Consider the following 71,680-nt stretch of genomic DNA (forward strand, 5'->3'; position numbering starts at 1 on the left):
GGCCCTCCTGCCTTCCTCCTGCACCTTCTCCCCAGCAGGGTCCTTGCCCTGTCCCCGGCTCCCCTCCTCCCCTTCCATTCCTCCTGCCCTGCACCCACCTGGGCAGCCTCCCGGGTGCAGGGCCTCTCTGTCAGGGGAGGGAGGGACAGAGCCTTCAGGGCCTCCTGCTCTAGGGCCCTCCCCGACCCTGGCTGACCTGGGTCCTTTCCTCCGGGATTTTCAGGGTCACCTGACTACCCCCCCTGCCCCCAGTCTCCCTAGTGTCAGGCCCTCCCCTGGCCACCTCTTCAGGGGAGAGTCCTTCCTCCTGCTCCAGCTCCTCAGCCAGGCCCGAGAGATCCAACTCTGGTTCTGGGGAAAGCAACTCTGCCAGGAATCGGGGGTGAATGACCGCCTCCACCTGGAATGGAAGGGAGAGGCTGTGAGCAGCCTTGGCAGGTATGCCCTGGGAGGCAGGAAAGCCTGGGGGAAACATGACTAGCAGAGGCAAATCCAGAGTTCCCCTCACAAAGGGGAGCTTTCAAACTCCCACAGGTATTGTCTACTCTCACATAAACACACACACACACTCACAAGCAGGTGCACATGCAGACACATGGGCTCCAAAGCACAAACACATAGGCACCGACACAGACACAGAAAGGACTACAAAGAGAGAGAGACACACACATGTACAACTTACACATCCACATATACACATCCTATGCACCAAAGTACACTCAGACACACAGGAAGACACACAGATGTCAGGGACAAGGACCAGAGCCTAAATCCCATTATCCTGGGCCAAAGCCAGAACTAGGGTGCTAAGAGCATCTCTCCCTGGAATCCTGGAGTCTCAGACTCCAGGCCCAGCCCACCTTGGTGTTAAAGTCCTCCTGGGAACACAGCTTGTCCACGTAGCTGAGGAGATCTGGGTCTGGGAAGCAGCCGTCCTCGTCCTGTGGCAGCTCATATCCATCCTCTCGACATTCCATAACTGACTCCCCTGTGGCTGAGGGGCCAGGACCCACCAGTGCCTGCGGGATGTCCCCATGCTCCCTGCGAGCCTCAGGGGGAATCTCCTTGGGGGCCTTGTTCAACATCAGCTGCCAGGCTCTGCGTGGCCTTGGGTGGGTGTGCTGGACCCTGGGGCCGTGTTTCCTTGGAGCACAGGCTGAGGCAGAGCAGGAAGAAGGGAAAGTGAGGGGACCCAGCGCCCAGAAGCTGACCCCTGAGCAGGCACAGGGGAGGGCATTGTTGTGGGGCAATGGATATGCATGTGGGAAGGGGGAGGAGCAGCCAGAGCCTCAGGTTTTGTGGGAGGCCAGATTCAAGTCAGGGACAGGTAAAAGTCAGGTGTGAGAACGTGTGGAACATCTAATGATCAAGGGTCTCCCCACCAGCACACTTGTTAGGCAGATTTCACAGGGGCCCCTTAGACAGGGAGGAGGGTGATGAGGTTCTACATGGACCAGGTTCACACCGCAGAGGGTAAAAGGGGGACTGAAACACACTCGGGGGATATCTGTGTTGAAAGACCAATGCCCCCTTGAGTGGAAAGGACCCATCTGGGAACAGGGACCAGGCCTAGGCCTCTCTTACCTGTACCTTGACCTCCAGGGGGAAGGTGATTCACAGACTGAGTGCCCCTTTTGCGGGATGTGGGTTCCTGAGGAGCCAGCTTTGTTGGAGCAGGAGGAGGCATGCCCTGTGCCCACGATGTGCAGGACACGTTCCCCATCCTGATCTCATCCTCTGCCTCAAACTGCATGAACCTGGGGGTGTTGAGGGACAGGCCCCAGTGAGAAAACCACCTGGGCTCTGGAGCCCACCCAGGGCAGCAGGACCGAGGGGGTGAGGAGAGGGTGTCCTTAGGTCTGTCAGGGCCCTGTGAGGTGCTGTCGCAGCAGGGAACTGCAGTGGCAGATATCCAAGATCTGGGCCTCCTCCTGCCTGACCAGCCCTGGAGCTGGAGGGCATGGCCCAGCAGAGACCCAGGTCAATCTCTGGGACCAGGCTTAGGGACACATGGTGGGCAGTGGGGGCCCCTGCTCATGTGCCCCCGGACCTTGTCTGACCCAAACAATGGAGATGGCCAGTGGCCTGGTCAGGCACGTATCTCCACAGAGCCCTTGCCTGAACACAGAACCTGGGGCTGGGAGTGAGAGTGCGGGAAAGCACGCATGAGACAGGGCCCAGCACAGGCTGGAGTGGGGATCCTACCATTAGAGGTGAGGCATCTCTTGCCACTGAGAGCTAGCTGCTCCTTTGGTTTTGTTTGGAAACTAGGAGGTTCACATGCAGAAATGACAGGGAGGGCCAGAGACCCATGGGCTTCCCCAGGGATGGCCGGTTGCCCATTCCAGCCATCGTTGATGAAGAGAGGCCTACCACATGCTAGGTCAGTGATGGCTAGGCACCCAGCATGAAGGGGTGCCAGGCTTCCGAGTGGGGTCCTCACCCCTGCACAGCCCCCATGCCTTCAGTGGACCCTCTCCTGGGCTGCCGTGCTCCCCAAGGCCATCCTGAGGCCTCCCCACATCAGCATCACGGTAGGGCAGAGCTCCTGGGACAGACAGGCTGGAAGAGCCAAGCTCTCCAGGTGGCAGAGGGGATTCTGGAGGCCAATAGGATTTGGGGATTCAGGGAACAGGAGGTGTCAGGTGCCAGCCTCCTCTTGCATCCTCTCTGATTGCTAGCACCAGAGCCAGATCCTGCCCTGGGGCCTGCCCATCACCCACCACCCACCCCACCATGTCGCCCATGGCCCAGGACCCTGACTCACTTTGCTGCCATTTCATAAAAGGCCATCCTCTCAACGGTGCTCATGTGCTGCCATTCCTGCATGGCCTGCCGCATTCCCTCCTCCAGCGTCATGGTGGGCTTCAGGCGAGCCAGGGTGCGAAGCACTGGGCTGTAAGCCCTCAGGGTCAGTCTCTTGGTACAGCCCAGCCCCCAACTGCCCAACCCCACCCAGCTCCAAGGCCTCCATGGGCCCCACCCCTGCCAAACCCAGGCTCAAGAGGGGGAGACGAGGGTGTCTGGAGAGCAAAGGCAAGCCTTCCTGGTGCCTGGTGCCACCACCTCCCACTCACCAGAGGATGCTTGTCCACTCCCTGGCTATAGCTGGGACACTCTGGCTGGGGGCGGGTTGCCATCTCATATAAAACGCAGCCCCATCAATGCGGGAGGGCAGGCGCCAGTCTACCAGCTAACAGGTCTGAGAAGCCCAAGGATTCTTCTGCCCAGGTCTCTGCACTAGATGGCCTAGTCCCCCTTTTCGGAGGGACCTCGGGTCTAGGAGGGATGTTCCTGCCAGGTTCACAGCTCTAGGAGGATAGACCCTTGCCCGTCTATCTATGGACAGCTCGACCACCTCCCCGTTCACACTGGACTTCTTCAGAACAACAAGGACCGGGCATGCAGAAAGCTCCGTCCTGGGCCTGAATGTCCTAAGCCTTATCTGAAGTGATACCCACTGGCTGCCAGAGGCCCAGGTCCATGTTGAAAGGAGGTAGCACCAGAGAAGCAGGTCCCATTCAAACTGTGGCTCCTCACATCCGAGCAGGACCCTCTCGGACTGCTCTCCTGCACTCAATGTTATCATGGCAGTGCAGAAAGTGAGACAACTGGTCTTGCATGGTGGTGGTAGCTGAGCTAAGGCACGGACGGGATGTCATGGACTGGACGTGGGACACATCTGAGTGCAGACGTGCCTCCTCATAGCATGGACATTGCTGTCAACCCTCCTTCTCTCGAGGTGAAAGGATGCCTGGAAACCTAAGCAGGGAGGCCATGCCAAGGTCCTGTATATGCGAAGGCTCCAGCTGAGCTAATGAGGGTCTGAGAGGTCACTTACATGAGAAAGCAGGAGAGAGCTTCCGCATCGGGGCTCTGGGGCAGTTGGCTGAGGGCCAGGGACTTGAAGCGCTGCCAGCGTCGGAAGTTCTGATAGACGCTCTTATGGTGAGAGGCGTCCTCCTGAGGGCCCGTGTGCTGGGAGGCATGCAGGCTGCCTGCCCCAGAGGTGCCATGTGGCCACGGCCCAGAGGTCCCTGGGGGCAGGATGAAGGCCATCTGGGCAGCTGGTGGTGCCGCTTGAGGAGGAAGGCCTGGGGCCAAGCCTCCCTTGCCAACCTGAGCTGCTGCAATAGCTGGGGCAGCCACCCCGCTGTCCCCCACAGGGCTTGCTATGCAAAGGGGTGCAGGACACAAAGCACTCCCCATGAGGGCCCTGGAAGCATTCCCATTGAGGGGGGCCTGAGGGCGCCCAAAGGCCTGAGACTGGTGGGGCAATGCTGACCTCCCTCCTGACCAGACTGGGACAGGGATGTTGCCAAGCCCTGGGGCAATGGGGCCATGGTCAGCAGGAGTCACCCGAGGTGTCATGGGGTGAGGTGGCTGCAATAGGGTGCTGCCAGGCAGGAGTAATGGGGCCATGGTCGGTGGCTGGTGCTGCTCCCAAGCTGGCTGGGGTTGGGAGCCAGGAGTGGGGGGAGGATAGGAGCGTGAGGCCCCAGGGGGCATGACCACATCCGTGCCCAGCAGTGGAAATGCTGTGGAGAGAAAGGAAAGGGGTGAATGGAAGAGGAGAATGGGTGACATGGACGGAAGCTCTCTGGGGACTCAGAGGGCACACCTCAGTGGGAGAAGGCATTTGGCCCGAGGAAGCTGTGTGTTGTGCAGATGTCGTGGAGGGATTTTCATGTTCTGACCTCAGTGGGAGAGGGTATTTGGCCCGAGGATCCTGTGTGTTGTGCAGATGTTGTGGCGGGATGTTCATGGTCTTGACCCCCACACCCAGTTCTCTGCCCCTGTCTACCAAGAAATGCTCAGCTAAACAGCAGGGATTGGAGAGCCTCCCTGAGGAGCTCCCTGACACCTCGTCCTCACAGGCTGTCCCCACGTCCTGGACCTGAGAGGCCATTTACTCTGAGCATGCCCCTCAGCAAGGTCACTGGCAGGTAAGGGCCTTCTCCAAGGTGCTTCCAGGCACCGTGAGGCCTTTGATGGACCTCCAATGTATAAAGTCGAAGGGCCTCACATCCTCCTCAACCCTTCCTCTCGGGATGCTCAGCACACATCTGTTCTGTCATTCTGTCCTCACCTCACACAACACCTCTCAAAGGCTGCGAAGATCGCTCTGCACACAGAACCCTTAGACAAACACAGAACAGCCCCACCAAGCATGCACCTGCCTCTCCGAACCACCCAGAGTGGACACTTCATGGGGGCTAAGGTGTGCCACCCCATCCCGATGGCCCTGAATCCCTCCCACCATGCAGTTCTGCTCCTCAGAGAGAAGTCTGAGAAGTCGGTGTGCGTCCCCTGCATTTTTGCCACTTCCCTTCCAGGGTTGGCTTCCAAAGATGAGCACGGGCCCAGGGTGGCTCATGTGACAAGGGTCATGGGAGTGGAGGCTGCCTGTGGTCCTTCCCCTTCCAGCACCCAACAATGGAAAGTGAGGACAACCTGAGAACAGGCAGGAGTCAGGTGCCATTGTGAGAAAACCGCCCATTCAGGAGAAGGAGGTACATACCACGAGGCACCGAATTGACCTCCACAGGTGTTCTAGGAGGTATCAGAGTAGCAGACTAGATCATCTTCCTGCTTCTGTGCTACACTGCTTCACCCCCCCCTTTACAAAGGAAGCAGCCTTCCTAGGCATTCCACCTGCACCAGCCTCTCTCCACATGAAGTAGTAGTGACTTGAAATAGAAACACACTCTTCATCACAAAGTCAGGCCTCAGCTTCTGCCGTGAGCCACCTGACACGCTGCGACATGTCTGTAGAGATGTATTTCCACAAAAGGGAAACCAATACAGAACACCTCAGGCCCACGAGTCCTAGCTTGGGTGAAGTCACCTGGTTGCCCATCCCTTGTGGAATCCAAGGCCACAGTTGCCTGACCTGAGAAGTGAGTTCTGGGCGGGATGGAGGGAAACGTTCTGGGCCGTGGCAGCGAGAGTCACATCCCGCCCAGCTCAGAGCAGACCCTTTCCTGAGCATGAGGCCACAGACAACACCCACCAGCACTGAATCGTTTTCTGACTATACCCTCCCATTCCACGCCCCCATTAGCCAGAGGATGCGCCAGTTCCAATCCCTTAGAGAGGTCTGGTGAGGCGAGCTTCAGATGCCTGAGGACCACAAGGCGGGGCTAGGCTTTCCCCATGACCCACCCAGGGCCAGCCACAGGACACTGGCTACACACACGTTCCAAGTGGCTTGTCTCCCTTCTAGAAACCGCCAACCTGCCTGCTGCCATCCTGCCTCCCCAACCAAAGCAAGGCCCCTTGAACCACCTCCAAGCAGCTGTCCTCCCCAGGGAAGCCTCAGGTTTCTACAGGCTCCCCAGCTGAAATGTCCCTGGGGTGCAGTGCTCTCGCCTTCCTCTCCTTCGGTCCAACTCCATGTCCACAGTGAAGGGTCCCAACGGAAACCCAGGGATTTGAGGGAGGCCCTTTCTCTTGGAAAACAGCCCCTGTCTAGAGGCTTACCGCCTTCTGAAGCCATTCCCACAGGCATGGGCCTGGACCACCACGGGCTGGTGGCCTCAACGTGGACAGTCAAGAGCAGGACCCAGCGAGGGACCTGCCCCAACAGATGCTCAGGACGCAAGTAAAGGAGCCCAAGTTTGAATCTCAACAGTAGAATGTGGGCCTCCAGTCATTCTGCAGTGGGGGAGGGTCCGAGGGCAGGTGAGCCTGGGTGGGGGTGGGGTGCCATTCCATGCTGGCCTCTGCAGGGAGGCAAGAACCAGACGTTTCTTCCACCTTATGCAGGGACCAGACAATTGTCGAGTGCCTCGTCAGGCAATGTATGTGTTGGTTTTCAGAGTCACAGCACCAAGGTTTGTCTTGATGTTCCCTTTCCCTCTGTTATTCATCAACTTGTTTGTTGTCCTTCAACCCCCTCAGCTTCCGTCCTGGCTCTTGGCTCCCTTCCCCAGAGGCCAGACTTTTGGAACAAAATTCACCTTTTATCATCTGATAACCATTTAGGTTTTCATGGCCACCTGGAACCCAATGTTTATGGTTTGGCTTCTCTCAGCAGACCCACCATTTGTGATTGGTGTGTGTCCGTCTTTCCTAAGGAAACCGTCCTTGTGTGCCAACCAGCATCCAGCAGGACCCACCTTCCTCATGTTCCCTTGTGCTGGAAAGGCCCAGCCTTTCCAAAAAGCCACTGCACAGCCCACGTGTCCAAGACCAGAGATCAGTCTGTCGTGTCTCCCGTATGATGACATTGCTGGTAAGTCTTGGAGATTTTCCCTGTTAAATGTTTGAATGTAACATTTTCAACAAATCCTCCCTTCTCAGGGATCACAGTCCACGTGTGCCAAATAGCATATGGAGTGCTGAGTCCTCCTCTCCCCTCTTTCCCCTGTCCACTCAGTCCTCGTTCCCACCAGGGATCAGAGATACCTGTTTCATTCACATCTTTTCAGAGATCTTTTGGGCAAGCAACTTTGAATGCCATCCGTTTGCCTTTGCAGGTAGTATTCCTTTGTCTCTGGTTGAAATGTACCATGTGCACAGGGAACTCCATCTTGGACTTGTGATGGAAAAGGTTGGGGGATAATGTGAGAAAGTGATTACATATGTATCCTATATAGATATATATGTATCATATATCATATATACATACATCTGTCTGTACGACAGGGTCCTTTGGCGACGCAGCAGAAGTAGACAAAACATTGTAAATCAACTGCAGTGGAAAACCTAACCTCTTGTAAGATCAAAGAGTTCCTCCTGAGAAAGAGTAAAAAAGGAAACGAGAAAATTAAATTGCGTCCCCATAGACCTGAGTATCTTTCCTTTTGTTGCCTTCCTACTGATATCGTGGCTCCTCTGTTACTGGATGCATTTTTAACATGGGAGTTCCTCCATTCTCTTGAAATTCGATGTACTGAAAGGGCAGAGTGCTCAAAGCCAGGCAAAAACAATAGTAAATGTGCAGCTCCATTTGAGTTTTTCATTTCCCATACACAGTGCCTGCATTTAGCCTGACCTGTGTCCCGTGCACCATTTTGGACATATCTTTACTGCAAGTACTTTCCTTGTGTATCTGAAATTTACCTTTTCCTTGGAATCAGCATGCATCTGGCAAGACTCGCCCATAAGGGTACCATATTATGCTACAGGGAGTGGGCAGTTCTTGAGGGGAGGAGAACTCAGATTGGAGACCAAAAGGGGCCTTTTGGTCCAACCCAAAAGAAAATGGCAAAGGGACCCCAAATCTGCAGGCTCTTTGGATGAAATGGCAATGGAAGAGCCAAGAGATACTATTGCGTTTTTGAGCTTTATGTGGTTAAGGACAGAAGTAAGGGAGGAGAAGACAAAATCTTCTCTTTCCTTATGTGAAAGAACCAAAAGTGTGTGTGTGGGGGTCTCTTGGGTTTAACTGCTTTCTCCTTTGGGGGGACACACGTGCTGCCTATGGATGTTCCTAGGCTATGAGTCACATCAGACCTGCACAAGCAGGCCTCTGCCATAGCCAGAGCAATGTGGGATCCAAGCTGCATCTGGGACCTACAGCACAGCTCAGGGCAACCCCGGATCCTTATTCTACTGAAGGAGGCTGGCATGGAGTGTGCATCCTCACAGATCCTAGGGGGGTTGATGTCTGCTGAGCCATGATGGGAATTGCTGGCTTTTGTAGGTGTGACAACATCGACTGCCCGTGATGTGGGTGTGCCCTTTGACACAGTGCCAGCTTTTTATCCACCAATGTCCAATCTCCACGTGTCCAAACCCACTCGCATCAACGTCCTCCCCAGCAAGCCCTGCTTGAAAGCTGGTGCATTTCCTGTCTGCATCCCATACCCTTGCTCTTGAGAATCGAGGCTCGTCCTTGCCTATGGTGCTGTCTGCATGGGAATCAAAGTAGCATCCCTGACACAGCCAAACGGAAACACACCTGAAGAAACGTTCAGATTGGGAGTTAAGGTCAGCTTATCACGATGCAAGTGATAGGAATGCGTATGTCCGTCTTGTGTGGTGAGAGGCGAGGTCTCGGGAACATCATCAAGGGAGGTGAGGGGTGAAACCTCCTAGGACTGCAAGCAAATCTCTTGGGAGGCAAGAGTCCCTGTGTGCAGTAGCAGAACTACAATTCCTCCTGCTGTTAGGGTGTTGGGCAAGGAAGGAGAGGTTGAAAGGATTGTTGCAGATTGAGAAAAAGGACTTGTGTGGGTGCTTCCGAAGCTTCTTGCCCCTTGCAAAGGAACATGGACTCCAAAGAGGGTGAGAAGCTGAGGCGAGAGTATCTCCTGCTATGCCATGGTGAGCTTTGTAGGAAGAAACTCTGGATGGGGCACTGCAAAACTGAGCACCATGGGAATAGGGCTCTCTATTGGAGCTTTTACACTGAAGAAACATTTCAAGGGTTTTCAAACAAGACCTTCATATGAGAAGATTGCTGAGGCACCCATTGTACCCAGGCATTCAGGAAGGCCAGGCATCCTTGTTGCTTCCTCCCCTTCTTCAGCCACTCCTGCAATTTGTTACAAGATTCTCACGCATAGCTCAGATGTAGTATTTGTGGGGGTTTCTTGTTTGGTTGGTTTTGAATTGTTCTTCCCCCAAGACAATGGTTTTGCTACAGTACAGCATGGTGACCCAGGTACACACACATGTACACATTCTAGTCGCTCCCATGAGCATGCTCCATCACAAGTTCCCAGTGCTACACAGCAGGATCTCATTGCTAATCCACACCAAAGCTAATCCTTTGCATCCCTTCACCCCAAGCTCCCAATCCACCCCACCCCCTCCCCAGATGTCGTATTGGCATGAGTCTTCTCAGGGACACTGATACAAAAGTTGCATTGTGGAAACGAGGTGCTCCCAAATCTTCCATATTTTTTGACTGACTTTGGACTTCTGAGGGCCGCATCCATGGCATCGGGAGATTGCCAGGCTAGGGGTCCAATCAGAGCTGTGGCCCCTGGCCTATGCCAGTGCCACAGCAATGCCAGATCCCAGCCGTGATGGCAACCTACACCGCAGCTCACATCAACACCCGATCCTTAACCCACCGGGCGAGTCCATGGGTGGAACCCGCAACTTCATGGTTCCTAGTCAGATTCGGTTCTGATGCACCATGACACGAACTCCTTCTGTTGTTCATTATTTTATACTACCTCAGAACCCTACATGCCGACATCGGAGAGGCAGAGGTTGTCAAATCAGCTGCACTGTAATTAGGGAAACCAGTCATGGAAGTGGGTGTCTCAACGTCCTTTGGACCATGAACTCTGATTGTTCCTGCAGAGAGCTACGGGGCAGGCACTGGCGGCTGAGGAGAAACATCTCTGGAGATGGATCACTAGCATCAGGAGACAGTGAACCTTCCACTCCCACATGGAAATTGAAAGGCACCGAGAGATCCCAGGTTTGTGTCTTGTGGACGTTTCAGACCTGTGCCCTTGGGAGCTCTGGGTGTCATCAGATAGATGTAAGGGTCTTGAGAGGTATCCTGTGGAGGAAGAAATGCTCTGATGTTGCCATGGACCAGAAAAGGGATCTGAGGGTTCAGGTTTCTTTGGCGAGCATTACCAAGTCAGGTCAGTATGTTGAATCTGCTGCTACTTCTTTGTGGGTGGATGGCCACCTGAACTTCCATGATGTCGTGCCAGACGTAGGAAGGGAGAGGAATAGTGTTCCCAAAGAACCTGCTGTCTTGTGACTGGCCAAGAGGGTCAAGTTTAGCTCACCAGCATAACCAGGACAAGCAGAACCGTACAAAGGAGACACACCTGTGCACCAACCTTTATTGAACAAGCTCCATTTATTAAAGAAAGACATGAAGAACAAACATGCGTGGAGAATCGAGGCATTTGGAAATTCTCTAGGCATGGCGACAGGAGCACCATCTCTGAAGAGAGGTTCCCAGATCTCCAATTGCGTGCTAGAATGGTTCTTTAATGGATCCATCCAATTTGCTAGGGGAAAGACCCTTCTCTTTCTAGACGAGCAAATCCCAACCCAAAGAGTCCACACAGCCTAAGGTACTGTGGCCCAAAGGGCATGAATGTCCTTGGCCCACTTTGAGGATTCTGTGCTTAGGCTGGATCTCTGCAAACTCTTGTATGGGGATCCTATCTAAATGCATGGGTTTCACCGATGCAGTGTGACCGTGGGGGCTCATCTCCCAAGAGATAGGGTTTAAGAAGAGATGGCCACAGAAGCTCCCAGGGAGAAGACAGGAAGACAACACCAGAGAGCTTTCCAGCGAATGCAAATCCTCCATGACATTCCTGTCTTGGAGGGAGCTCCTGGGCCAGCTCTTCTGATGCTTCCTTCCCTCCCTCCTCTTCCCACCTGTCCCCTGCTGACTGAGCTGTTGTGCACAGAGACTCCCATCCTCCAACCGCTCCTAGTGTCTGTTGAGGAGGGTCCGCTTGGGTAGTCAGTAGCGCACGTGGGAGCAAAGAGGGTGGTTTCCCAAGGGGTGGCCTGCCTGAGGGTGGGGCCCTTCATGGTGGCCTTTAGCATTCATTCCATGACAGCCCTGCTAAGGAATATGGGGACTCTTCAGCCATTGGGTGTGACCGCTCTGTGCTCTTGTGCACGCTGCAGACTCCTTGTGCCCTCCTCCATGTGGGTTCATGCCCGCATGGAGCTCAGGTCCAGAGCAGTGTTTCCACCACAGCTTTTAGCATCACTGTGGATCAGGCTGCTGGGAGACTTGAGGGACTGTGGGGCCAAGGTGTTTCTACAAGTCCTAGTTACGAAGAGATGGTGTGTCCACATTGAGGGTGAGGGCTGAAATACATATGCAGTTGACACCCACACAGGTGCAGTGTCCTGGCAGGGCGGTTGTCTTCTGGAGAGGTGGCACCATGTGTAGTGTTTGGGGCATCTGTATGTTCAAGGGTTGGGAATATTTGTCTGTGTGTGTCCATAGGTGTTTGAGACGTGTACATGTGTATTAGTACGTGTAGGCGGATTGTGGCTGTGTGTGTATTTGAGGTCCTGGGGCTTCTGTAGTATGTATTTGGAGGGATGTCAGAGGTAGGTGTGTGTGTTTGGAGACAAAGAAATCTCATAGGCGATGTGTGTGTGTTCTGGAATCCTGGCCTAGAAGTCCTGTAGGGCTGTGGCCTTGCCCATGGGCTGTGCGTGAGACGACTGTGTAGGAGCTGGTGGTAGTGAGCCTGTATACAAGGTAGTCATTGTGCACCACTGGTCGGTGTTTGTGTTCAGGCCCCTGTTGGGTATGTGCATGTGAAGACCTCAGGTGGTATAGTTTTGTTTGTGAGGAAGTGGGTGGAGTGGGGGGTTGGCCTTTTCTTGTCTTTTCAGGGCAGACCCATGGCATTTGGAAATGCCCTGCCTATGGTGGAATTGGCGCTGCAGCTGCAGCTGCAGCTGCCAGCCACGGCCACAGCAAGGCCAGATCCGAGCTGCATATGGGACCTGCTCCATATCTGAAGGCAATCCTGGATCCAGGGATTGCACGTGCCTTTTCTCCTATACGGGTCAGTTTCATTCCAGTGTAGCCCCAACGGGAATGCCTGCTGGAAATTTTTTCCTCACAACGTCATTTTCAGTTCTTGGCATCAGCCCAGTCATCTTTTCTAGGTCATCGGAGTTTAGTCTTGGCAGATTGTACTTTGCTAGGAAGGTGTCCATTTCGTCTAGGAAGTCTGTTTTTTTGGCATAGAGATGTTTTTAGTAGTCTCTTCTGATCCTCTGTATTCTGGAATGTCCATTGGAAGCTGGCGTGCATTTTGATGGTTATTGATTTGAGTCCACTCTTTTTTCCCTGATGAGTGTGGCTAAGGGTTTATCCATATGGTGGATGTATTCAAAGAAGCAGTTGTAGCTGCATTGATCTTTCCGATGGTTTTCTTCGCTGCCCTTTCCTTTCTGCTCTGATCATTAGGATGTCTTTCCTTGTGTTTGTCTTTCTCTGGTTGCTTTGGGCGTAAGGCCAGGTTGTTTGTTGGTGGTTTTCCTTGTTGGCTGAGGTAGGCTTGTATTGCTGGAAAGGTCCCTCTTCGATCTGCCTTTGCTGCATCCCATAGGCTTTGGATTGTTATGTCTTTGGTGTCACTTGCTTCTTGGGATCTTCAGATTTCCTCTTTGGTTTCTCCAGCACTCCCTTGGTTGTTGAGTAGCATGTTGTCGAGTTTCCGGGCGTTGGTGTTTGTTGCCATTGTTTTCTTGGTGGTTGATTTCGAGCCTCATAGCGTTGGGTTCATACAAGCTGTGGGATAGGATTTCCATTTCCTTCCATGTACAGTGGCTTGCTTGGTGACGCAGCATGTGATCGGTCCTAGGGAATGTCGGGTGTGCCCTTGAGAGGAGTGTGTATCCTGCTTCATTGGGATGGAAAGCGCTCTACCTATGGAGGAAGTGCCCTGTGGTCCAATGCATTATTGAAGGCCTGGGTTCCCTTGTTGATTTTATGTCTGGAGGACCCGTGTGTTGATGGGAGTCGGGTGTGAAGGCCCCCTGCTCTGACTGTGTTAGTGTCCATTTCTCCTTTTACGGTTGTAGCAGTTGCCTTCTACATTGCGGGGATCCTGTATTGGGTGCATATAGGTTTCCAATTCCCATCTCCTCTCCTTGGATTGATCCTTGACCGTTACGTAATGACCTTCGTTGTGTCTTATTAATATGCTTTATTTGAAGGTCTCTTTTGTGTGATGGGGGTGTTTCTACTCCGTCTCTCTTTTAATTCCCACGCACGAGGAATATTTTCTTGCATCCTCTCACTTTCAATTTGTATATGTCCCTCAAACTGAAGGGGGTCTCTTGAAGACAGCAGGTCTACCTATCTGTCTATCCCTCTACCTATCTGGATCGAGATCGAGATGGAGATCGAGATGGAGAACGAGACGGAGCTCTCCATCTAGACCCAGAGACAAGGAGATGCGTCTTCTTTTTGTATGCATGCAGCCAGTCGATGTCTTTCGGTTGGGGCATTTTGTGCATTTGCATTGAAGGTGCTTCTTGATCTGTATGTTCTTATGGCCATGTTATTAGCTGTGTCAGATTGGGTTTTGTTGGTCTTTTCCCATCCTCCCTTGTTCTCTGCTCTTGTGGTTTGATGACTGCCTCTAGTGGGGTGTTTGTTGGGTGTTTGTTGATTGTATTTCCCCGAGACAATTTTTTCCACTGTCCAGCATTGTGACCCAGTTCTCCATACATGTGTAATTCGTCTTTGTGCCATTATCTTGCTCCATCATAAGTGATTCGACCTCATTCTCAGTGCTACACAGCAGGATCTCCTTGCTAATCCCTTCCAAAAGCAGTCGTTTGCATCCAATAACCCCAAGCTCCCCATCCATCCCACTCCCTCCCCTCGCTCTAGGCAACCACAAGTCTATTCTCCAAGTGCATGAGTTCCTTTAGGTGGAAAGGTTCCTTTGGGCTGTATATGAGACTCCTCATATGTGTGATGTCGTATGGTAGTCGTCCTTCTCTTTCAGACTTCCTTCACTCAGGATGAGAGGATCTCATTACATCCATACTGCTGCAGATGACATTAGGGTGCTCTGTTTTATGGTGCAGGAGTATTCCATTGTGTGTATATACCGCGTCCTCTTTGGCTCTTAATTGTTATTTCCCCGATACAATCTTGTTTTCTACTGTACAACGTGGTGACCCAGTTACACATACCTGTAGGCATTCTATGTTCTCACATTATCATGCTCCATCAAACGTGACTAGACATTGTACCCAGCGCTACACAGCAGGATCTCATTGCTAATCCATTCCCAAGGCCATAGTGGGCAGGCATTAACCCCAAGCTCCCCATCCACCACACTCCCTCCCCCTCCCCTCCCCCTTGGCCACCACAAGTCTATTCTGCAAGTCCATGAGTTGCTTTTCTGTGGAAAGATTCATTTGTGCCGTATATGAGATTCCAGATATAAGTGTGTGGTATCCTCTTCTGGAATGGATCCCTTAACCGTGAACTAGTGTCCTTCTTTGCCTTTCGTGATGGCCTTCATTTTAAAGGCGATTTTGTTGGATATGAGCATTACTACTCCTGATCTCCTATCTTGTCCATTGGCATGAAATATCTTTTCACATCCCCTCCCTTTCAATCTATACGTGTCCTTTGCCCTCGGGTGAGCTTGTCTAGGCAGCAGATTGAAGGATTTTGCTTTGGTACCCAATCTGGCACTCTGTGTCTTTTGATGGCAGCATTTGGTCCCAGAACAGTTCAGGTGGTCATTGATAGATGTTTCTTGATTGCCATTTGAAGCCTTGTTTTCAGGTTGAGTCTATGTTTCTCTTTTCTTCTTTCTTTTCCTTTGAGTGGATGGGTTCAGTTGATTCTCTGCTGGAGTACTTTCCTTTTCCGATTTTTGAATATAGTGTTGGCTTTTGGTTTGGGGTTGCCCTGTTTTGTTATTATGTTAACCCCTTCGTATGTCTGCTCACTTTAGCCTGACCGTTACATAGGACCAAACGCATCATTGAAACAAGACAAAGGATCTACATTTCCTTCCATTCTTTGCCCTCACTGTATGATTTGATGTAGTTTATTTCCTTCTATGTTTTTGACATCTTAATGGTTAGATCTGTACGCTGGCTTCTCTAAGTCACTGCTTTCCAATGGTTTTTTTCTTTTTTCTTTTTTTTTAATTGGAGAAACCTTTTAGTATTTCTTTCAGAATGGGTTTTGTATTGCAGTACTCTTTCAGTGTTGGTTTGTTGGAGAAATTCTTGATTTCCCCTTCGATTTGAAATGATAGTCTTGCTGGATAAGGTATTTGGAGGAGGCAGATTATTTGTTCTTTCTTTCAATGGGTCTCGCCAACACCTTCTGGCCTGTAGTGTTTCTGTAGAGAAAACTGCTGATAACCTTATTGGGGTTCCCTCATCATGAATGCCTTGCTTTTCTCTTGCTGCCTTTGGCCTCCTCCCTTTCTGTTTCACTTTGGCCATATTTATCAGAATAGGTCTTGCTGCGTGCCTGTTTGGGTTCAACTTGTTTGGGGCTCTCTGTCCTTTCCGTATCTTGCTATCACTCTCCTGTAGTTGTTGCTTTAAAACCTCGATTGCAGGACTCCCTGTTGTGGTGCCCTGGAAACTGGCAATGGCCCCTGCCCCTCTCCCCCAGCCACAAGGACCAGACCCTCCCTTTGGCTGATGACATGAGGAGATTTCCCACCAGATGGCCCGGCCCTGAGCTCACTAACTCTAGGAAGTCCCAGCCACTCTGTTTCTAAACCCAACTGAGCCCCTGAGCAAGACCAGCTGCCTCCAACAGGCCTGGGTATGGGCATCTTCTGAAAAGGCTCAACCAAGACCTTGAGAGAACACCAGACGTCTAAAGGAATGAGAAAGGAAGAGGGTCCCGGTTAGGGGTGTGCTGGTGCAGCCCAGGGCCTTGCCAGAGCTGAGGTCTGCAGGGGCTTGAGCTGGCCAGGCTCCACTCCCACACCAGCTCTCTTGGGCCCTGTTGGTACATATGTCCCTTCTCGGCCTTGGACAGTGCCTTCTTCTGGACCTCCAGGGGTTCTCCAGGCTCAGAGTCCCATCTGCTGATAGATTGAAACCTGTGATTGTCCTGAGGGTCAGTCAGGAGCTTCCTCCATCAGGACGCCCATGCCTGCCTGCATGGCTTACACAGGCTCATCAGCCATGGGATGCCAGTGTTTGGAACTTCCCAGAAGTACAACTGAGTGACCGTGCATGGCAGAGACTCCTCTGACCTAGCTCTGTTGCTTGCAGCCTAAGTCCCCTGTCCTCCGGAGGATGGTCCCAGGGGGGTGCCCTCATCTGTGACCTCCCTTTTTCAGGGTGTCTCGTGGGGATGGCCCGCTGGGGCTTAGATGGCTGACACGTCCCCTACCCCAGCATCTTCACCAATATCTCCTGCTTCTCCCATGGGACCGATGAGATCCAGAAGCACATGCCTCTCCCTGAGCCCACGGTCCCTCCTCCTCACACCCAGGTCCCATCGCAGTCTCTGCAGGCTGCTGGCTCTCCTGGGCCTGGCACAGGCTTTGTGCCCCCAGAGACTGGCCCCTGCTGCTGTCCATGCTCTAGGTCCTGCAGCAGGCCTGGTGCAGACCCCCCAAGCTCCTGTGCTCCTGTCTCTGCCTCAGACTCCAGTCTCCATTTGGCAAACAGCCACCCCTCCCCCACCAGCTCCATCAGCTTTCCAGGGCCCCATCTTGGCCTTCCTGTGCAACAGTGGCCACCCCACAAACCAAGCCTGCAATCTCCAATAACCAAAGTAATTCAACGCATCGTTTGGTGCCCAGCCTTCTGAGATCCTGGTATAAACAAGCTGGGTTGGCCCTGAGGCCTCTCTCCTTGGATTTCAGATGCCCATCTCCGGCCTGCGCCCTCACATCAGCTCCCTTGTGGGACTCAGGGTCTAAATTTGCCCTTTCTATAGGGGCACCCATCCTATTGTATTAGGGGCCACCTTAGTGACCTGATTTCAGCTCTTCCTGTACAAACTCTGCTGCAGGGCTTGCGGGGGTGGTGCCCTGGAACTGAACCCGAGAAGAAACCAGGAGTGTTCAGGTTTGATCCCTGGCCTCGCTCAGGAAGGGAAGGATCCAATGTGGCCATGATCTGTGATGTAGGTCTCACACCCGGCTTGGATGTGGCATTGCGGTGGCTGTGGTGTAGACAGGCTGCCAAAGCTCCGATCGATCGATGGATCGTTTGGATGCCAAGCCTGGGAACTTCCATATGCCGTGCCAGCAGCCCCATCCAAACAAACAAGCGTAGGCAACGGAAAGACAAAGTAAAGACTGCTCCACCTAAGGTCATGTTCGGAGGTCCTGGGAGAGAAGCCTTCCACATATGAACTTCAGGTGATAGAGTTGTAGACCCTTTTGGCAGGTGTCTCCAGTGCCCGGGATGAAGGGTCTTTTGGAAAGTAAAGGAACATCAGTCCTGGGGTTGGGATGAAGGAGGATCGACTCCCCAAAGTGAGGGAGGGACGTTTCCAGAGTGCAGGGCACTCAAGCCAGATCAGAGCCCATGACCCAAGGCCATGAGGCAGCAGGTTCCAGCCCATGGCATATAAGCCTCATGAAGGAACGGAGTCTAGGCGACTGAGACGGAAGCTGAGAGAGGAGCCCCAGCGCCAGGCTGTGAGATGAGGTCCAGGCCTCACAGAACTCTGCTCCTACATTGGATTCCCAGCACCCTCTTTCAGCACCCCCACGGCCCCGCTCTCCATAGCCTGAAGGGGAACAACTCACTGCACACCTTTCTGGCCCCCACCCCCACATGAACACCTGCCTTCGGTCCAAGGGCCCCAGCCAGCCTGGCCCAAGGGGTCCACACCTCCAGCACTTGGAGCCTGCTGTCTCCTTTTCAGCTTAGCTGGCTCAGGCCAACCCGAGGGAGTTCCTGGAAGCAGTGTTGTTGAAATCCTTCCTGCCCTCTGCTTGACCCAGTGATCTCATGTAGCCAGCAGGGTCCCAGGAAGCCTCACAGTGGACCCAGCCTTCAGGACTCACAGTGCTGTGGTGGGTGACCCATGTCTTCCTATCGTTTGCCCATTTCCTTGTGGAATAGGTCCCGCTGTTATGGTCATGATTGGCAGTGCCTTATTCCCTCGAGACACCAGACTTGGGTCAGATGTATGGTTGGCAGGTAGTTTCTGCAAACCTGTAGCTTCTTTTCACCTAGGAAAATGTTTCCATGTGATGAGGTCCGTTTTCTGTCTGGGGTAGGGTTTTGGCTGTCATGGGGGAGAACGCTTATCTATTCACTGTTGCTGATGTTGTTGTTGCCTATTCCAGCGGTATTGATGTACTTATCTTCAGTTTGATTGAAAGGACAGTGAGGTACCATGTTGTGCTATTTCCTGTCGCAAAGTGAGTAGGTCATACATACACACACACCCCTTCTCCCTCAGATTCTATGCCCATATCGACTATCACAAACTGTGGGCTAGAGTTCCCTGGGCTCTACCACAGGTTCCTGTTGGCCGGTCATTCCATGTACTCCGTGTGCAGAAGCCAGTCCCAAACCCCCAGTCCCTGCTGCTGTGGACTTGGCTCCTTTGGTACCCATCCGGTTTTCCAAGGCTGGGAGTCTGTTTCTGTTCCGTGCACACGTTCATTTGTGTCCTCTCTTTTGCTTCCACTTAGAAGTGGCATCATACGATGTTTGTCTTTCCCTGTCCACCTTCACTTAGGATGATAATTTCCAGGTCCATCCTTGCTGCTGCAGCGTTCATGATTCCATTCTCTTGTATGATTGTGTGATGTCCCCCCGTACATATGAACCTCATCCTCTTTATCCATGCCTCGGCCGATGGACATTTAGCTTGCTCCCTTGTCTTGGCTATTGGAAATGGTGCTTCAGTGGACATTGGGGTGCATGTATGTTTTGAAGGGCCTTTCTTTCCTTTTGATGAAGTCCAACTTTCTGTTCTTTCCTTCCCTTTTGGGATAATGTTTTTCTTGTCATGTGGAAGACCCTTTGCCAAGCCCGCGGACCCAGAGGTTTGCTCCAATTGTTTTTTCTTAGGTGTGGTAAACGTTGCATCATATGTATTTATACACATTTTACATTTGCACTTAATATCCCATGATGAGTTCATTTTCGTATCGGATAAAAACACTATCCCTATACCATTCTACTGCCCTTGAGCTTCTGTATTAGGACATCCCAGGTTGGTGTATTGCTATGGATCTATTTCTGCATTCTCTATCTGTACACTGAACTCTGTCTGCCTCTTTCCCTCCAGCAATGCCAAGCTGCCCTCCATAGAGCATTCTCATAAGCCGAATCACCTCCCACTTTAATGTGCTTTCTCGAAATTATGTTTGACTTTCTGGCTCCTTTATCTTTTCTTTATCCATTTTAGAATAATTTCATCCATGTGGGCCAAAAAAAAAAAAAATAAAAAAAAAACTTCTGTTGGAATTTGGCCATATTCTGTGTTGAGTCTTCCCATCCATGAGTATAATAGGTGTCCGCATTGTTGTAGGCCTTGTTTCGTTTTATCATACAGATGCTCTATCCCAAATATGTATCCCCGGATTTCCCATTGTGGCTCAGTTTGTGATGAACCTGAAAGAGTGTCCAGGAGGATGTGGGTTCAATCCCTGACCTGGCTCAGTGGGATGAGGGTCCAGTGGTGCCACCAGTGGCAGTGTGGCTTGGACCTGGTGTTGGTGGGGCTTTGCTGTAGGCTGGTAGCTGAAGCTCCAGGTTGACCCCCTTGCCTGGGACCTTCCAGAAGCCGTGGGTGCAGCCATAGAATGACCGATGGAACCAAATGCTTCAAGGTTTTGGCAAGTCTTGTGTATTGCATGGTGTTTTTCGTTTTGGTGCCATGTTCTTTTGTGGGATTTACACACATGATGAAGGTGTTTGTGTGGACCTTGTATACTGAGACTTTGATAAAGTGACCTCCATCTCTTCCGTGTGCCTTGGAGATTCAGTGGGCCTTCCCATGGAGGTAGCCATGCTATCCATGAGCATGGAGAATTATGTTTGTGCCTGTCTCATCTGTAGGTCTTTCGTTCTTTTTCATGCCATACTGCCCTGGCTCGTAGCTACAGTACTAAGTAGAAAAGGAGAAATTGGAAAGAACTTTCTGACCTGTTTTGGATGGAGGAGGAAGACGTACATTCCTTCACCATCACGCAGGAGGCTTGGTGTAGCTTTTTGTCGAGATGTTCTTTACGGGGTTCAAGGAGTGTCCTTCTCTTCCTAGATTTCTGAGCGTTTCTTACATGAATGGGCGTGGCACATGTTCTGCAAGCGCCATTGTGACCATGTAGGTTTTCCTCTGTAATGTCTTCATGCAGCCTATAAAGTTGATGGTTGTGCATAGTAAGCCAAGCTAGTGTTCCTTGGCTAGAGTCCCTCTGAACATAGGGTATTGTCGTGAGCTATTTGTTCCTGCGTTTGTTGTATTTTGCAATTTGTATTGTCCTGATGCCTTGTGTGAAAACGTAGGTTGTTGATGGGCAATCTGGCATCTTCTGTATTCTGTAAGCATTTTGTGCCATTTGCTTCCCTCTTAACACCAGTTTGTCTGGGTCCTACCACCTGTTAGCTACTGCACGTTCTTTGCCTACCGTTCTATATATTTTCCAAGTTCTCCTGGAGAGGCCTCTTTGAGCATGGAGTCGTTCGAAGGGTGCATCTCCATGTCCACATATCTGGAGGCTTCCTTTCTTCTCATTCTCGTTGTTCTGCAATGGACAGCATATGCTTTGGACCCAGTGGAGTGAAATGCAGTGGCTCTTTGTTTCCTTATCGTAGAGGTTCTCCAAACATCCCAGGCAGGAACGGCTCCAATATGACTGTGACAGAGGAGTTCTCTGCCTATTTCCCTTATACTGTAACCATAAGGGGATTACCTGAACATGGAAATGCCAGGCTTCTGAAGATGTGTCTGACAGGGCCAGTTCACAGCCACCCCTGCCCATTGTTGTCTGGATCAGCTTACAAGTGGAGAGAGAGCCAGGGTCCAGGAGGGGCCCAGATGCAGTGGTCTGCTGCTTTCTGTGGCCGTGGTCCCATGTGGGCATTGGCTACCACCAGAAGGCTGACATGCAGGAGCCGGGTGCAGTCCCTGGCAGGGGGATCAGCACTCCCAGTGGGCAAAGCTCCAGCCTCTCTCCTACTGCCCAGGGCAAGTCTGAGCTGTGGGTGCAGCCACCAGGCTCCGAAGGCCGATGACCTATGCACCAGGAGGCACTCCCCAGCTCTGTCAGCCACAGTTCCTGGCTGTTGGCAGGGACCGTGATGTCCCAAGGAAGAAGGCCCACCTCCCAGCTGCAGGGAGGTGGTCTTGAGCAAGTCAGAACTGCCCTTTCTCGTCTTCAGCAAGCAACATTTCCATCCCTCCATGTTGCATCCTGCCAACCCATGCGGTTGCCAGTCTTTCTTTGTCAAACCTCTTCCAAAGCACTTCGTGAAAGGAAGGGCATCCTTACCCCGACTGACTAAGAAGCACCTCTTGAAAATAAGCAAGTTTCCCCTCACCCAAGACTCTTAGCTCCTTCCAAGGACCATCCTTGCTCTCTCCTGCCTGCTGCTGAGTAGCAAATTGTTGGGGATCCTGAACTCCTCCAACGACTGGTGTACTAGCAATAGCTTCTGTGACAACAGGAAGCTCCTCCCCCCCAGGCAGAGGTGGTCAGGAGACCGTAGGTGATTTCTCTGTGCTCTGTGCCCCCTTTCAAACCCTTTGCATCCCTGCCATCTGAGGAAGGAAGGCACTGCCTGGGAAATCACCCTGGTGACAGATGCGTCACTTGGCCTGTCTGGCAAGAGGTCATCTGTGATCAGAGGGCCCGAATCCCCTCTGGAACACACTGCTGCATCCCCACCACCCAAACAGGCCCTTCCAATAAGGCATGATGGCCTGGCCGTTGGAATGGCTGGACACTGAAAGTATGCTGTCTGTGACTGGGACACAGGGGACTCGGTGCCTTGGTCTTGGAGACACATGGCATTGCAAAGGCAGAACCCAGGCCAGGGGCCCCACATCCTAAGTCAAATGGGTTTCTTCAGCCAATGCTTTGACTCCCCCTTGAGGGGTTTGGAGATGAACCTTTCCCTGGTATCAGAGGGTTTACTTCCCCTTGGTGTCTGTCATAGACAAAGAGTGTCCAGCCACTGTCTCTGTCTCACACAAGCTGCACCAATCCAGCCCCTGAAATTGGGAAGCTCCTTCACCCACCCTGGGCATGGCGGCCATTTCTGTGATGCAGTGAATGTGCCATCCATTAATCCACTGTTTCCTTGTTGGATGGAGTGATGCCTGGATAGATGGAGTCTCTGATTGGCATTGGAGAGCCCCACCTGCAGCATAGGGAAGTTCCCCGACTCGGGGTCGAATGAGAGCTGGCATTGCTGTTCTACGCTACAGCCACAGCAATGCCAGATCCAAGCCACATCCGTAGCCCACACCACAGCTCAAGGCAATGCTGGATTGCTTAACCCACTGCACAAGGCCAGGGCTCAAACCCACGTACTCATGGATAGCAGTCAGATTCTTCATCTTCTGAGCCATAATGGGAACTCCCTAAAATACTATTTGGTGATGGTCTGTACATCTTTCCTTTCTGCAAATTCTATTGCATTCTTTTCTTTTCCATTTTGAGTCAGCTGCATTGGGGCCTGTGGGCTGTTCCAGGCCAGGGGTCAAGTCCAAGCTGCACCTGCTGGCCTATGGCACAGCCACAGCAATACAGGACCTGAGGCATGTCTCATACCTACACCACAGCTGACGGCAATGCCAGAACCTTAGCCCAGTAAGCCATGCCATGTCTAATCCCCACGTCCCCATGGATCCTAATCAGTGTCCTTAGAGCCGAGCCACACACAATCCTGCTCTTTCATGTTTTAATGGATTGAAAAGCATGAGTAAATGGCTCACTTTAAGTGTGCCTGCACTTGGCATTAATCCTAGATTTTTGGCGTTTGGGGCATTTTCTTTTTCTTTTTTTTGTTTGCTTGTTTTTTATTTTGTAAGTGTTGGCTGCCCCTGTGGCACACAGACGTTCCCAGGGACAACCCAAGATCCTTAACCCTTCTCACCCAAATCCAAAACTTAATTCCTGATCACATAAAGTCCCAGGTCTTCTTGTATCAAAAGCTCCCTGGGGGTGGATGCCAGTGGGCTGGTGAGGTTGGGACCACTGAGCTTCACATGATGGAACCTCCCCCCAAGCCATTAACAGGTCATGAGATTACAGTCACTCACTCCCTCCTTTGTTTTGTCCTCACTGGGACTAAGAGGCCACTGCCTCCACCATTTAGCACATGGCAATAATCCCACCAAGACGATAGGATGGTCCCCCACCCACAAGGCACCGAAGCAGAAAGTCCTGTCCCTACAGCCAAGCCTTTTCCTCTCTGGACTGGCCACCCTCACGGGACACCCTGGAGGAGTGGAGAATCACAACAGCCTGTCATGTGGCCACTTCAGAGAGGCAGAGAGAAACTCTCTAGAGGTAAGGGCTGCCTCCAGCCTCCATTCTCATGACTGGTGAGTGTCCAGAGGGCTGAACGGCACAAAAGCAGCTCTCTATCCCCAGAGTGTTCCGGGATGCAGAGCATGGAATCGATGCCCCAGAAGCCCCCTAGCCCAGCAGGCTGGAGAGACAGGGATGATGAGGCTGTCCCTGGGGCTAGTGAGAGCTGTGTACTCCCAGGAGCAGCCTGGGCATCCTTGTCTCTGTGGAGGAAAGACTTAGTCATTCACCTGTGGATCCAGACTGCCTGGGATCTCACACATGCTTTGTTCCTCTCAGATCCCCCCTCTGTCCTCAGACGACACATCTCTGAGGACACAGGCACATGCAAGATGACAGTGGACCAAGTGCATTTCACAACAGAACGATTTTATCCATGTTTTACATCCCCCATCGCAAAGGAGCTACTGTGCCCACCCACACACACCCAGACCCAAGTCCCCACCACCTAACCCCACCCACCCCCACCCCCTCCTGGCTCTGGTCATTCTGTCCTTCCTCCCCACCCCTATGGCAGCCAGGATGGTTGCTAGGACCTGGAGGAGCCCAAGGCTTCCATGGGGGCTGCCCAGTTGGACTGGCCCTGGAGGGTGGCCCACCATTCCCTACTGGCTGCAGTGCCACTTCCTCCTCCTCCATGTGACACATGGGTCACACCTGCTCCTTTTGGGCTGGGAAGGGTCAACCAGCCCCAGAGCCAGGGTGTGCCTCCCAGAGCCTCGCAGGTCAGCCTTAGGCCTGGCCAGGTCCTCAGCAGCAGCCAGGCCTCCACACCGAGCCTGCTTTCTAGACTTGGCAGCTTCCAGGGGGCCTGAGCTGAGGCCCATTCTCTGTGGAAAGGTGGCCTGGGAAGCTTGCTGGGCCCTCTTCCCTGCAGTGCAGACAAGACCCGAGGCAGGGACAGGGGTCTGTGGTAGCCCCCAGGGCAGCAGGCTGTGGTGAAGGCCCAAGAGGAAGGCCAGGCTGGGGAGCTCCTCCTCATCCTCACTGAACCCGTGACCCAGCCGTGGGGCTTCACTAAGAGGAGAGGCCTCCCTGAGAACCTTGCTGAGAACCTTGCTGGCCCTTGGTCCTGATGGAGGGCCCGAGCGCTTTGTGCCCTGGCGAGGAAATGGCTGTGCAGTTCCAGCCTGAGGGGGTTCCTGATATCCTGGAGAGGGCACAGAGCCTCTGTGCCTGAACAGACCCCTGTCTGTTTGGTGGTGCCTTAGATGGCCATTCTCAGATGAAGGAAAACCGAGTGAATTAGTTGCCAGTGGATCTAATCTAAAAATTCCTAAAGGATCTTCTTGAGATAGAAGGGGAATGATTATAGGAAGAAACATGGAATATCAGGAGTGAAAAAGAGGAATATCCAGTGTTGATATTTGATGAGGATAACATTATTCTCCACTGAGGTTTTTCCTTCTTTTTCTTTTTTCTTTTCTCTTTTTGCCTTTTCTAGGGCTGCTTCCCGTGGTCTATGGAGATTCCCAGGCTACAGGTCAAATGAGAGCTGTAGCCACTGGCATATGCCAGAGCCACAGCAATGCCAGAGCTGAGCCACATCTGCAACCTACACCACAGCTCACAGCAATGCCAGATCCTTAAGCCACATGAGCAAGGCCAGGGATCGAAGCCACAACCTCATGGTTCCTAGTCATATTCCTTAACCACTGCGCCACAACGGGAACTCCTCCACTGAGGTTTTAAAAATGATGTTTGATGTTTCAAAACAAAAAACTACTGTGGCATTTGAAGTGGTTCTCAATGTATTTGCAAACAATATTTAAAACAGAAAGTCAGAAACTACTAAAAAAAAATGCGGTGTACATGGGCCAACTGAAAGAGCTTCCAATGGCCAAAGTGAAGCAATTTGACCAAGAAAATAAGTAATATAGTAGTAGTTTATAACCCAAAGTATAAAATAAATGGTTATGAATCCCTATTAATCAATAAATGCCTAAATTAATCATTCAGTCAATCAATAAGGGATAATAAAAATATATTGTACAGAAGAATTCCAAATACTTATGTAGGTACTCTGTTCTCAGGACGTGCAGCACAATTTCCTGCTTTTAACTGTAGACTGATTATCATGTCTTATTGTTAAAAAGGACAATATAGAAAGGAAATAAAAAGACAGTGGAAAAATCTAACAGGAGTCAAGGTCAACAACACAAGTGCTAAGTCCTTCCTAGAGTATGTGTATCATTGATATGTGAAGAGAATGGCACTTTACCTCTGTGATCTTCTCCCCAAAGTCCATAAACTGCATCTAATCATGAAGAAACATCAGGCATATTCCAAGCGGGGGACATTCTACAAACTAAGTGACCAGCATCCTCAAAACTGTCAAGGTCATCAAAAACAAGGTGTCTGAGAAAATGTCACAGCCCAAGAGGGGCCTAAGGAGACATGACAACTAAATGTAACCTGGTATCATAGATGGAATACTAGAACAGAAAAAACACATGAGGTGAAAACTAAGGAAGTTTGAATAAAAAGTATGGATTTTAAAGTATGGACTTCAGGAATTCCATACTTTAAATTGGCTCAGTGGGTTAAGAACCCGACAGGGTCCATGAAGATGTGGGATCTATCCCTGGCCTTGCTCAGTGGATTAAGGATCAAAATGTAGCATCACTGCAAGCTGCCGCATGGGTTGCCATTGTGGCTGGGATCCAGCATTGCTGTTGCTGTGGCTGTGGCATGGGCTGGCAGCTGCAGCTCCGATTCAACCCCTAGCCTGGGAACTTCCTAGAGGCCCTAAAACATATATATTTTAAACAGAAAGTATGTATATACATTTGTTTGTTGTTTTTTCTTTTTTCCAGGGCCATACTCGCAGCATATGGAGGTTCTCAGGCTAGGCGTCAAATTGGAACTATACCTGCCGGCTCACACCACAGCCACAGCAATGCAGGATCAAAGCCACATCTGAGACCTACAACACAGCTCATGGCAACGCTGGATCCTTAACCCACTGGACAAGCTCAAGGCTCAAACCTGTGTCCTCATGGACGTTGGTCAGAGGACACTGAGCTATGATGGGAACCCCTTTTTTTCTTTCTTTTTTCCTTTTTTTTTTTTTTTTTTTTGAGAGAGAGAGAGGGAGAATATGAACATGAATGCATACCAAGGGAAAAAGAGTAAGAATGAGAATCTAACAGGATATAAACCTGGGTTTCAGGGAGTTCCCATTGTGGCACAGCAGAACCAAATCCAGCTAGTATCCATGAGGATTCGGGTTCTATCCCTGGCTTTGCTCACTGGGTGGGGGATCCAGTGTTGCCGAGAGCTGTGGTGTATGTCAAAGATATGGCTCAGATCTTGCGTCGCTGAATAGTGTCTGAATAGACAGACTGAGTGAGGTATTGAAGAGGCAAGAATGCTGAAGAAGCTTTGAAGTATGCTTGTGGCAATGACCTAGGCTCATAGCAATGATCTTGGCTTTTAGGGAAGCAAAAGCTAGCACACTGGACCCTGAGGCCCAGTGATGCACCACCATGGCGTCTGATTTTATTTGCAATGTCTTGGGCACTCAGTATGCAGGAGCCTTTTAGGACTGACTGAGCCACTGGAAACAGAAATCAAGGAGGAAGTCACAGTACTCGGTACTAGGAAGGGGAGGTGCCTTCCACCTTCCTCGGTCCTGTAGTATTGCTACTTCTCCTCTGCAGAGAAAACATAGCCTGAAGTGTGACAAGTTCTAGCAGGTGTGAGAAGGCTCCCCGTCTTCTTTAGCCCTCTGTGATTTGGAACTGCTCATTCTAGCCTTCACATGGAGTGTATGGTCTCTATCAGGTTTTAGGATTTCATTATAGTTTCTTGCCTTATTCCCAAATTATTTATCTTTCCTTTATAATTATTTAAAAGTCCACCAGTTGGCTTCTCTAACCATTACAATTTGAGAGATGAGACCCTGTCTTCTCCCATAGGACTCAGCCTTACACTATCTCAGGGACCTGAGAGGCCAGGCCTCCTTCTCTAAGCCTGGTTCACATCCTTCTGGTTGAACTCAAGCAGTGAGAGAACACATTTTCCTTTTGAAAAACAAAGTTGGCTTTGGACACACTCTGCAAGTGTACGTTTTCAACTTAGAGCTCTGTGCTCTTTGTTAAAAGCCCCCTTTGGGTTAATTATAAAGTGCCTAAATTATATTTGATTATTTCAGGAGAAAAATCTGCACTAGGACAGTGTGTCTGTGCCTGCAAATCCACTGACTGACATTCCATTCTCTACATTCCACTTTTTCTCAAGAAATGTCCTGACTACATGTGTCATTCAAACAAACCAGTTGTGAGAGGCATTGGGAGAAAGCATGGAGCCCTTTCTAGGTTTCTGGGCTAAAATGTACTTTAAAATAGCCCCTCCACTCCTATAACTATCTCTTCCACCCCTGTGCATGTATGAGACCTTCCCTTATGAGATTCCATACTCATGAAAATATGGATAGGATGAAACCAACATGGGAGTACCGTCCTGCATTGTGGCTCTCCCACGTGGTTTGTGGAAGGAGAAACTGGCCTTTCATGGTTGCTGCATCTCATCCACTTTTCCCAGAATGGCTCCTGCTGCCTGAGTTGGTGACGGTAGGACTGGGCATCTTCCATCCCACCCTCTCCTTTGTGGAACTGCTGTAATCCACCCAAGATGGCATGTCTTCCCTTGGCATCTGTTCTGCAGCTGGGACAATCTCCATGGCATAACACAAAGGGCGATGTGGTTCGTGTTGGAAAGCTCTTGAAGTTGAAAACTGCTTTAACAGGCCAAATCCTGGAAACTTGTTTATGAAATGTCCTCATAACTCTTCACGAAGCTGCACTGGGTCCATCAACCCTCTATGGCTTGGAGGCAACTGTGAGATGTGAGGACACTCAGGAGGAAATGTCCGTTTGTTTTCCAAGTTAGTTTAGCACAAGATCACTGTCACCCAAGCAATGGAACATGTTGCTATGGGAACTGCAAAGATGATAATGCTGCTTCAAAAGGTTGACAATTGGAAAAGCCTCTTTTTTTATGTCATGCCCATGGGATGCACATTTTGCTTAGATCATTACTGTTGAAAGTTTGTCCATATAAATTATTTGGGAGCAAATAATTTGTGACTCTTAAAATATTTAGAATATTGAAATTTGGGGAAAAGTATTACCATCTAGGTGCATTAAAATCGCTTGTGTGCTGGAACTCTCACAGGCCTGATGGAGTCAGAGTTGTTATCAGGAAGATATAAAATCTCCCTGCAAAGCCATGTGGAATGGCCCATCTCATTCATGTCTTATCCTGGATTCAGGCCACTGATGAATGGTTTATGCACAGAGTCTTGGTGCATTTCTTTTTTCACTTTCGTCTCCTGAAATTTCCTGCTTTCACAATATAGGTTATAGAACCATGACAGTCTCTTCATGAAACCATGACTGGAGCCACATGCCATATGCCCCCACGCATGTTTGCATCATTACACGGACATGGATGAGTGCATATCTATGTATGAGTGCATGGGTATATACATACCTATTCAGTCCTCATTGTCATGTGGTTGGGGTCTGTAGTCACCACAAACATGGAATCAGTGAACGCTGAACCACTGCGCCCATGGGAAATTCAGGGTTAGGTTCCTGCCAGCCTCTGGTCACACTTTTTTGTCTCTTGATAAATACAAAAGCTTATTTTATGTGTGTTTCTGTTTAAAGACACCTTGTTTAATATACACTGTTGTTTCATTGGCACTGAACTCACAGCCAATTGCACTGTAATCCTATGTGTAAACAAAATGTATCTAACCAATGTATTTCCCCCCCCATAAAGTCCTAGACAACACTTCAGCACCAAACATGGGGGCCATTTGAAAGAGTTAAATCACACACACACACACCACAAAAATGTGGGGAAATGTGGCACTAAATAGACCAGAGAAGGGGCATTTGCTTACAGTATGAGTGGAAACAAGAAGGCAGAGTTTCGCTTTGTTCAGCCTTAGCTGGAAATGCATTTGTAGGTAGATGAATTTTTCTCTTCTCTGCGTGTGTCCACATGTGAGCAAAAGCACCCCAAGCCCTGACTTGGGGTGACAAATACATTTTTAGTGAATAGGTGAATTCTCTGATATGGAATCTGTGACTAATGAGAACCAACTGTATGTGTATATATATATAAAATCAATAACATCTTCCCACCAGATGGAAGATCCAGTGCTGAACCATGTGGAAGCCAGGGCAGACCTCTGCCAGCCAGAACATACTGTACACTTCCTGTCCCTTGAGCACTTCCTTCTTCTGAGCACTCCGGGAATGAGCTCCCTACTCCCTGGCTCCTCAAGCCCTGGCTTTTATCCTCCTTGCAAGGCACCTACAGTGTGTGTTGGAGTGATGCTTTCTTCAGGTGTATGACCTGTTATCCTTTTAGGCTGTGCAGATGTGGAGGGTGAGCCAGGGCCCCATGTTCAGGGCAGTTATCCACAGCTGGTGGGTGAGCCACGTGTGAGAAGATCTGCAATATGGAAATGCTTGCGTCAGGAGACTGGAGGTGGGCAAGGCTCATCTGAAAGATATTATTGGCCTGTCTCCCTTCCATGGATTTCTTTTTGTCTGGTTTACTGGCTGCCCCAGCCATCATGCAGATGACAGAGGAATGAATTAGCAGTCTAGAGACTGTGCCAGGTCTTGCCTGTACAACCAGGGAGGAGTTGCTCTTCACGTCCTCATCTGTAGAACAAGGTCATTTGTTTAGGGAAATCCTATGGTTCTAAAGTCCTTTTTGAAAAAAAAAAGAATTAATAATGTAATTCTGAGAAACTCGGATGGAATTGTGTAACAAGGTACTTGCATGCCATTTCAGAAACCCTGTTTTTGTCTGTTTTTTTTTTCCCCCCCCTTAGGGCTGCATCCGTGGCATATGGAGGTTCCCAGGCTAGGGGTTGCATCAGAGCTGTAGCCACCAGCCTACACCTCAGCCACAGCAATGAGGGATGCAAGCCACATCTGCAGCCTACACCACAGCTCACAGCAATGCTGGAACCTTAACCCACTGAGGGAGGTCAGGAACCCAACTTGTGTCCTCAGCGATGCTAGTCAGATTCATTTCCACTGAGCCACGTTGGGAACTTCAGGAGCCCTGTTCTTTATGAAAGTATTCAGGAGATAATGCAATATGTGCTTTATATCTTCTCCACTTAAAAAGCTGACTCATTTGCATAAAAACTTTTTGGATGGTTTTTATGAATGATTTGGGTTTTCAGAGTTAAAAGAATTTTTGAGTTGTGATAGCATCACAACCCCTAAAAATTGTTTAATAGCATCAAGATTAGGTAGGCCGTTTTGTTTGGGATTTTAGTAACTGAGAAAGTATAGGTTGTTAGCAGCACTCTGGAGCATGTACTACCCGTAGCACACGCTGTTAGTCACTAAAATTATACTGGTTCTAGACACAACAGTATTCCCATTTTTCAGTTGATGAAACCAAGGTTCAGAATGGCTAGGATGTCAGATACACTCTTCAAATCCAAGTATCCAGGTCCCATAACCTACATTCTTTTTCTTTGGCTAGGCAAATTATAACACGCTAAATGTACATTAGATTTTATCGGCCAAATGTGGAAATTATGTTTTGCAATTTTTAGCTCCAGTGTAGTTATAAGATCTAGTATATGGGAATAAAGACATTGAGGAAGTAGACTTATTTTACTAGGAACCAACACCTCATCCCTTTTGCAGAACAAAATTAGACTTTAAAAAAACCCCAAGATGTTATTAAAGGAAACTTTCAAATATAGTTTTATATAATTCTGGTAGTATTGCTTTTAAGCTGGTAGCTGCTATATATGTTAGTTGCCTTGTGCATCTACCAAGCGAAAAGCACTGTACTTAGCAAAATTGTCAGCAATTTCTTTAGATGCCCTTTGACTCTGGTGAGCAATCAAAACATTCCTATCTACTCCTCAGGGAGAGTCTGAATGTAAACACATCATTCCTTCTGTTCAGCTCCTGTGCACCCTCTCTACCTTTCTGAGTCTTCTGTCCAAGTTGGTTACCTTGTCACCAACATCCCACTCATGAAACGGTCAGCACTTCCCTGAGGACTGCTCACCATTGGTCACCTTTCTCTCCTCTCCTAATCAGGACTGTCTTGTCACATCACATCACCTTTCACTCACCAAGTGTTTATGGAGCATTCAGCTCACGCCAGACACTATTCGAGGTACTGGGAACACAGCAAAGAGAAAAGGAGAGTAAAATCCCTGCTTGGGGCTTACATTCTAGTGGAGAAAAGAGAAAACAAACAAGAGATGGGGACCGAGTGTTGCTGGTGGACCTGGCAGTGTGCTCCAGAGAGGGACCAGAAGGAGGAAAGGACACCTGAGTGGATGAGACCGAAGCTGGGGACCAGTGAGGGAGGGGTGGGAACAGTGTGGTTGTGGGGGACAGAGGACAACGTGGAAGAGGCCTGGAGGGAGCAGGTGCAGGGAGGGATGGTGGCCTAGGTGGGACCTGGCCAGCAGCGGGGAGCAGAGGGTAACCACTGCAGGTAGAGCTGGGGATGGGCCAAGGGAGCTGGACACGGTAGCTTCCAGCAGTAGGCATAGAGACCAGGTGGAAGTTGTGTTCCTGACACTTTCCAGCTGGGCCGCATCAAGGGGCCACCTGCCCTCGTGGCTCCGGCCCAGCGAAGGAAAGGAAAGCATTCTCCATCACCCGAAGACAGGGCTGTGAGCTCCAAGCACGCACTCTGCAGTCAGGCGGGCCTGGGAGCTTCACAGTGTCTCCTCAGTTCATGGGCAGCTGCCGGGTGGCGGTGGGGGGGGGGGTGGTGTTGGCGAGGTGACAAGGCAGGCGCGCTGGGGCTCGGCGGTGGGGCGCAGAGCCACTGCAGGCGGCGTGGGGTGGCGGCGGTGGGGGGGCAGACTCGGCAGGAAGACGGGGCCTTAGCAGGCCCTGTAGGGTGCGAGGGGGACCCCCCCTCAGTACGCCTTGCGGGGAGGCAGGGCCTCTTCAGTCCAGGTGCCAGGGGGGCGGGGCCTCGGCAGGCTGTGTGACTGGGGGGCGCGGCTTCTTCAGGTCGACCTGGGGGAGGCGGGGCTTCAGCAGACCGCGTGCTGAGGAGGCGGGGCCTCTGCAGGCTGTGTGACTGAGGGGCGCGGCTTCTGCGGGACTCGCGGGGACGGGGCGGGGGGGGGGGCCCTCTGCAGGCCACGTGCCAGGTGGGCAAGGATTCTGCAGGCTGCGGGCGGGGAGGCGGGGTTTCGGCAGGCCCTGCGCCGGGGGGGCGGGGCCTCCGCTGGCTATGTGACTGGGGGGCGCGGCTCTGGGGGCCGCGGGGGGAGGCGGAGCTAGACACGCCTTGTGCTGGGGGGACGGTGCCTGGGCCAGCCATGCGCAGGGAGGCAGGGTCTCGGCGGGCCGTGTGCCGGGGGGGCGGGTCCTCAGCAGGCCAAGTGCCAGGTGGGCGCGGCTCCTGCAAGCCCCGCGCGGGGAGGCAGGGCCTCGGCAAGCCATGTGCCAGGGAGGCAGGGCCTTGGCAGGCCGCGTGCCAGGGAGGAGAAGCCTAGGCAGGCCCTGTGCCGGGGGCGGGGCGGAGCCTCGGCAGGCCGCGCGCGGGGAGGTGGTGCTTCGACAGGCCGCGCGCGGGGGGAGCGGGGCCTCGGTAGGCTATATGACTGGGGGTCGCGGCTTCTGCAGGCCGAGCCAGGGAGGCAGGGCCTCGGCAGGCCTTTTCCTGGGGGGGCGGGGCCTCGCAGGCCGCGCGCGGACAGGGGGTCCTCCGCCGGCCTTGTGCCTGGGAGGCGGGGCCTCGGCCGGCCGTGTGCCAGGTTGGCTCGAATGTGCCCGGGGGGCGGGGCCTCGGCAGGCCGCGGGAGGCGGGGACACACGGCTCACACCCAATCCCAGGCACAGCCTAGTTAACAGTCCGCAGCCATCTTGAATCGCGGTGTTGCTCTTATTTCCTCAGGAACCGTTTTTTAACGGCTGGCGCAGCTGCTTCCCTAACTGGGGTCTGCAGTGCAGGCGTGGTGTCTCTGCACTGCGCCCTGCAAGCAACTGAAACCCGGCCAAGCACAAAGGAAAAGAAAAGGTAGACTTTGCTTTATTTCCCAGACTGTACTTTTATGAGGAGGGAATTGTTAATGGGCTTTGTAGGTGACAGTTGAACTGCTGAGGAGAAGAAGGAGGCCTGGGGTGGGGCAGAGGAGTCCAGGGCGCCAGAAGAGCCAGTGGGGAGCAGGTGGTGGTGCTGAGGGAGTGAGGGGGCGGTGGGGAAGACGGAGATGAGATGTGAGGGTGGTGGTGAGGTGGGGAGGATGGTGATGAGGTGGGAGGTTGGTGATGAGATGGGGGGGTGGTGGTGAGGTGGAAGGATGCCAGTGATGAAGTGGGGAGGACAGCGATGAGGTGGGGTTACGGAGATGAGGTGGGAGGATGGTGGAGTTGAGCTGAGAGAGAGGGTGGTTAGGAGATCTGCGGTGAGGTGGGAGGATGGGGGTGAAGGAGGAGGGTGACGATGGGATGGTGACAGCTGTGATGAAGTGGGAGGTCCGTAATGAGGTGGGAATAAGGCGGGGTGGATGGTGATGAGGTGAGAGGACAGCTAGAGGAAGTGGAGAAGGGGCTGACTGCAGGGCCAGCAGTGAGAGGGCTGTCACACAGCACAGGAATCTTGACAGGCATCCAGCTTGAGAGGAAAGCCTTCAGGAAGGAGCGGTGTTGGGTGTCATTCAGATGGGCCCAGTTATGGTAGATTGAGGACGTTATCAGCACTACTAAATATCAAATAGACAACCTATCAGCATCTTGTACGAACCTGTAATGGAAACGAATCTGGAAAAGACTAGATATACACATGCAGGGGTATAATGGAATCACTTTTCTGCACACCTGACACACAACATTGGAAATCCACTCTACTTCAATAAAAAAGTTATTCAGGAGGGGACAGGAGCAGAGTAATAATTAGATTATTGTGGTGACAGTCGCCAACTTCCAGCCCCCTTTGGTGCTGGGCTCCTCCTTCGTCCTCTCACAGGTGCGAATGCCTCTGACCCTCTGCCCAGACGTGACTCTTGCTAGAATGTCCATGTTAGAGGGGCTGTGACTCTTTAAAAGGAATTTTTCCCTGGTGGGGTCCCCAGTGTCCCAGGCCTGGCTTGCCAAGAGTGGTCATGAGGGGCCAACTCTCACAAAAGCCCTGGGACTGAGAAGGCCTGCATCAGCTTCCACTTGGAGCCATGGAGGTGCCCAGTTACAAATGCCTTTTTAATGTTGCTCCCAACACTCTGTAACATATCAGGCCATTGCTTCAGGTAACTTCATCGTGAGGCCACTTTCCATTTTATTTCATATTTTCCTGAAGGGATATTGTCCTTGTCAAGCAGACAGGAGCTGACGAGGTGAGGGATCGTAACAATGTGTTATAACTTTGTAAAATTTCTCACCCAGCTCCCTCCCATCATCAACTCAAGACCTAAGATACCGGAAAAGCATCTCTTCTCTCCTCCTTTTTCTTCCTCTGGCTGGTCCTGACCAGAGGGCCCTAGTGAGAGCGGCTCCTGATAATGTCAGGATCTTCTTCGGAACCTGCAGCATAATTCATTTTCCCCGGAATGGATGTGGAGCCTCCCAGTGCTTCCAAATTGGGCTGCACCAACTCTGAGACTTCTGTGTTCCATTTTCTCAATGCTCCAATGAATTGTCAAGACAAAGCTTTGTGTCAAGATAGAGAAGCATCTTTTCCAAGGCCTGCATTTCTGGCTGGGAAACAGGAGCCCAAATCCTAAATGTGTCTATTTGGTCAGCTTACAGTCCAAACAGCGATTTTGGAAATGCGGAGTTTGCAGAGCCTGATGCCTCTCCTGAAGTTTAAATCTGCACGGTTGTCACCAGTTACAGACTATGGCAGATGGCTTGCAGTGTGTAGAGGAGGACAATGGACAAGGAGTCAAAGAGAGAAAAGAGCAGCGCATGTCCTGGTTCAGCTCCTCCAAGTTGCCATTAAAAGTGCATAATTTCACCAGACTCTAGCCTCAAACATCCATGGTCAATTAAAAGCTGTCTCCGGTCAATGGGTTGTGACACAGAGTTTCTATGTTCTAGGGACACCTTCTACCCTTTAGACAGACTGCCTTTCGCCCTGAAAAGTGGCATCCAAAGCCCCACTGTCAGCTAACAAGTGTGTAACTTGCATTGGTGGCACCTTCAGGTTTCATGGCATTTCCTGTCTCTTCACCATGTATAGGCTGTGCATTAAAACTTCCGAAATCCCCTTTTCTATTCTCAAGGGTTCCCACACCCCAGATGATGATGGAATCCGCAATTATAATAAGCAACTTCCAAACAAAATTAAGGGCCCTGCTTTCCTTACAACCATTGCTCTTTTCCCTATACTTCTTCAAACTGGCCCAAGACATTTTAAGGCTGCTGTCTTTGGCTTCTGTGCAGAAAAGAGTGCCTCCTGGTTTCTTCATCTGCTGAAGATGGACCTAGTCCCTTCTCATTTCTTAACCTAAGCTGTGAACCTTTTGCTAATGATGATTTGTAGTCTGAGCTCTCTGGGGTCCAGAGAGAGCTCTGCAGGTGCCTGTCAAATGCTCCACCTGAGAAAGACCAAGCCAAGCTAAATCAAGCACCATGGCTTGACTCAGCTTTCCAAGTTCTGCAGCAGAACAGCAACCGCCCACCCCCACCAGGAACAGAACCTCCCATCAACAGCTTCCTCGCTCCCCCTGGGTTTCTCCCAGTAATTTTTTGAAGATTGCCCGGGGCTGCCAGCCTCATCTGCCTTTTCACTTGGCTTGTTCCTCCTCTCCCAGCTATTTGCTAAAATACAGGGCTTCCTCCCCCTCTTGTTAGAACAAAACTTGTTAGGAAGTTGACCCTAGTCTTCTGAGGATTCCTCGTGTTGTCCCAAAGCCTGTCAGGTAATGTGTAAGTCTGTTAGTTTAAGTGGCAGAGCTAAAGGCTTTTCTCTAACCAACTGACTGGTTTCCCCTCTGCCTCTGAGCAAGCTTCATTCTAGAGTCAGAGATGTCCAGGCACAGCCTTCTGAGTACACTCTCCTCTTGACTTTGAAATCTTCACTGGGCTTTGCCTGCATCTATGCTGGACGATGAGCCTCGGCAACACACGAGGACTTCCATGCCTCACTGGTCAGCACCACTGTGCTGCTGGGATGGAGCCTCCATCCTCCATTCCTATATCCATGCCTACTTTTCAGGCTCACTGGTGAAGAAATAGGATGAGGAAGCAGGAAAGGATCAGAGGCAAGGAGCATGGTCTCACTGACAGTCCATAAGCCTGAATATCTGAGTTTCAGCTCCTTTTATGCAGGTTTCACAGCTGAGAAACAGCCCACCCAATCCTCATTCTGTCTTCACACCACAAGGCTGGCATGGGCAGAGTGCCATCAGGAGAGAACACAGCTCCCACCATGGAGAACCCCTCTAAACTTGCTTGCACCAAAGTCTAGTTCCAACAGCATGTGGCCCGTGGAAAATGCAGCTGCGGTCAGTAACTGAGGTTCTCAGACAGCCTTGCCCTTGCATCCTAGCTCCTGGCACATGCTCCTTCCTGGTTCGCCTACCATGAAGCACGTGACCCCTCTGATGAAACACATATGTGATGACTGACATCCTGGGTTTCTGCCCATGGCAAGTAGGCCCCTGCAGTCACTGGACCACAGTTCTCCCCCACCGAAGGACCCTGCAGGCCATGGAGCACCATGGCTTACAGCAGGGTTTTGGCCCCCATCACCAATGTCATCCCACTAAGTATGTGCCAAGAAGACTCTTGATAAGCCTAAAACCTAATTTGATATGTGGAAGATCCATCTTCACATAAGACCTCAGACTGGTGACAGTTTGGTTTACAGAGAGAGGGTCACAGTCCCAGAGGAGAGATCTACCCAGCAAGGGTGCTCAATGAGGAAGACAGAGCTTTATCCCCTTATTCCTGCAGCATCCACCCTTGACCTTCATGGTTCACTTTGGTCTCAGGCTTTCTCCCAGTGTTGAAGTGAGGGTGTGGGTGTTGTCCTGTACCTCTCCTAGGTCTTAAGAGTACAGCCAACACTCAGCCTCCTCCTACACTCTGGCCCCTCAATCAGCCCTGGACACCTAATGTGGATATGACAGACATGCAGCTGCTGCGACAGCCCCTGATGAGTGCCAAGACCAGCCTTCCCAGTGAGTCCACTCAGGACCTGAGGCATTGCTCAGCTGGCTTGCTGCCACCAGCAGCACTCAGTCAGGTGGTGGTCCTTCCTCACCCAGCAGAGCCAGGCTCTCCTGGACTGTTAACATGGAATTTGGAGGGAATCTTGTGCCTCAAAGAGCATCACTCTTCTGGGGAGAGAAGAGGAATGCATGTGACAATATTAAAGCCAAGGCTGTGTGGTGAAAGTTTAATAGAACAAATATATGGCTGGCTGGCTGAGGAATAATAAAATCACTCTGATGATGAGGACTTTACTGCACTGGTTTCCAGACCCTTGTTTGCTAAATAAATATATTTACTTGGACTCCAAGCTACTGGGTGACCTTGGTCCAATGACTCCACTTCTTCCAGCCATTGTTTCTTCATTGTAAACTGAGAGGATGGGGCTCTGTGAGTGATTCTTGGAGTATCCTCGTACTGGGGGAGGACGTCTCATATTGTTGGAGCATAAATACTCTCTACCAGTTACTGGGCATGTTTTCAGGGGGTGCAGAGTTGACCCTAGTCTTGTTGCTCTTGTGCTGGTGGCAGGAAGCCATTGTTGCTGCCTTCCAGGACATTGTTGTCCGATGGGGAATGTGTGATGGGGTCTTTCTAAATCCCCTGACCAACCCCTCCCCCTGGTCAAATAAATTCCAAAACTATTTAAAGAAACCTCTGAAAGACTGAGATGAAAGTATTTGTACCGTAGATGTCCCCCAGATGATTCATTTATTGGTTGATGAATTTTATAATGTGTGATTAGATTTAGTCTAAGATCATAAGTCCTTTCTTATGAAATGTACATGCAGCTAGCACCCATGTCTGCATTATTCTCTGGGACTTGAGTAAGAATCTTGTTTGAAAGTCACTGCTATCAGGAAGCAAAGTGTTTGGGGTGTGTGCAGCCTGAGCGTGGCCAAGAGTTGAGTCCCTCTGGTTCATGCAGCTCTACCAGATAACCTGCTGTCACATAACCTACTGCGATGTTTCATCCATGTAGATTATGTTAGCAGCTGTCCGGTGGGGCCTAGAGCAGCTCACTGCAGAAAGGAGTGTGGAGAGAGGGGTGGCTGAAGTGGGTATGGGGTCCAGAACAGGGCTCTGTGAGGGGAACCCAGGAAAGGTGTCTGTGTCAAGACTGATCACCCCACAGCACCATTGGAATGATTGAGGGAGGGAGAGTGTGATATGAAAAATAGCAAACCCAAGGAGTTCCTGTTGTGGCACAGTGGAAACAAATCTGACTGGTATCCACGAGGATGCAGGGTTGATCCCTGGCCTCACTAAATGGGTCAGAGATCCGGCATTGCCGTGAGCTCTGGTATAGGTCATAGACATGGCTTGGATACCTCATTGCTGTGACTGTGGCTGTGGCTGTGACCAGCAGCCGCAGCTCTGATTAGACCCATAGCCTGGGAACTCCCCTATGCTGCAGGTGTGGCCCTAAGAAGCAAAAGGCAGAAAAATAGCAAACTCGGGATATGCAATACACACATATATATTTTAGATTTCTTACATGTATAGCCATGGCACTGACAGTTGATAAAACGGGTTCATTGATAAAACCGTAGGTATTGGCAAGATTCTTATGTTTCTTAAAGAGAGATTAATACATATTAAAGATTAGAACTGTTAAGGAATGAATGGATTAGGGATAACAATTAATTGTCTAGTTGTGAAAACAGCCTCTCTGCCTAGATTCTGTAGGCATGAGTACAATGAAATGTCAGGTTTTCTGGGTTTTGTTTTTTTGATGTACCTGCAGCATAGATAAACAGGCTAGGGACTGAATCCCACCTAAGCTGGAACTGTGGAAATGCCACATGCTTAACCTGCTACACCCCCGTGGGAACTCCACAAGATGTCATTTCTTACAAATTTTCTAAAATTTAATCTCTTCCTGTTTCAAACGACTCACCTCTATTGGTTGAAATTAGTAAGTTTTGTTATAAAATTGAATAGCAAGACGACACTGGCTACATACACGTTCCAAGTGGCTTGTCTCCCTTCTAGAAACCGCCAACCTGCCTGCTGCCATCCTGCCTCCCCAACCAGAGCAAGGCCTCTTGAACCACCTCCAAGCAGCTGTCCTCCCCAGGACAGCCTCAGGTTTCTACAGGCTACCCAGCTGAGATGTCCCTGGGGTGCAGTGCTCTCGCCTTCCTCTCCTTCAGTCCAACTCCATGTCCACAGTGAAGGGTCCCAACGGAAACCCAGGAATTTGAGGGAGGCCCTTTCTCTTGGAAAACAGCCCCTGTCTAGAGGCTTACCGCCTTCTGAAGCCATTCCCACAGGCATGGGCCTGGAACACCACGGGCTGGTGGCCTCAACGTGGACAGTCAAGAGCAGGACCCAGCGAGGGACCTGCCCCAACAGATGCTCAGGATGCAAGTAAAGGAGCCCAAGTTTGAATCTCAACAGTAGAATGCTGGCCTCCAGTCATTCTGCAGTGGGGGAGGGGCCGAGGGCAGGTGAGCCTGGGTGGGGGTGGGGTGCCATTCCATGCTGGCCTCTGCAGGGAGGCAAGAACCAGACATTTCTTCCACCTTATGCAGGGGCCAGACAATTGTCCAGTGCCTCGTCAGGCAATGTATGTGTTAGTTTTCAGAGTCACAGCACCGAGGTTTGTCTTGATGTTCCTTTTCCCTTTGTTATTCATCAACTTGTTTGTTGTCCTTCAACCCCCTCAGCTTCAGTCCTGGCTCTTGGCTTCCTTCCCCACAGGCCAGACTTTCTGAACAAAATTCACCTTTTATCATCTGATAACCACGTGCGTTTTCATGGCCACCTGGAACCCAATGTTTATGGTTTGGCTTCTCTCAGCAGACCCACCATTTGTGATTGGTGTGTATCCGTATTTCCTAAGGAAGCCATCTTGTGTGCCAACCAGCATCCAGCAGGACCCACCTTCCTCATGTTCCCTTGTGCTGGAAAGGCCCAGTCTATCCAAAAAGCCACTGCACAGCCCACATGTCCAAGACCAGAGATCAGTCTGACGTGTTTCCCATATTATGACATTGCTGGTAAGTATTGTATGTTTTACCTTTTTAATGATTGAATGTAATATTTGCAACAAATCCCCCCTTCTCAGGGATCACAGTCCACTTGTGCGTGATTGAATTTGCAGTGTTGAGTCCTCCTCCCCCCTCTTTCCCCTGTCCACTCAGTCCTCGTTCCCACTGGTAATCAGAGATACCTGTTTCATTCACATCTTTTCAGAGATCTTTTGGGCAAGGAACATTGAATGCAATCCATTCGCCTTTTCAAAAATTATTTCTTTGTCTCTGAAAATTAAAATGTGCACAGGGATGTAAAATGTTGGAGGATAATGAGAGAAAGCAATTATATATGTATAATATATATGTATATATATGTGTGTGTGTGTCTGTATGACAGGGTCCTTTTGCTGTAAAGTTGAAATAGACAAAGCATTGTAAATCAACTGCAATGGAAAACTTAACAATTATAAGGTAAGAGTTCATCTTGAAAAAAAGTAAAAAGGAAAAATAGAAAATTAAATCTTGTCTCTGTATATCTGAGTATATTATTTTTGTCACCTTCATACTGCCATTGTGGCTCCTCTGTTACTGGACTAACCTTTATTATGGGAGTTTCTACATTCTCTTGAAATTCAAGGAACTGAAAGAACAGAGTGTTCAAAGCCAGGCAATATCAAAAGTAAATATCCAGCTCCATTTGAATTTTTCATTTCCTATACGCAGTGCCTGCCTTTAGCCTTAACTCTGTCCTATGCAACATTTTGGACATATCTTTACTGAAAGTTCTTTCCCTATTTATCTGAAATTTACATTTCCCTCAGCATCAGCATTTATCTGGCAAGACTAGCCAAAAAGGGTAACATATTAGGCGCTTAGTAGTGAGCAGTTCTAGAGAGGATGAGAACTTGGACTAGAAACTGAAGTGTGCATTTTGGTCCAACCCAAAATAAAATGGCAAAGGGACCCCAAATCTGCAGGATGAAATGTCAATGGAAGAGGCAGGATATAGGATTGAGTGTTTGTGCTTCGTGGGGTTAAGGACAGAAATAAGGGACAAGAAGACAAGTTAATGTACTAAATATCCAAGAGATCTGTTTTTTTTTTTTTTGTCTTTTATTTATTTTCCTTTTTAGGGCCAGACCTGCAACATATGTGAGTTCCAGAATAGGAGTCAAATTGGACCTACGGCTGCAGGCCTCTGCACACCCACAGCAATATGGGATGCAAGCTGTGTCTGTGACCTACAGCATAGCTCAAGGCAACACCAGATCCTTCTTTCACTGATGGAGGCCAGGGATCAAACCCACATCCTCGTGGATACTTGCCAGGTTCGTTTCTGCTGAGCCACATTGGAAACTCCTTGTATTTCTAGGATTTAAAAAATCAACTACCCGTGAAATGCATGTGCACCTTGAGAGAGTGCCAGTATTTTATCCACCAATGTCCACTCTTCTTTTGGACAAAGCCAATCCCATCTAAGACCTGGCCTTCAAGCCCTGCTTATAAGCTTGTGAATTTCCTGTCGGCATCCCATAACCTTCCACTTTAGAATCTAGGCTCATCATTACCTATGGTCCCATCTGCATCCCTTAGAAAACAAAACAGAGACGCAAATGAGAAACAGTTCTCTGACTCTTATTTTCATGTTGAGAATTAATGTCACCTTACACTCTCCTAATGATATGAATGAGTATTCATGTTTCGTGTAGTGAGAAGAGAGGACAATTAGGAAACTTGCCAAGGGAGATAAGGGGTGGAAACCTAATAGGACTGCAACCAAATCTCTTGGGAGGTGAAATTCATTCTCTGCTGTAGCACCACTACAATTCCTACTGATGTTAGGGTGTCGGGGAAGGCAAGAGAGGTTTAGAAGGAGTGTCCCACATTGAGAAAAAGACTTGGGAAGATGCTTCAGAAGCTTCTTACCCCTTGCAAAGAAAAATAGACTCAAAAGAGAGTGAGAAGCTGAGGTGAGAGGATTTCAAGCAATATCATGGTGAGCCTTGTATCAAGTAGCTCTTGATGGGGGATTGAAAAAATAAACAATTTGGAAATATTTCTCTGTATTTGAGCTCTTATAATGAAAATTTTAAATGTTTTTCAACCAATAACTTCATATGGGAGGATTGGTGAGGCAAGCATTGTACCCAGGCTCTCAAGAAGGGCAGGCTCCTTGTTGTCTCCTCCCCTTGTTCAGGCATTCAACTGATTATTTGTAAGATCCTCACTCATAGCTCTGATATAGTATTTGAATGTATCTTCTCAGGGACCCTGATAGAAAATCACATTGTGGAAAAGTGACATTCCCAATCTGCAATCAATTTTTGTTTACTACCTCAAAACCCTACATCCTAGAGGCAGAGATAATCAAATTAGCTGAAATGTAATTAGGGAAAACCAGTCATGGATGTGGGTGTCTCAATGTCTTTTGGACCCTTATCTGATTATTCCTGCAGAGAGCTTCAGGGCAGGCACTGACAGCTGAGGAGAAACATCTCTGGAAATGGATCACAAGCATCAGAAGACAGGTAATCTCCCACTTGCTGATGGAAATTTAAAGGCACTGAGAGATTCCAGGTTTGTGTCTTGTGGACGTTTCAAGTCTGTGCCCTTGGGTGCTCTGGGTGTTGTTAGATGTAAGGGCTCATGAGAGGTATCCTGTTGATGAAGAAATGCTCCAACGTTGCAACTAACCGGAGAACGGTCCTGATGGTTCACATTTCTTTGCAAAGTATGACAATGTCAGGTCAGTAAGTTGAATCTGCTCCTATTTATTTGTTGGTTGATTGCCAACGGAAATTCTGTGATGTAGTCAAAGAAGTAGGGAGGGAGAGTACAATTGTTCCCAAAGTACCTGCTGTGCTGTAATTGGCCAAGATTGTCAAGTTTACTTCACAAGGATAACCAAAACCTTACAAAGGAAACACCTATGAATCAACCTTTATTGAAAACCTTCCATGCATTAACTAACTACACGGAGAGCAAAACATTCGAGTAGAACAAATGCATTTGGAAAAGCTCTAGGCATGGAAACAGGAGAAAGTTCTGTCAGAGTGTTTTCGATGTCTACAATTCATTGCTAGAAATTCTTTTTAATGGAACCCTAAGGCTTGCTAGGTAAAAGGACCTAATATTTCTAGAAAAAACAGTAAGCAAAACTAAGGAACTACAGCCCAAAGGGCATGAATGCCCTTGGCCCAAATTGAGGATACCGTGCTTAGGCTGGAGCTCTCCAAACTCTTTCATGGGGATCATATCTAAATGGACGGTTTTCAAGTTTGCAATTTGAATGTGGGAGATCATCTCACAAGAGAGAGGTTGAAGAGGAGAAGGTCAGAAAGTTCTCAATGAGAAGACATATCAAAAAACTCCCCAGAGGATGCCAATTCTCCATTATATTCCTCTCTTGCAAGAATACCTGGGCTAGGTATTCACACATCCCACGCCAGCAAGCATGCACATGTCCACTAGTGGCTAGGGCTGTCAGGTGCAGGGACTACCCTCCACCAACCGCTCCTAGCATCTGTTGAGGCGGGTCTGCTTGGGAAGCCAGTAGTGCATGCATGAGGGCAGAGGGTGGTTTCCCAATGGGTGGCCCGCCTGGGGGTGGGGCCAATCATGGCAGCCTTCCTGCTTAATTCTGTGAAGGCCCTGGTAAGGCATATGGGGACTTTTCACGTGTTGGGTGTGATCCCTCAGCACTCTTTTTCATTCTGTAGGATATCTGGGCCCTCCTCTGTGTGGGTTCATGCCAGCATGGAGTTAAGGTCCGGAGCAGTGTTTCACCACAGTTTATTGGCAGCACTGTGGGTCGGGCTGCATGAAGACTTGAGTGATTGCAGGGCCTCCAGAGGCAGGTGCATAAAGTTTGTGGGCCATTCAAATGTGTGCCATTCCAGCATGCAGTTCTCAAGAGTAGGAAAGCTAGACAGAAACATTTCCAACTGGAAAACCCTCATGCACTTCCCAGGAAGTAGCACAGGTCACTGGAAAATCAGTGAAGAGCCAAGGTACATGATCATAGTTTCATTGGTGTCTCCTTCAGAACATAAAAATTACTGTCAATGCTCATATTCAAAAGGCATGCTTGGGTCCATGGTGGGGACAACTTTCCTGAATGTAGTGCTCACCATCTCTTTGTAATCTGATGTAAATCATGAATGATGCACAAGCCTAGATGGGGTTCATACATATTTGATAGGTTGTTGGGAGTCTGGTGGGTGGTCAGATATCTGGGTTGGTTAGGTCTATGGATATGTGTGTATAAGGGGAGTTCATGCCTGTGTTTTGGTGAACGTTTTTAAGGGTGAGTGTTATATTTGAAGGGTTTTGAGATGTAACAGAGGCACACTCAAGGAGTTGGTGTTTAGGTGTTTGTAAGTTGGTGTTCAGGGGAATATTTGGCACATGGTGTTTTCACCCATGAGTTTTGGGATTGTGTGTCTAAAGGTGGACTTGGATTATCTGCCTATGCATAAGGGCCATGTTTGGTCATTAGGGAGGTCTGTTTGTTTGGGTGTACAATCCATTTATGTTGTATATGTGGGGAATGTAGTGAAACTCCGTGGCTGGGACTTCAACCCAGCCAAAATTGAGAGTGGGACTTGAATCAACCTGCACGGTAGTTTGGCACTTGAACCCAGGATCCCAGGTTAGGAGTGGACTGGAACACAATGATTATTTTTTCTCCTTTTTTTTGATATTATCTGCCACATGTGGAGGTTCCCAGGCCCAGGACTGAATGCCACAGCAGCGATCTGGATGGCTGCAGTGACAAAGTTGGATCCTTAACCTTCTGTGCCACAAAAGAATGATTCCAACTCCTCAAAACCACTGTCTTTTAAGGAAAAACCTCTCTCCCAGTGTCAGGACTCATGAAGCTCAGGCTTTTCTGACTCATTGCAGAATGAATTCAGCTTGAGACAAAGCAGTAGGCAATGAGCGAGCTTTTTTAGCATAAGACACTTGTGAGAGAGAGAGAAGTAGGCTGGCAAGGGAGCAGAGCAGCCCCAAGAACCACGAGAGCTCCATTTTTATAATCCAAGGAAAAGAGGAGAAGGGAGAAGTCTGCCTTCTTCCTCATTTGGGGGCAGATGTCAAGGCTTACATCTTTTGTCCCTCACTTTGCCCCTACATGGCTTAACCAGGTCAGTCAACAATGCTATTGAAGTCCTGTGTGTATTACCAGGAGTGTGGTAACATGTACAATATGGCAATTCATCTCAGGTTTCCAGCTAATGTCCCCATTTACCTAGTTTTGTCCCCTGTCATCTATATTTCTGTCTTGGGTATGTGAAAAAATGCTGCTTTTCAAGGACTACTAACTCCATGACTTCATGCAACAGGATTTACTCTTCCTATCTGTTGTCCTATGTTTTAAGTATGGGGGTTTGTGGCTTCAGCATGTCTGACTCATACAGGCCCCTGGTCTTCCTTCAAGTTAGTGTAGATCATAGCTGGGTTCCATTCCTTGAGTGCTCCTCAGCTTACACCAGTTCCCCAAACTCATAAACCTTGTCTTTCACCCCCAGTGGGACTTTTCATGTATTTTAAGTATCCGAATCTATCCTTATCTTTAGGATGATTATTTGTGTATTTGTAGCATGTTGTATGCTTCTTGGCTTTTCTGTGTAGCAGTTTTTCAGGAGCTGTGTGTGTGTCTTTTGATGTGTTTAGGGCAAGTCTGAAACTTTTATGAGACTGGTGAATATTCCATAGGTGGCTGTCCTGTGTTTCTGTGCTTCTGTATTTGCATGAAGGCTGGGGGGGGGAGTGTGATTTTATGTATATGCAGAGCATGTATTATATGTGTATTTGGAACTAAATGCATAGGGGTTATACGTTGCCATATTTGTAATGTCCTGGGTAATTGTGGGTATATTTGGGGCTTGTGGAGAGGAGTTGTGTGTATGAGTTTGTGTGTGTATTCAAGGGGCATGGTCATTTGGTAGAATATTTGCTGGGGCTATGCGCTTGTATTTTTCAGTAGGGACATTTTAGGCCTAAATATTTGGGGAAGTGCACACGTGTGTTTCTTTGTTATTTATTATTTACTTATTCATTTATTTTTTTTTCCGCTCTACAGCATGGTGACCAAGTTACGCATACATGTACGCACAGGATTTCATCGCATTGTTGTGTGGCAATGTAAGTATCTAGACAGAATTCTTAATGCCACACAGCAGGATCTCATTGTACATCCATTCCAAGAGCAATAGTTTGCACCTGTTAACCCCAAGCTCCCAATCCCTCCCACTCCCTCCCTCTCTCCCCGGGCAGCCACAAGTCCATTCTCCAAGTCTATTATTTTCTCTTCTGTGGAAATGTTCATTTGTGCTGTATACTAGATTCTAGTTATAAGTGATGTCCTATGGTCTTTGTTTTTCTCTTTCTGACTTATTTCCCTGAGGATGAGAGTCTCTAGTTCCATTCATGGTGACACAAATGGCCTCATGTCCTTTTTTATGGTTGAGTAGGATTCCATTGTGTATGTATACCACATCTTCCCAATCCAATCACCTGTTGATGGACATTTGGGTTGGTTCCCATGTCTTGGCTATTGTGAATAGAGCTGTAATGACCATGCAGGTGCATGTGTCTTTTTCAAGGAAAGTTTTGTCCGGATGTATGCTCAAGAGTGGGATTGCGGGGTTATAGGGTAGTTCTAGGTATAGATGTCTAAGGTACCTCCATGTGGTTCTCCATAGTGGCTGTACCAGCTTACATTCCCACCAACAGGGCAAGAGGGTTCCCTTTTCTCCACAGCCCCTCCAGCACTTGTGATTTGTGGACTGATGAATGATGGCCATTGTGACTGGTGTGAGGTGGTATCTCATGGTCGTTTCGGTTTGCACTTCTCTAATAATCAGGGATGTTGAGCATTGCTTCAGGTGCTTGTTGGCCATCTGTGTATCTTCCTTGGAGAAATGTCTCTTCAGGTCTTTTGCCCATTTTTCCATTGGGTGGTTGGCTTTTCTGCTGTGGAGTTGCATATGTTGCTTGTATATCCTAGAGATGAAGCCCTTGTCCATGGCATTGTTTGAAACTATTTTCTCCCATTGTGAAAGTTGTCTTTGTGTTTTCTTGCTGGTTTCCTTTGCTGTGCAAAAGCTTGTGAGTTTGACTAGGTCCCATTGGTTTATTTTTGCTCTTCTTTATGTTGCCTTGGGAGAAGGACCTGTGAACATATTCATGAGGTTGATGTCAGAGAATGCTTTGCCTATGTGCTCTTCCAGGAGTTCGTATGTGTGTTTCTAATGGAGCGATGAGGTTCTGTGTTTATTCAGGGGAGTTGGAGACTTGCATTGATGTGTAGGAGAAATATGGGCTATGGTTATGTGTTAGTAAATGCAGGTGTGTGAGCTGGCTTCTCTTATCATTTGATAGATGGAAGTCATTTCATATGTGGTTTTCTGGAGATATGTCCATGGGTCTTACTTGCATATCCATGTTTGTAGGTCTATCACCAGGTGCATGACTGCCCAAGTCTTGTTCACATGGCTTGGAGTTGTTAGGAGTGTGCAAAGTATGTTCCTTTGGAGAATGCTAAGGTGTTATGTGTTTGTTGCTAATGTGTTTGTTAATAGGTACTAAGAGATGGTCTGTCTGTGTCTATCCAGGGGAGGGTAAAAACATACATACATTTGACACACATACACTTAGAGTGCCCTTTCGTTTCTATGTTGGGGGAGGAGGAGGGTGGTTGTATTTTGAAGAGGTGGCATCACGCCTGGTGTTTGGGGCATCTGAATGTCCAAGGGTTGGGAATATCTGGATGTGTGTGTCCATAAGTGTTTGACATTTGTATATGTATCTTAGTCAGTGTAGGCTAATTGTGGCTGTGTGTGTTTTTGAGTTTCTGGAGCTTATGTGGTATGTATTCTGAGAGGTGTGAGAAGTCTGTGTGTTTGGAAACCAAGAAATGATGTAGGCTGTGTGTGTGTTCAGGAGTGCTGGATTAGCTGTGTTTTAGGGCTATGGCATGGCATACGGGCTATGCATGAGACAATTGAGGACTTGCTGGTTTTTGTGAGCCTGTACATGTAGGTATTCAACATGGACAACTGGTTGGTAGGTAGGTTGCACCTGTTTTATTCAGGCCCATGTTTTGGATGTGTATAGAGTTGGAGTGTTACCAGCTAGAGTTCTTGGCCTTCCTTAATCAAGAGCAGTTGATAAGATGCTGGAGGAGAAACTCAGTGAAGGCTTTATTCAGGACACCTGCTTCAGCATAGAGGCACTGAAGCAATCACCAGGTTCCCTCGTTCACCTTTTCACTGAGTAGCGGTGAGCTAGTTCCTTCTATGGGGTGAGGATAGGGGCATGTCCAGGGATTGGGTCGGGGGGTGGCTGAGGGGGCTTGCCCACCCCACCCCTTTAGTGTGGTGCATGTAGGGGGCATGCATAGTCCTCTGCTTTTGCTCTCTGTTCTTCAGAAGTGGCAGTTGTATTTTTCTCATGATTTGTCCGCAATGTGCAAGCAGAGTTCTTTCTCATTGTTTATACTTTTGCTGTATTTTGTTCCCCAGGAGATGTTTGTCCAGGTGCATTCCCTGCAGCCACTGCAGCCACCGCAGCTAAGGGTGCCAGGTCCCAACCTGTCTCAGTAGGAGAGGCAGTGGAAAATTCCAGGTGAGTAGGAATTTGTCTGTAAAACTTTAGAAGTTGTGTCTATTGAGATATGTAAACTTAGGCGGTCATTTTGTATGGTGATTCACACTGAGGATTAAAAGGTACATGTGTGCTCAGAAGACACACACACACACACACACACACACACACACACACACACACATACATACACATACTTATGTGTGATGTCCTTTGCTTACATCCCCTGGTGGGTGTTGAGGGTCCTCCTCAGAGTGTAAGTGGATTGTGTGCACATGCACTGGAACTGGTTCAGACAAGCTTGGGATAATCGGCTCTGTGTTCGGTTACCTCAGCTTTGTAATTTGAGTTTGCTCATGTTTGGAATATTCATACCATGCAGATATCACATCTGAAATGTCACCTGAGTTTCTTGAAGAGCTTCAAAAAGGCATGATATGAGCATATCACTCATCTGTGTGTTGTGACTTAATTATGTGCCAAGCCAGAATATTCAGGCATCATTGGTGTGTGTGTATATCACATTATATTTGAATTGTGAGTGGGGCATCCTGGGTGATGTGCCATTTTATGTGTGCCTTGGCCCTTCATTCTGAATCACAGCATTGCTCCTCTCAGGTTGATTCAATCTTTAGGGTCAAGAATTCCTCCCTCCAAATGCTGGTGAATTCCAGTGGAAATCATGTGGATGGATTTAGGGTATCTGTACCTTAGGCAGGGACACACCTTCAGCATTTGTATGGTCCTAGAATCTGGGGCCCTAGAAGGGTGAGGCTGATTGCAGATCACTCTCTAGCACAGAAGCTTCTCAGGTGTGTGGTTGGCCGACAAGCAGCAGTCAGGAAGTCGTGGGGATTCATGGATAAGAGGTAAGGTGGGCAAGTGTTCTCCCAGGAAAACCCCCTGAGAATCAGTTGGGCAAGCACAGGTATTCCTGGCTCTTCTGTGGCACAGCTGGTAGGCAAGGACACCGTGCACATGGGGTCCAGATGGTTCAAGTCTCTAGAGCCATGTGTCCCTGTGCCCAGTTGCCCCAGTGTGGTGGGAACTACTGTTGATCAGGCTGGTAAGCTGTATGAGCAATTCTCCACCACCATATCTCTGTGGAAACCTAAGTCCTCAGGGATAGGCAGGACCTCTAGGGTCAGTGAGCTGACAAGGACAAAGGTGGGGAGGCCTTGTCTCTAAGGGAGGCTTGGGGAGTGAGGCCTGGAGAGCCTGGGGAGTCCTTCTCTGAGGAGATATGGCTCTGATATTCCCAAACCTTTAGACATGGTCCCTGTTCTTTTCTGAATGTTCAGGATGCTTCTAACAATGGCGAGTTCATCTCAGGTCCTTGGTTCTCAGATGACCTGACCCTAGTTTTCTTTATTCCACATCCATCCATCAACCCAACAGGGAGCCATATGCTCACCATGTCCACCAGCTGACCCTACAGCCTCCTGCTTCCCTTCCCAAAATAGACCCCTCTATTTTGACTCAGCCCCTGGATTCCATACAGTGAAGTGTTAGTGACCTCTAGGATGATATTCAAGAGCCTCAACCTGAACGGGCTTGCAAAATAGTAACTTTTTATAAGCCATTCCTAACATCTTCCCTGCTCACACTGATAGGTGGACAATTCCATCATAGTCACAAAGAAGGGTGAATCTGTGGCAGCCTTTGGAGCCTGTGGAATCTCGTTTTGTAGCATTTGGGGTTCCATACATTTAAAAGGTCACTCAGCCTGCTTCAGCTTCCCTTTTAGCAGATTGATAAATAAAAGACAGAAAATAATGGTCTCCGGAGGAGACAGTTTGGGGGGTGGGGGGAATGCTTGGGCTTTTGATGGAAATCCTGTGAAATTGGATTATTATGGTCATTGTGCAATTACAGATGAGTAATAAATAATAATATTAAAATAAAATAAAATAAAATAAATCATGGACGGTAATGTACAGCATGGTGACTGCAGTTAATACCACGTTGTGTGTTGGAGAGTAGCTGAGAGAATGGATCTTAAGAGTCCTTGGATGCCCTAGTGGAGAGTGGGTTAAGGATCCAGTGGTATCATTGCTGTGGCTCAGGTCACTGCTGTGGCGCAGGTTCAATCCCTGGCTCAGAAACTTCTGCATGTCACAGGCACAGCCAAAAGGAAAAAAAAAAGTTCTTATCACAGAAAGAAAATGTGTAACTCTTTGTGGTAATGGATGTTAACTAGGTTTACTGTGATCATTTTACACTGACAGTTTTAGCCACTACTCTTCCTATTTGGATGGCTTTTATTTCTTTTTTTTGTGTGTTTGCTGTGGATAGAACTTCTAGTAATATGTTGAATACCATTGGTGCTGAGAGTGGGCATCCGTGTCTTGCTCCATATTTTCATGGGAAGGCTTTCAGCTTTTCTCCATTGAGTATTATATTTTCTGCGGGTTTGTCATAAATGGCTTTATTTATGTTAAGGATTGTTCCCTCTTAGACCCACTTTATTAAGAGTTTTGATCATGAATATATGTTGGACTTTGTCAAATGCTTTTTCTGCATCTTTTGAGATGATCATGTGGTTTCTGACATTTTGTTAATGTGGTGCATGGCATTGTTTGATTTGAGTGTGTTGAACCATCCTTGTGAACCTGGGGTGAATCCCACCTGGTAATGGAAAGTTTTTCAAAGTCATTTTCTGTTCTACACAGAAGTTGTATCCATATTTTTTAGATCCCACATATAAGTGATAGCATATGATATTGGTGTCTCACTGTCTTACTAACTTCACTTAGCATGATACTGTCTGTATCCGTCAATGTTGCTGCAAGTGCCATTAGTTCTTTCGTTTTAATGGCTAATATCCCATGGTGTTTATGTACCACCTCTTCTTTATCCATTCTTCTGTTGATGGACATTTAGGTTGCTTCCAGATCTTGGCTATTGTAAAGTGCTTCAGTGGACACTTGGGTGCCTAGGTCTTTTCAAGTCATGGATTTCTCTGGATAGATGCCCAGGAGTGGGATTTCTGGATCATATGATAATTCTGTTTTTAGTTTTTTTGAGACATGATCATAGTGTTTTCCACAGTGGCTGTATCAATTTTCATTCCCACCAACACTGTTAAGAGGGTCCCCATTTCTCCACATCCTCTACAGCACTTATTTATTGCAGACTTTTTGATGATGGCCATCCTGGTGGGTATGAGGGAGTACCTCATTGTATCTTGATTTGTATTTTTTTTTAATAAGTAGTGATGTTAAACATCTTTTCTTGTGCTTTATGACCATCTGTCTGTCTCCTTTGGAGAATTGTCTAAGTCTTCGGCCCATTTTTTTGGAGGTGATTATAAATTTTGGAGATGAATCCCTTGTCAGTTGCTTCATTTGCAAATATTTTCTCCCATTCCATGGGTTGTCTTTTTTTTGGTTTGTTTAGGTGCAAACAAGGTTTTCCTGTGCAAAACCTTCTAAGTTTATGTATGTATGTATGTATGTTTTCATTTGTTTGTTTTTTTTATTATTTTTAATTCATTGATTTTAGATTATAATGTTTTTTTTTCCCATTATAGCTGTTTTTCAGGATTCTGTCAATTTTTTACTCTATGGCAAGGTGGCCCAGTCTCACTTACATATATATCTTTTTTCTCACATTATTCTCCATCATAAGTGTCTAGACATAGTTCCCAGGGCTGTATTGAATTTTATTACATTTATAGTTGTTCAGCAAACATAACAACCTGATTTTACAGCATTTCCATCCCAAACACCCAGCCCACCCCACCTACTCCCCAACTTGTCTCCTTTGGAAACCATTAGTTTTCCAAAGTCTGTTAGTCTATTTCTGCTCTGCAAAGATGTTCATTGTATCCCTTTTTTAGATTCCACCTATAAGTGATATCATATGATGTTTGTCTTTCACTGTCTAACTTCACTTAGGACAATAATTTCTAGGTCCATCCATGCTGCTGTAAATGGCATTATTTCATTCTTTATGATTTATTTTATTTTATTTTTTTGCATTTTAGGGCCAAACCTAGGGCATATGGAAGTTTCCATTTAGGGATTTAATCCCAGCTGCAGCTGCTGGTCTACACCACAGTCCAAGCAACATGGCATCAGCCACATCTATGACCTACACCACATTTGACAGCAATGCCAGCTCCCTGACTCATGGAAGAAGGCTTGGGTTCAAACCTGCATCCACATGGATACCAGCCAGATTCATGACCACTGGGCCACTGTGGGAACTCCCATCATTCATTTGTATGATTGGGTAATATTCCATTGTGTATATGGACCACATCTTCTTTATCTCCTCCACTGCCGATGGACATTTAGGTTGTTTGCATGGCTTGGGTATTGTACCTAGTACTGCAATGAACATGGGAGTACAGGTATCTTTTCAAGTCATGTTTTCTCTGGAGAGATGCCCAGGAGTAGGATTGCTGGATCAAGGGTAATTCTATTTTTAGTGTTCTGAGGAATCTCCACACACTTTTTCATAGTGTTGCACCAATTTGCATTCCCACCAAAAGTATGATAAGGGTTCCATTTTCTCCACCCCTCTTCAGCATTTCCAGTTTGTAAACTTTTTAATGATGGCCATGCTGGGTGGTGTAAGGTAGTTCCTCCTAGTAGTTTTGATTTGCATTTCTCTAATAATTAGTGCTGTTGAACATCTTTTCATGTGTTTTTTGCCATCTGTTATGTCGTCTTTGGAGAATTGTCGGTTTAGGTCTTCTGCCCATTCCTTGATGTGGTTATTTTCTTGTTTGTAATTGAGCTGCAGGGGTAGCTATAAATTTTGGAGATGAGCCCCTTGTCAGTCTCTTCATTTGCAAATATGTTCTCCCATTCTTTGGGTTGTCTTTTTGTCCTGTTTAGGGTTTCCTTTGCTGTGCAGAAAGTTTTAAATTTAATTAAGTCCCATTGATTTTTTTTTGTTCTTATTGTTATTACTCTAGGACGTGGATCTGAGAAGATATTGCTTTGGTTTATATCAGAGAGTGTTTGGCCTAGGTTTTCCTTCAAGAGTTTTAGGTTATCTGGTCTTCTATTTAGGTCTTTCATCCATTTTGCATTTATTGTTGTGTGTGGTGTTAGGAAGTGTTCTGATTTCATTCTTTTCCATGTGGCTGTCCAGGTTTCATGGCATCATTTATTGAAGGTACAGTCTTTTCTCTATTGTATGTTCTCGCTTCTATTGCCATAGATTAGTTGACTGTAGGCGTGTGGGTTTAATTCTGGGCTTTCTATCCTGTTCCACTGATGTACATTTCTGTCTTGGTGCCAGTACCAAATGGTTTTGATGCTTAGTAGAATAATCTGAAGTCAGGGAACTTGATTCTTCCAGCTCTGTTTTGCTTTCTCAGGATGTCTGGCTATTCTGAGCCTTTCATGCTTTCAAACAAACTTTTAGATATTTCCTTCTAGTTCTACAAAAACTGTCCTTGGTAGTTTGATAGGGATTGCATTGAATCTGCAGATTGCCTTGGGTAGTACAGTAATTTTGATAATATTGATTCTTCCAATCCAAAAAGATGGTATTTCCATCTGTTTGTGTGACCTTTGATGTCTTTCATCAGTGTCTTATAGTCTTCAGAGTACAGGTCTCTTGTCTCTTTAGGTAGGTTTATTCCTATGAATTTCATTCTCATTGATGTGATGGTTGATGGGATTGTTTCCTGAATTTCTCTTTCTGATCATTCATTCTTAGTATATAGAAATGCCATGAATTTCTGTGTATTAATTTTGTATTCTGTGACTTTTCCAAATTCATCAATGAATGCTAACAGTTTTCAGGTAGCATCTTTAGGATTTTCTAGGTATAGTATCATGCCTCCGCAAATAGAGTTGTACCTCTTCCTTTCCAATTTGGATTCCTTTTATTTCATTTTCTTCTCTGATTGCCATGCCCAAGACTTCCAAAACTATGTTGAATATTAGTGGTGAGAGCAGACATCCTTCACCACAGAGGGAATTCTTTCAGCTTTTTACCATGCACAATGATGTTAGCTGTGTGTTTGTCATATATGCCCTTTAGAATTTTGAGGTAGGTTCCTTCTGTACCCATGTCTGCAGGGATTTTATGGGTGTTGCATTTTGTGAAAGTCTTTCTCTGCACCGATGGAGAGGGTGATATGGTTTTTATTCCTCAGTTTGTTAATGTGGTGTATCATACTGTTGGATTTGTGGATATTGAAGAATCCTTGCTTTGCTGGGACAGATCCCACTTGATCATAATGTACAAACCTTTCAATGTACTGTTGGATTTGGTTTGCTAGTATTTTGGTGAGGATTTTTGCATCTAGATTCATTGGAGATATTGGCCAGTAGTTTTCTTTTTTTGTGGCATCTTTGTTTGGTTTTGCTATCAGGGTGATGGTGGACTTCTAGAATGAGTTTGGAAGCGTTCCTTCCTCTGAAAGTTTTTGGGATAGTTTCAGAGGAATAGGTGTTATCTCTTCTCTAAATGTTTGAATCGAATTCCCTGTGAAGCCATCTGGTCCTAGACTTTTATTTTTTGGAATTTTTTAAATCACAGTTTCAATTTCTGTGCTTGTGATTGGTCCATTCGTCTTTTCTAGTTCATCTTGGTTTAGTCTTAGAAGATTGTAGTTTTCTAAGAATTTGTCCATTTCTTCTAGGATTTCCCTTTTATTGGTATAGATTTATTGGTATGTAGTAGTCTCGTAGGATCCTCTGTATTTCTGTGATGTCCTTTGTAACTTGTCCTTTTTCATCTCTAATTTTATGGATTTGAGTCCTCTTTTTTTTTGATAAGTCTGACTAGGAGATTTTCAATTTTGTTGATCTTTTCAAAGAACCAATTTTTATTTTTATTGCTCTTTTCTATGTTTTTCTTCCTTTCTATTTCATTCATTTCTGCTCTGATCTTTATTATTTCTTTCCTTCTTATATCTTTAGGTCTTGTCTGTTACACTCTCTCAGGCTGCTTGAGATGTGAAGTTAGGTTGTTTATTTGAGCTTTCTCTTGTTTCCTGAGGTATGCTTGTATTGCTATAAACTTCCCTCTTAGAACTGCTTGTGCTATAGTTTTCCTCTTTGATTTCTTCGATGATCCATTGGTTGTTTGGTAGCATGTTGTTTAGCCTTCATGTCTTTGTGTGTGTGTGGTTTTTGGCAATATTTTTCTTGTTGATTTCAAGTTGAATAGCGTTGTGTTTGGAAAAAGATGCTGGATATGATTTCCATTTTCTTAAAGTTACCAAGGCTTAATTTGTGGCCCAGAATGTGATCATTCCTAGAGCAAATTCCATGTGCACTTGAGAAGAAGTGTATTCTGCTGCTTTTGGATGGAATGTCCTATAACTCTCTATTCAATCCATCTGGTCTAATGCTTCATTTAGGGCCTGAGTTTTCTTGTTGATTTTCTGTCCGGATGATCTGTCCATTGCAGTAAGTGGGGTGTTAAAGTCCCCTGCTCTATGGTGTTGTTGTTAATTTCTCCTTTTAAGGTTGTTAGCAGTTGCCTTATATATTGAAGTGATCCTGGATTGGTCCTTTGATCATTATGTAATGCCCATCTTTTTCTCTTATCATATTCTTTATTTTCAGGCCTATTTTGTCTGATATGAGTATCATTACTCCAGCGTTTTTGATTGCCATTTGCATGGAATATTTTCTTCCATCCTCTCATTTTCAATTTGTATGTGTCCCTAGAAAGTGAAGTGGGTCTCTTGAAGACAGCATATGTATGGGTCTTGCTTTTGTATCCATTCAGCCAGTCTAGATCTTTTGGTTGGGGCATTTAGTCCGTTTACATGTAAGCTATTTACTGATTTGTATGTCCTTATTGCCATTTCATTAACTGTTTTGGATTTGTTGCTGTTGCTCTTTTTTCTTCCCTTCTTCTCTTGTTCTCTCCTTTTGTGGATTGATGACTACCTTTAGCATTGTATTTGAGTTGATTGCTCTTATTTGTGTGTGTATCTATTGTAGGATTTTGGCCTGTAGTTACCCTGAAGTTTTGAGATAGGCGTCTCTCACTCTACGATTGTTTTAAGTTGTTGGTCTCTTAATTGAGAGTGCATTTCCAGTGTCCTGCATTTGTACCCTCCTCTTCTCCCAATTTCTGGATTTGGTAGCTTATTGAAGCGTGGATGATTTCCTACATTTACCGTGTCTATGCCTTTACTGTGTCTATGCCTTTACTGGTGATCCTTGTCATTTGTAGTGTTTTGGTTTCTAGTTGTGGCCTTTTCTTTGCCTCAGGAAGTTCTTTCAGTATTTGTTGTAAATCTGGGTTAGTGGTGCTGAAGGGTCTTAACTGTTGTTTGTCTGTAAAGCTTTTGCTTTCTCCTTCAAATCAGAATGAAAGCCTTGCTGGGTAGAGTAATCTTGGTTGGAGATTTTTCCTTTCATCTCATTAAGTATATCGTGCCACTCCCTTCTGGCCTGCAGAGCTTCTGCTGAAAAATCAGCTGAAAAGCTTTTCAGGATTCCCATGGATGTTATGTGTTTGTTTTCCCTAGATGCTTTCCATATGTTCTCTTTGTCTTTAATTTTGTCCAGTTTCGTGAATATGTGTCTTGGGGTGTTCCTCCTTGGGTTTATTTCATATGGTACTCAGTGTGCTTCCTAGATTTCAGTGAGTGATTCCTTCCCCATGGTAGGGAAGTTTTGGCCTATTATCTCTTCAAATAGGTTCTCTGGCCTTTTCTCTCTCTCTTCTTCTTTTGGCACCCCTATAATGCAGATGTTGGTGCATGTAATGTTGTCCTAGAGTTCTCTTAGACTGTCTTCCAATCTATTCAATCTTTTTTCTTTTTCTGTTCCACATCAGTGATTTCCAATAGTGTGTCCTCCACCTCACTTGTTCATTCTTCTGCCTCATGTATTCTGTTGTTGGCTGCTTCTAATGAATTTTATATTTCAGGTATTGTATTTTTCATCTCTGCTTGCTTCAGTCTTAAATTTCGTATTTCTTTGCTCAGTGTTTCCTGTAAATTATCAGTCTTTGCCTCCCATCTGTTTCCAATGCCCTGCATCACATTCATGATCATCAGTCTAAAGTCTTTTTCCTGGAGGCTGATACTCTGCAGATCACTTAGCTGTTTTTCTGGGGTTTTTCTCTCTCCTTCATCTGGGTTATGGTTCTCTGCCTTTACATTTTTATAGGTTTTTGGTGTGGTCTCCTTTTTCCAGAAAACAATGTGGTAGCCCCTCTTTCTTCTGAGGTCTGCACCCTTTGTGGCTGAAGTTGGTATGGGGGCTTGCTATAGGCTTCCTGATGTAAAGGACTGGTGCCTGCCCACTGGTAGGTGGAGCTGCTTCTTATCCCTCTGGGGGATGGGTCTTTGCTCTGGGTGAGATTAGAGGCAGTTGTGTGATTAGGGTGTCTTTAGGCAGCCTGTTTACTGATGGGTGGGGCTGTGATCTCACCTGGATTCATGTTTGACCTGGGGCTTCTCAGTGCTGATAGGTGGGGCCAGATTTTCCCAAAATGGCCACCTCTAGAGGAACACATGCCAGTGAGCACTCCTGAGACTTTTGCTTCCAGTGTCCTTCCCAGCAGTGATCCACAGTCACTCCCTGTTTTCCCAGGAGATCCTCCAAGAACTGCAGTCAGGCCTGCCCCAGATTCCCATGGAGTCTCTACTTTGTCTGGGACCCCGTGGATATGAAAGCCTGTGTGTACCTTTCAAGAATGGGGTTTCTGTCTCCCCCAGTCCCATGGAGCTTTAGCACAGAAGCCCTACTACCCTCAATGCCAGATGCTCTGGGGGCTCTTTCTCCCAATGCCATACCCCCAGGTATGGGGATCCAATGTGGGACTCAGAACTCTCGCTCCTGTAGGTGGGTCTCTGTGACACAGTTCCTTTCCAGTCTGTGTGCTGCCCACATGATGCTCATGGGCTTGTGTATATCACATAATAGGCCTTCCTACCATCTTGATGTGGTCTCCTCTTTGTTTCTTGGAGTAGGATATCTTTTTTGAAAGTTTCCAATCCATTTTGTTGAAGGTTGTTCAGCATATGGTGGTAATTTTGTTGTTTTGAAGAGAGCAGGTGAACTCCATTCCTTCTGTCCTGCCATCTTAATCCAGTCCCCTTCTCCTCATTTTTCAACTGGGTTTTGTTTGTTTGTTTGTTTTGTTTTTGCTGTTGCGTTGTATAAGTTGTTTGTATGTTTTGGAAATTAAGCTCTTGTCAGTTACATTATTTGAAACTCTTTTCTCCCATTGCATAGATTGTCTTTTTGCTTTTTTTAAAGTTTTCCATTGCTGTGCAAATACTTGTGGGCTTGATTAGCTCCCATTGGTTTATTTTTGTTTTTTCATTCTATTGCTTTGGGGGACTGACCTAAGAAAACCTTTCAATGTTTGATGTCAGGGAATGTTTCGCCTATGATCTCTTCCAGGAGTTTTATGATGTCTTCTCTTATGTTTAAGTTTTTAAGCCATTTTGAGTTTATTTTTGTGTATGGTATGAGAGTGTGTTCTAGTTCTAGTATGAGAGTGTGATTTACGTGGAATTGTTCTGCTTTGTCCATACCACTTGGGGAGGAGACAATCTTTCCCTGATTTTGTATTCTTGCCTCGTTTGTCAAAGATTGTTTGACCATAGTTGTCTGGGGTTATTTCTGGGTTCTGTATTCTGTTCCATTGGAGTGTATGTCGTTTTGGTACCAGTACCACACTGTCTTGATGATTGTAGCTTTGTAATATTGTCTGAAGTCTGAGAGAGTTATGCCTCCTGCTTGGTTTGTGTTCCTCAGGATTGCTTTGGCAATTCTGAGTCTTTTATGGATCCATATCAATTTTTGGATTGTTTGTTCTAGTTCTGTGAAAAATGGCATGGGTAATTTGATAGGGATTGCCTTGAATCTGTTGATTGATTTGGGTAGGAGGGTCATGTAAATGATATTAATTCTTCCAATCCAGGAGTGTGGAACATCTTTCTGTTTCTTTGAATCCTCTTTAAGTGTCTTGAGTGAAGTTGTAGAGTTCTCAGCATGGAAGTCTTTCACCTCCTTGGTCAGGTTAACAGCTGTTGCCTTATGTTTTGAGGTAACCGTCTTTTGGGTGCATATGTATTTACCATCCCTATGCATGCTTCTTGGATTGATCCTTTGATCATTATGTAATGACCTTGTTTGTCTCTTATAATATTCTTTATTTTAAGGTTTAATTTGTCTGAAAAGAGTATTGCTGCTCCAGCTTTCTTTTGACTCCATATGCATGGAATATTTTCTTCCATCCCCTCGCTTTCAATTTTCATATGTCCCTAGAACTGACGTGAGTCTCTTGGAGACAGCATATATGTGGGTCTTTAGTATCCATTCAGCCTGTCTATATCTTTTGGTTGGGGCATTTAGTCCAATGACATTACCATTTTATGAACTGATTTGTATTTGTTTTTGTTGGCCTCTTTTCCTTCCCTTCTTCTCTTCTCTTGTGGTTTGATGACTCTATATAGTGTTGTGTTTGGACGGCTTTTTATTATTTTTGTGTGTATTGATTGTAGATTGTTGGTCACAGTTCCCATGAAGTTTTGATATAGGATTCTATCTATATACAAATTGTTTTAAGTTGTTGGTCTCTTAGTTGCAAATGCAACTCTGGTATGCTGCATTTTTACCCTCTTTGGATGATTTCTGGATTTTTCAGCATATTTATGTGTGGATGATTTCCTGCCTTTACTATATGTATATGTATATGTTTACCGGTAAGCCGTGTCGTTTTTAGTATTTTTTATTTTAGTGGTGGCCTTTTCATGTCCACCTCTTGAAGTTCCTGTAGTATTTGTTGTAAAGCTGGTTTGGTAGTGTTGAAAACCTTCCTGGGCTTCGCTTGTATGTTATGTGTTTCTTTTCCCTAGCTGCTTTCAACATTTTCTGTTTGTCTTTAATTTTGGTCAGTTTCATGAATATGTGTCTTGGGGTGTTCCTCCTTGGGTTTGTTTTCTATTGTACTCCTTGTGCTTCCTGGATTTGAGTGAGTGGTTCCTTTCCCATGTTAAGGAAGTTTTTGTTATGTGCTCTGGCCCTTTCTCTCTCTCTTCTGCTTCTGGTACCCCTATAATGCAGATGTTGGTGCATGTCATGTTGTTCCAGAGTTCTCATAGACTGCCTCCATTTCTTTTCAATCTTTTTTTCTCTTCTGTTCCTCGTCAGTGATTTCCACCAGTCTGTCTTCCATCTCACTTATTCATTTTTCTGCCTTCTGCATTCTGTTACTGTTTCCTTTGATGTGAATTTTTTTATTTCAGCTATTGTGTTTTTCGTCTCTGCTTGCTTAATCTTAAAATCTTCTATTTGTTGGGTTTTCTTGTAATTTGTCTCTCTTTGCCTCCAGTTTATTTCCATGTTCTTGAGCCATCTTGACTATCATTAGTCTAAGGTCTTTTTTGTGGAAGTTGATAATCTTCAGATCGTTTAATCGTTTTTCTGTTTTTTTTCTTCTTCCTTTATCTGAGTCATAATTCTATGCCTTGTCATTTTGCAGAGCTTTTGAGTGTGATCTCCTTTTTGCAAACAATAGGGTTGTAGACTCTCATACTTGAGGGTTCTCCCTACTATTCTTCCTGTTACTCAAATGTGACCTCAAGTGATTTCTGGTCTGTCTACTTTCCCTTCTATGTGGGACACAGTGCATGAGAAAGAGCCTTCCTGACACTGAGAGGTGAAGACTTCTAAATTTGGAAAACCTGACTCTTGATCAGTGATGCTTTCAGAGAAAGATCTGGATCATTCCAGATCAAGGAGAACTGTGCCAGTTAAGAAAATGAAATCTTCATTAAACTTCAAGTTGTGAAGGCCTGTAGAGGGAGGTCTCACAACCTACTTCTCATGGTCAATAGCTTTTGTAAGCAGTGCTTCAGGGACATTTGGGGTGCATGTGCCTTTTGAAGGACATTTCAGTATAGGGAAATGTTTGATTTTGATGAAATATGCTTTTCCATTTTTTTCTATTTTTGGGTAATTTTCTTTTTGTCCTGTGTAAGACCTCTTTATCAAGCCCAACAACCCATAGATTTTTCTCCTAGTTTTTTTTTTTTTTTTTTTTTTTTTGGTAAAAATTTCAAAGTCTCGAAATTTGCATTTGAATCTATGCCCCATTTTGTAGAATTTCAATATCCGTTAAAAACTATCCCTTTTCCGTTCTACTTCTCTATAACTTTTGTATTAAGCCATTCCAGTTTGCTGTATTGGTATGTGTCTATTTCTGTATTCTCTATCCTGTACACCAAACTATGAATCTATTCCTCCACCAATGCTAATCTGTCTTCCATAGGGCTTTATATGGAGCCTAATAGCCTCAAATTTTAATTTTCTTTCTCTAAATAATTTTAGCTATTTTGGCTCCTTTTCTTTACACATGTTATAATAAGCTTGTCCATGTTGACAAAACAATTCTGTTGGAAGTGGACAGTTTATTATGTGGAGTCTTCCAGACTGTGAATATTATCTATGTATATGCCTACACCTTTGTTTAGGTCTTATAGGGTTTTATCATACAAATCAAATCCTCTATCAAAACATTTCTAACGAGAGTTCCCATTATGGGTCCCTGATGAAGAACCTGATATAGTGGCCATGAGGATGTGGGGTGACTCTCTGGCCTGGCTCAGTGGGGTAAGGTACTTTTATTGCCACAAGCTATAGTGTAGGGTGCACATGCCAGTTGGAGATGGTGTTGCTGTTGCTGTGGTGTTGGTTGCTAGCTGTAGCTCCATTTTGATCCCCTAGCCTGAGAACTTCCACAAGCTGCAGGAGCAGCCATAAACTTATATGTATAACCAAATATTTCATTTTTTGGAACTGCTCTGTATTGCATTGTGTTTTTGGTTTGGGCTACCAGATGTCCCTTTTTAGCATTTACAAATATGATGAATGTTTCTGTGTTGATCTTCTCTCCTGAGACTTTGGTAAAAGAACCTCCATCTCTTCAGTGTACCTTAAGAGAATTGTTGGGATTTTCTGTGGAGGTAGCCATGCTATCCATGAACATGGACAGTTATATTTCTTCATTTCTATTCTGTATGTCTTCATTTCTTTTTCTTGCCATGCTGCATTGGCAAGTACCTGCAGTACTAAGTAGAATGGAAGAAATGAGAAAGGACATTCTGACCTTCTTTTGAGTTTAGGAGGAAAACATTCATTCTTTCACCTTGCAGTAGGATGCTTAGTGTAGGTGTTTTGTAGATGTTCTGTACTGGGTTGAAGGAGTGTTCTTCCTGGTCTTTTGAGAGTTTCTAACATGAATGGGTTGTTGAACATTGCCAAATGCTTTTTCTGTAGTAATTGATGTGACCATGTACGTTTTCTTCTTTAATCTATTAATAACAGCAAATTACACTGATGATTTTTAAATACTGAACCAAGCTTGTATTCCTAGAATAAACTCCATTTGATTCTAATGCATTGTCAGTTCATTTGTTCTTCAGATATTGGTTGAGTATTGCAATGTTTTTTTGTAGTTTCCTTTCAGGAAAACTTAAGCTATTGATTTTGAGACCTTTCTTCTTTTGTATTGTAGAAGCATTTAGTGCCATTTGTTTCCATCTTCACAATGGTTTATCTGGATCCAATCACATTTTATGGACTGTATCTTCCTTTGCATTCAGTTCTATTCATTTCAAAATTTTTCTTTGAGAGTCATCTTTAACCATGGGTTATTCAGAAGTGTTCATCTCAATTTCCACATATTTGGAGGCTCACTTCTCATTCTCATTGTTATACAAGGGGAAGCTTATACTTTGGACACGGTGGAGTGAAATGTAATGACTATTTGTTTATCTTATAGGTTCCTCAAGTGTCATTGGTGTGAACCTTTTGAATATTAATTTTACATGGGAGTTCTCAGACTTTTCACTTATACAGTAACCATAAGGGAATTGCCTGAATATATGAATTCATGCTGCTGAAGTTGTGTTTATCAAGGGAAGTTCACAGACAGAACAATAGTAGGAGAATTTGTGGGTCGCCATTGCACATTGTTTTCCGGGTCAGCACCCAGAGACTCTGTTCGGAACCAGCGTTCAGGAGAGGGGCCCAGATCTTGGGCTTGGTGCTTTTTATTGCATGATCAGAGAAGTCCAGGCCCCCTGTGGGCAGGGACTACAACCAGCATGGTGACATGCAGGATGCAGGTTGAGTAGCTGGCTGCGGGATGAGCACTCAGGGTGGGGGAAGCGCCAGCCTCTTTCCTGCTGCTCAGGGTGGGTCTGAGCTGTGGGTGCAGCCATAAGTCTCAGAAGGCCAAAGTGGCTGAGTCACTAGGCAGCACTTCCCATGTCTGTCAGCCATAAGCCCTGGCTATGGGCAGTGACCCTGAAGTCCCAGGAAGGCCAGGCTTTCTCCTGCAGGGAGGTTGTCTTGCCCAAGTCAGCCCTGCCCTCTCACTACTTCAGAAACCGAAATCTCATCACTCCATCTTGCTACCTCCCAAAACATGGGATTGCCAAACTTTTGTTTTTGTCTTTTTGTATTTTCTAGGGCTGCACACATGGCATGTGGAGGTTTCAAGGCCAGGGGTCTACTCAGAGCTGTAGCCACTGGCCTATGCCAGAGCAACAGCAGCACAGGATCCGAGCCACTACTGCGACCTACATCACAGCTCTCAGCAATGCTGGATCCTTAACCCACTGAGCGAGGCTAGGACTAGAACCTGCAACCTCATGGTTCCTAGTCAGATTTGTTAACCAATGAGCCATGGTGGTCACTCCCCAAATGTTCTTTTTCGAATATTAGTAACATCATTTTCTAGAAGAAGTACAACCGAACCCCAGTTAACCAGGAAGCAGCTACTGCAATTAAGCAAGTTTCCCCTAAGACAAGACCCTTAGCTACACCCATGGGCTATCTTTGATTTCTCCTATGTGCTTCTGAGAAGTAAAATGTTGATGTTCAAGATCTCCAATGATCGGTGTGCTAGCAATAATTTCTATGAAAGCAGGAAGCTCCTCACCCAGAAGCAGAGGAGGTAAGGAGGCAGTAGGTGATAACTCTTTGCTCTGCTCCCACTTTTAAACCCTCCATATCCCTGCCATTTGAGGAAGGAAGGCAGTGCCTTGGAACACTACCCAGCTTCCAGGTGTGTCACTTCCCCTGTCTGACAAGAGGTCACCTACAAGCCAGAGGGCCCAAATCCTCCCTCGTACACAACTGCTCCCTGCCCCCCACTTAAAAATTCCCTTCAGAGCCCTTTGCCTGCACAATTGTAATAGCTGTATTGTTAATATATGATGTCTGTGACTTAGAAAAGTGTTACTCCTTACCTTGTTCTTGGAGAAACATGGCCTTTGGTAGGGAGAACCCAGACCAGGCAGCCCACAGCCTCTGTCAGGTGTGTTCCTTCAGCCAATGCTCTGATTCCATGTTGAGAGTTTTGGAGATGAGACTTTCTGTGTTGTCAATGGGCAGGCTTCCCCTTGGTGTGTATCATATGCAAAGGTTGTCCAGCACCTGCCTCTCCCTCAGACAAGCTGCAGCCATGCTACCCCTGCAATTAGGAACCTCCTTTATCCACCCTGTGGATGGTAGTCAATTCTCTGATTCCATGAATGTATCATCCGTTAGACCACTATTGATTTACTTTATTTTATGTATGTATTTTTTGTCAAGTTTGGCTCCATCTGCAGCATGTAGAGGTTCCCTGACTAGGGGTCAAATGTAAGCTACAGCTGATTCTGTTGAATGAAAATTCCATTTAATTGATTTTAATTTCATTCTTTTTCTTTTTTGTTCTTTTTTCTTTCTTTCTTCTTCTTTTCTTTCTTTCTTTCTTTTTTTTTTTTTTTGGTGGGGTTCTATCTGGACATATGGAAGTTCCCCTACTAGGAATTGAATTAGCACTTGAGCTTCCATCCTATGCCACAGCCACAGCAATGCAGGATCAAAGCTACATGACACTACACCACATCTCATGGCAACTCTGGAACTTTAAACAAATGAGCAAGGCTAGGTATCATACCCATGTCCTCACAGATAGCAGTTGTGTTCATTACCTCGGAGCCATGACAGGAACTCCTTCTATTTCATTCCTTTTATGGTTTGAAGAACATTAGTGTAATTTGTCATTTGCAGTCCATGCACCTTAATGTTAAACCTAGTCTATTTCATTTTTTGGCTTTGTTACTTTCCTTTTTTGGCCACACTCTTGGCATATGGGGGTTCCTTGGAACAAGGCAGGATACTTAGGCCTCTTTCCCAGAGCAGGAACTCTATTCCTGGTCTTTGTAAAGTCTTAGGTCTTGCTCTTTCTAAAGCTATCTGGGTGTTGATGCCATTGGGGTGGTGCAGGGATTTGACAAGGTGCAATACTCAGAGTTCCCATAGTGGCTCTCTGGAAATAAATCTGACTAGTATCCATGAGGATGCCAGTTCGATCCCTGACCTTATCAGGGGGTTAAGGATCCAGCATTGCTGTGAGCTCTGTGTAGGTTGAAGATGCATCTCAGGTCTGGCATTGCTGTGGCATAGGCCAGTGTCTCCAGCTCTGATGTGACCCCTAGCCTGGGAACCTACTTAGGCCATTGGTGCAGCCTTAAAAAGAAAAATTAAATAAATCACGATGGACTACTCCACTCAAGTCCCTAATCATCTATGAATTTCCTCTCAACCATTCCCATCTTTCTGTCCTCATTGGGACTAAGAGGCACCTGCCTCCACCATTTTGCCCATTGCAATAATCCCACTGAGAATAGTGGATTCTCCCCCATCGATGAGGCAGAGAAGCAGAAAGTCCTGTCCCTACAGCCAAGCCTTTTCCTGTCTGGCCAGGCCACCCACACAGGGCACCCTGGATGAGTGTAGGATCATCCCAGCCTGTCATCTGGCGACTTCGGGGAAGCAGAGAGAAACTCCCTAAAGGTAAAGGCTGTCACCAGCCTCCACTCTAGGAACTGCTGAGTGTTCAGAGGGCTGAAAGGCAAAAAAGCAGCTCCAAATCCCTTGAAGGTAGAGGGATGCAGATAATGGTAGAGATGCCCCAGATGCCCACTAGTCAGGCAGGCTTGAGAGACGGAGATGAATGTGGGGGTTCCTGGGGATAGTGAAATCTGTGTGCTCCCCAGAGTAGCTTGATGAGTCCTTGTCTCTGTGGAGGAAAGATTTCATGGTTCACCTGTACATCCAGAGCACCTGTGACAGCCCTCATCCTTCTTTCCTCCAAAGAACACTCTGTGGAGCAACACAGACATGAGCAAGATGACAGTGGACCATGAATATTTCCCATAAAACTATCTTTGTCCACATTTTACATACTTCATCCCAATGGTGCTTCTGTGCACACCCAGACCCAAATACCCCACTACCTAACCCCCCGCAGGGCCACCCCTCTCCTGGCTCTGATAGCCTTGCCCTTCCTCCCTGCCCCCATGTCAGCCAGGATCAGTGCTGGGACTAAAGAGAGCCCCTAGGCTTCCTGTTGGGCTTGCACTGGAAAGCTGGCCCACTGTTCACTACTGGATGCAGTGGAACATCCTCTTCCCTGTGACACATGTGTTACACCTTCTCTTTTTGGTCTGTCAGGGTAAACAAGCCCCTGTCTAGGGCTGGTCTCCCAAAGACTCCCAGGTCAGTCCTGGGCATGGGCAGGTTCTCTGTGGTGGCCAGGCCTCCACACAGAGCCAGCTGCTGGGGAGGCTGGGCTGATGCCTATTCTCTGGGGGGTGGGGTGACCCATTGAGCTCGTTGAGTCCCCCAGCCTGCAGAGTCCCCACAAGGCCTGTGGTGGGGACTTGGCTCTGGGGCAGCACCAAGGACAGCAGGTTGTGCTAAGGTTCCAGGAGGAAGGTCAGGGTGGGGAGATCCTCCTCCTCCTTACTGGAGCTGTTCCCCAGCCCTCAGGTCTCCCTAAGAGGACAGGTCTCCTCAAGAACCTCATTGGCCCTGGGTCCTGATCGAGGTCCCTGAGGAGGACAGGGCCAACTGGCCCAGGATGGAGGGATGTCCTGACCTCTTGGAGAGAGAACTGAGCCTTTGAGCTGTAAGGCCACTCACTGCTGGCTGTGCCTTAGAAGGGCCTTGAAATCAATCTCTGGTTTGCAGGATTCTTTGGTGACCCCAGTCTGACCCCAGCCTTAGGGAGCAGAAGAGTGCCTTGGTCTCTGGTGGCACTCCAGTGGCATGGCTGCAGTGTTTGGGTTGTGCCCCAGGGCTGGCCTTCCTAAGAGCACAGGCTGAGGGTGACCAGGTGGAAGGGAAAGTGAGAGACTCTAATGTCCATTTCCTAAGCCTAGAGCATGCACATTGGAGGGCAGTGCTGGGGGGCCATAGACCTGTGTGTGGGTGGTTTTAGGACCAGCTGAAGCCTCATGTGCCATGGGAGGGAGAGGAAAGTGGGCACATGTAAGAGTCACATGTGAGGAAGTGCAGAACCTTTAATTTCCCAGGGGTGTCCCCACCAGCCCACTTCTTAGGCATACCTCATGGGGCTGCTTAGGCATGGAGGAGGGAGAAGAGTTAGAAAACTGACCATGTCCATAACCCAGAGGGACAAAGGGCAGGTGAGACCCCCTTCAGGGGCTGTTCTAGTGGAAAGACTAATACCACAGTGCGGTTAAAGGAACAATGTTGGGACATTGGTCATCCCTAGGTCCCTATTTATTTTTTAAATGTATAAAAAATTTATACATAAAAAATTTATACATAAAAAATTTATACATTTTCTTTATGTATAAAACCTTACTTTTTTCTTATCTTTTATTTATATATATATTTTATCAACTGTAGCTTTGTGACCCAGTTACACTTACATGTATACCTTCGTTTTTCTCACATTACATGTTCCATCATAAGTGACTAGGGCTGCACAGCAGGATCCCATTGCTAATCCATCCCAAAGGCAATATTCTGCATCGATTTACCCCAAGCTTCCAATCCAACGCACTCCCTGGCCCTCCCCCTTGGCAAACACAAGGCTATTCTCCAAGATAATTATTTTCTTTTCTGTGGAAAGATTTCTTTGTGCCGTATACTATATTCCAGATATAAGTGATATTGTATGGTATTTGTCTTTCTCTTTCTGACTTGCCTCACTCAGGATGTGAGTCTCTATTTCCATCCATGTTGCTGCAAATGGCATTATATTTTATTGTTGAGTAGGATTCCATTGTGTATATATACCACATCTTCCCAATCCAATCACCTGTCCTTGGACAATTGAGTTGTTTCCATGTCTTGGCTATTGTGAATAGTGCTGTAATGAACATGTGGGTGCCTGTGTCTTTTTTAAGGAGAGTTTTGTCTGGATAGATACCCAAGAGTGGGATTGCAGGGTCATACGGTAGTTTGATGTACAGATATCTAAGGTACCTCCCTACTGTTCTCCCTAGTGGTTGTACCAGCATCCATTCCCATCAACAGGGCAGGAGGGTTCCCTTTTCTCCACACCCCCTCCAGCATTTGTTATTTGTGGACTTATGAATGATGGCCATTGTGACTGGTGTGAGGTGGTATCTCATATTCGTTGTGATTTGCATTTCTCTAATAATCAGTGATACTGAGCATTGTTTCAGGTGCTTGCTGGCCATCTGTATATCTTCCTTGGAGAAATGTCTCTTTAGGTCTTTTGCCCATTTTTCAATCGCATTATTGCTGTTCTTGCTGTTGAGTTGTATAAGTTGTTTGTCTATTTTAGAGCTGAGGCCCTTGACAGTTGCATCATTGGAAACTATTTTCCCCCAGTCTGTAAGATGTCTTTTTTTTTTTTCTTTTTGGTTTCCTTTGCTGTGCAAAAGCGTGTATGTTTGATTAGGTCCCATTGGTTTATTTTTGCTTTTATTTCTATCGCTTTGGGAGACTAACCTGAGAAAACATTTGTAAGGTTGATTTCAGAAAATGTGCTGCCTATTTTCTCTTCCAGAAGTTTGATGGTGTCTTGTCTTGTATTTAAGTTTTTCATCCATTTTGGGTTTATTTTGGTGCATAGTGTGAGAGTGTGTTCTAGTTTCACTGATTTGCATGCAACTGTCCAGGTTTCCCAGCAGTACTTGCTGAAAAGACTGTCTTTCCCCCATTTTGTATTCTTGACTCCTTTGTCAAAGATTAATTTCCCATAGGTTTTTGGGTTTATTTCTGGATTCTCTATTCTGTTCCATTGGTCTGTCTGTCTGTTTTGGTACCAGACGCACACTGTCTTGATGACTGTGGCTTTGTAATAGTGCCTGAAGCCTGAGAGAGCTATGCCTCCTGCTTGGTTTTTGTTTCTCAGAATTGCTTTGGCAATCATGGGTCTTTTGTGGTTTCATATAAATATTTGGACTGTTTGTTCTAGTTCTGTGTAAAATGGAGTGGGTAATTGTATCAGGGTTGCATTGAATCTGTAGATAGCTTTGGGTAGTATGGCCATTTTTACAATATTAATTTTTTTCCATCCAGGAGCATGGACTATCTTTCCATTTCTTTACATCTTTAATTTCCTTGATTAATGTTTTATATTTCTTGGCATATAAGTCTTTCACCTCCTGGGTCAGATGTATACACAGGTATTTGATTTTTTGGGTTGCAATTTTAAAAGGTATTGTATTTTTGTATTCCTTTTCTAATATTTCATTGTTGGTATACAGAAATGCGACTGATTTCTGAATGTTAATCTTATATCCTGCTACTTTGCTGAATTTGCTGAGCAGTTCAGGTAATTTTGGGGTTCGTCCTTGGGGTTTTGTATTTATTGTATCTTGTCATCAGCATAGAGTCACAGCTTTATCACTTCTCTTCCGATTTGGATGCCTTCTATTTCTTTGTTCGTCTGATTGCTGTGGCTAGGACTTCCAATACTATGTTGAATAATAGGGATGAGAGTGTGCATTCTTGTCTTGTTCCAGATTTTTGTGGGAAGGCTTTCAGCTTTTCTCCATTGAGTATTATATTTTCTGTGGGTTTGTCTTAAATGGCTTTGATTATGCTAAGGAATGTTCCCTCTAGACCCACTTTGGTAAGGGCTTTTAATCATAAAATGATGTTGGACTTTGGCAAATGCTTTATCTGCACCTATTGAGAGGATCATGTCATCTTTGAGTTTCGTTTTGTTGATGTGATGT

The 71,680-nt window shown here is 47.1% G+C and overlaps 1 long non-coding RNA gene across 3 annotated transcripts; it reads left to right on the forward strand.

The window, feature by feature from the left end:
* The first annotated feature begins 33,170 nt into the window (after positions 1-33,170).
* LOC146396308 (uncharacterized) lies at positions 33,171-38,426 on the forward strand. 3 transcript variants are annotated; one of them, XR_014826493.1, is made up of 3 exons: positions 33,171-33,352; positions 33,861-33,983; positions 35,345-38,426. It is a non-coding gene; the product is annotated as an uncharacterized LOC146396308 (long non-coding RNA). The 3 variants fall into 3 exon arrangements; XR_014826492.1 differs by lacking the exon at positions 33,171-33,352 and adding an exon at positions 33,518-33,720; XR_014826494.1 differs by lacking the exon at positions 33,171-33,352 and adding an exon at positions 33,518-33,554.
* The last annotated feature ends 33,254 nt before the right edge of the window (positions 38,427-71,680 follow it).

Source organism: Sus scrofa, chromosome 14 (genome assembly GCF_054392235.1).
Source record: "Sus scrofa isolate SSC_HxYL_T2T_F1_AM1 chromosome 14, Sscrofa_HxYL_maternal_Yorkshire_Landrace_v2.0, whole genome shotgun sequence".
Lineage (NCBI taxonomy): Eukaryota > Metazoa > Chordata > Mammalia > Artiodactyla > Suidae > Sus > Sus scrofa.